Consider the following 72,089-nt stretch of genomic DNA (forward strand, 5'->3'; position numbering starts at 1 on the left):
AGATTTGCATCAGTGCAAATATGCTACTGATGCAGTTTCCATGGTTTTTATTGCTTTTAAGAAATTATGGTAGGCCTTCTGTTATGGATTGATTCAATCATTAAACATTTCTCATAAGTATGTTATTTAGGAAAATTAAAATTGCAAAAGAAAAATGTAATAATATACTTAATATACTCAAAAATATATTTTTTTCATCATCAAAGTAGTTTTGGTCTGCTCTTGTCAGCATCAGAGCTTGGAAAATTTATGACAAGGTCAAGTAGGTTTAATATAAGATACCATATAGAATTGATCATGTGAAAGACCTTGAATATGGATTACATTTTCTGTGGACTAGTCAACAAAAACATCTCCCTGGACACTTTATAATGCTGGAAGGGTACCCTCCCCATTCTTTTACAATATTGAACACAATAAGAAGAGGACTAAAAGCATTATTTTTCAATTTGATTGTTTACTTTATTTGAAAAAATATCATATTCATAAAGAAAACTGGTTAAATTCCAAGTCAAATTCAAACTCAATCAATGCTGTATAAAAAATTAAAGATTAAACCATAAATTAGACCTCCTAAATTTTAGTTGATAAGACCATTGTATTGTAAGGCTCCCCGCAATATAAATAGTTAATTAACAGAGAACATGGCAGCTGTCTTTATTTTTATCTTTAAATTTTATTCTTTTTTATGGCCTTGCCTATTGATGAGCTGATTCTTCCTTGATAGTACATACATGTGATTAAAAAAAAGATACATTGTGGAGACACAGAGAGACACAAGCCGTGTTGCGGACACACACACACACACTGTTTCCTTCACTTTGGTTTTTATCAGATACACATTTTTCTTAAGGGGCTAATGGGAAATTATTTTGCGTCAGATCTCTAATGCTTGTCAACATGAAAGATCTAAACAACATCATCTTGGACGCCTAAAGACAACTCTAAAGTCTGCTGGAAGAAAAAAAAAGAACGAGGGTTCAAAGCTCTAATCAGAGCAATAAAATTAATCTTGATGCTGCGAGGATTTTAATTAGATGGGAATTCCCGCTGCCCGTGATTACTGAGGCAATAGGGGACTTGATGTCTTTGAATCTGATCTGTTTATTCCCTGCGCAAACAAAGCCACGCTATAATAATTCTTTTTAAGAAGTTGAAGGTTTGTCAACAAATTCAGCCTGGAAAGTTCATATCAGCAAACACATGGTAACGCAAAACAACTCGCCAGATGCAGAGCTATCGCGAGAAAGAGAGCGAAAGCGCGAGAGAGAACGATGCCTTGGTTGCCATGGAAACGGTAGCTCAACACAAACGCTCGAAGCAGAGAAACTGGAGTGAAACCGTGAAGTAGATACAAAGCGTGAATTATTGGAATATTCGTTTTAACTAAACGTTTTAATAACAATAACGCATGCTTTAATTGAAGAGTGAATTCCATCCCGAGCTGGTAATCGAGTTAGAGTCAAGCAGGCCTCTGAGGTAAGTGAAGTATTCTCAGCAGTGTGTAACGCATAAAGTGCTGTAACGTTACGGTAAGTTACTTTACTATCTATTGGTTACATTCGTGTGTTTGTAATCTTTACGAGGTTATACAGTTGGCCTTTTAGATGAGTCACCAGTGGCCTACTCAACATTAAATTAGTGAAATACCTCTTTTAATAGCAATAACTCCTATCTGTAGCTGTGTAGAAAACCGACTGTTTGTATTAACGTTTAGTCTGCAGTCTGATCTATTTTTCATGGAAGCTATATTTTAAATTTAGCCAAACATATGTTTTCCTATTTGACACATAGTCATGGACAATTAAAAACATTAGCATAAGTTATAGCCTATCCCACTGGGCTAGACATGTAAAAAATGTATTGTTTCCTGCTTTAATCAACTGAGCGAACAGATGTGAACAAGCCCTTAGGCTCAGTGATTCTCAGCTATAAGCCTGCTAGTTGCCAACAACACTGTGGTTGCCAGATGAATCTAAGGGCTGGTGAGATGATTAATGGGAGAGGAAAGAAGAAAGAACAAAGTTTTGATACACAGATTTGTTTTCAGTTTTTGGACTATTTTCTTAAATCTTTGATTTTTGGTGAAATATTTGATCCTTTGAACATTTATTGAAATGAAACCATGGGAGAAGTTTAGAGGGAAAAATCACTATTTATTGGAGCTGTTAACAACTCATAGACATCTGAAATGTGAGCCTGACTACACACTGCTTTTTGTAAGACATCAAAAGCCAAAAAGGTTGGAAACCACCCTTTAATAATGTGTTGTATTTTAAAAGTTTGTTATATTATATTTTGTGAATTATATAATCTCCATCTGAAAAGTAACTAAGGCTGTCAAATAAATATAGTGGAGTAGAAAGTACAATATTTCCCTCTGAAATGTAGCGGAGTATAAAATAGCATCAAACGAAAATAGTCAAATAAAGTACAAGTACCTCAAAATTGTACTTAAGTGCAGTATACTTGAATAAATGTACTTAGTTACTTTCCACCACTGCTGGAATGTCTAGAATCAACATTTTTACACACAGCCAATGTGATGTTGTGGCAGGAAAAGCACAGGTGTGATTAATAATCAAAAAAGGCTGCATCCCATTTAGTTTTTCTCTGACATTGTGCATGATGGCTTACTGGTATGACTTACTGGGACACTTAAATGGAACTGAGCTATTGTTAATGTTATGAGTTCCACTTGTTTTTTCCTGCAGTGAGAAAGTCAAAACATCTGTCATGGACGGGGTCTATACTTTACATTAGGTATCATGCCAGCTGACTTTTCATAATGTTCTGAATTTAGTCAGCTATACTGTACTGTTCCACACCCTGAGGGACAAAAGGTTTCATATAAAATATTGGTTTATAATTGCATGTGAAATATCAGGGTTTTTGTTAAGAGGTTACTCATCTTGTAGAAAGGAGTAAGAAGTAATCTCCTCCAACTAAAGTCACTTTGCTATTAGCTGAGTTGCTAGCAGGTGTGGCTGCCTTGCTATATTAATATATTATATCTGCTTCATTTTGATAATTCCCTTAATAGGCTTTCACTGCCTAAAAGTTGCCAGCCATTTGTCAAGCATATACGTGAGTCTGCCAGATACAATTTAAACATTTATACATTTGAGAAAAACTGTCCCTGTTATTTTGCTCATTGTATTGCAGCAGCATTCATTTATGGCAGCGTGTGATTTAGCCTGAGCTCAGCGTTATAGCCAGTTTTATACCATTACTGTTGTTCTTTATTGCAGAGGAGACTCTTTGTAAAAAGCACAGTGAAAGGCGCGAGAGGAATACCTGAAGACGAGACATGAATTTAAACGACTTTGTGGTGCTTCCTAACAACAAGGCCAAATCCGTCAAGCTTAATGCCAGGTAAGTTGAGATAAGATCGATGATGTGATTTAAGGCATTTGGTAGGAGCTCATCAGGGTCATTTGGCTGCCATACTATTTCCATCAATTTCCATTCAAAATCTGTACAGATAAGGGGTATTTCACAAAATTGAGTTACCCATAAGATAAACTTTCTGACCTGGATTGTGACAGTTTTCAGTTCAGTGTTCAGTGTATTTGTTTTTTTCATAACACCCAATGCAAAATTTAGTACAATCCTCTACTGTAGTTTCTCATTTGCCAACAGGTAATTGACTGAATTGATGTCTGGCTTGGTGGTACCCTGATCCAGTGACTAATTGATTAAAGTATTGATCAGTCATGGCAACAGGGATCTGCTAGTGCAGCAGATGAATTGAACGTATTGACGAAAGCCTGGCTGTCCAATCTGACGGAGTAGGTCATTTGTATGATTGATTGTCGTTGATTGATTGCATAGATGTGAGTGTGCGTGCATGTTGCCATAGGAACCTGCAAGAACTGCAGATGAAGACGGTGACTCTGGCCCAGGAGAGCAAAGAGATGGAAGAGAAACTGCAACAGCTTAAAGAAAGCATGAGTAAAGAGAAGGAGGAGAGAGGGTGAGTATCAGTGTTACAGTCAGTGTGGTAGTGAAAGGGGAGAAAGGAGAGGGAGAGTTGGCGAGGAGGAGAGATGGGCAGACTGAAGGGGGGGAGGTGGAAGAAGAAGTAGATGATGTGAATGAAAGAGGTAGCGAGGGAGGAGAGAGAAAGAGAGGACAGGGAATAAATACGTTCATGATGGGCTGTAGCAGGTGTAAAAGAAAACTATAGAGAGAGGAGATTCATATTCCTGAATCACGTTTCAATTTACTGCACATATAATTTTACTGCTTCCTTTGTAGTCTGCACTTCATTGAATGAAAATTTTCTTTGTTATTACTTTGATGTGGTGTGAGCTTTTATGCTGAAAACCCTAATAGCTACAAGGCTCTGAGGATGGAGCTGTTCATCTGTTACTCTGTCTGACTGTCCAACATTTTGACCTCAACAACTCAGCAACTACATGCCTGATTGCCATTAAATTTAGTCCTGGAATATACAGTATTAGATTAGGCATGTGTAGATATTAAATTGTACCTGTATCTTGGCCACAGTAACTGCCAGTGCGATCTTAGATATTACTGAAATAAGATCAACATCCTTACATAAAATTAAAATGTCTTTTACTTCATTTAAAAAATCATTGCACAATTAATGACATTGATTGACAATGACAAAACAAAAAGCTGTGTTGTTAGCATTTCTGTATTTTCCATTGAAACATTGATTTCTCTGCTTTAAACCATAACAAAATAGATACTCAATAGGGCTTTTCACACTGCATATTCTTAGCCCAGGGCTTTCCTTAGCCTTGGGCTAAGAGTTGACCTTGGGATAACTTAGCCCCTTTTCACACACACACTTAATCCAGGGTTTGTCATAATTAAATGTGAATAATTCTGGACCCAAGAGCAGAGCTCAGACACAGAGGCGTTGTAAAAGTTCAAACAAAGGCAGTTTATTATAAAGTTGTAGATGCAGCTGATTCTGATCGGTGAAGCGGGGCAGGCAGTGGTAACAGTAGCTGAGCCAGGGCAGGTAGTGGAATACTGCAGGCTGTGAACAGAGTCCTCGGCAGACACAGGAGACAAGCGAGACACCGAGCTGAACAGGCAGACTGGAAGGGCTGGAGGCGATGAACCACGTAGTACAGAGAACAATCTGGCGAAGAGTGGAGTGCAGGACTCGGGGTTTAAATACTGCAGGCTTCTGATGAGTGGATGAGCGACTGGTTTAAGCTGGGAAACATGGCATGTGGGATGTATTCTCATGGTACTGGATAGTTTTAACTTAACTGCTAAGGGGCTCACAATGCTCTCCACAACAAACAGTCGAACAAAGCGAAGTGAGCGTTTCTTGGAAACTGTCTTAAGTGGGATGTTCTTAGAGGAAAGCCAAACTTTCTGACCTGGTTGATATGTTGGTGCAGGAGTCCGGTAACGGTCAGCAATATGCTTTTTTGTGTCAGCTGATGGGAGCAGCTGATCCAGAGCTTACCGCAATGGCGGAGGTGTGTCTGGAAAGAGGGGACTGCAGTCCCTCCTTCTTGGGAAGAAAACAGAGGAGGCAAATAACCCAGAGTGGACACAAAAGGAGAAAGACCTGTAGCTGCACTGGTGAGGGAAATTTGGGCATACTAGATCCAGGCTAAATGGGAACTCCAGGAGGTGGGGTTAGAGGCAGTGACACATTGTAGAGCGGCTTCCAGGTCCTGGTTTGCTCGCTCTGCTTGAACATTAGTCTGTGGATGAAAACCAGAGGATAAACTGACAAGAGGCCAAGAATTACAGCGGGTAAGGAGATGGACTATCAGTTAAACACACAGGGAACAGGGCAGGTGACTAATGGAGAGACACGAGTCAGTGAGAGAGGTAAAGAAGATAGGAAAAAGACTGCAACTGCTGTAAAAGAGCAAGCAACAAAGAAAGTAGAGGCACAGAATAACAGAGATAGATATAGGAAGAGACTAAACAAGAGAGAGGGGGGGTCAGTGACTTCTCTACCTATAAAGGTCAAGAAAAAGGTTGCTATGGAAGGAAAAAAGGAAAGCTCATGACCGTATGGCGAGCTATTCTAAAGGTCAGTGGAACCCTACATAAACTTGTACACAACTTTACTGGGAACTGTTGAAATTTACAGTAAAATAAAATGATATTATTAGGACATGACTTGTGTGTCTTTAGTTCTTTACTATTCCCAACCATAATCAAAACTGCAGGTCTTGATTGTAGCTGTCTGCAATGTATTCTGCTTGACATGCTTCTGGTTGGTTCCATAATTGCCGCTATATTTTCAGTAAGGCTTAAGTTTGTTTGCAACAGTGCCATATATAACTGTCACAACTCTTTAGAGTAATTGCAGGGAAATAACCAAGACTCACATATTTTCTGGTGCAACATGTGCAGTGTTGCCTAGCAAATGCTTGTATTTATTTCTTTAAATACTTCTCATATATTTATTTAACTTTGGGATGCTAAGTTATGACAAAGGTAGGAATTATACAAGCCAGTGGTAGAAGTAAGAAGTGTGCTGTTCCAGAGACTTGTAAAAATCACACTTCAAAACAGATGAACCATATGTTATTCCCATGATACAGTTCAGTGAGCATTCAGAACACAAGCAGCTGCCCTTCAGTTAGAAACTGGGTTGTTAGTCATCTAAAAAAAACAAAATAAACAAGAGCTACTCTTATGACAAAGAATGCAATGTTAATTTCATAGATTAGGATGTTTCTTTGAAGTTTTGCACCAATGTAGATAAACATTTCAAGCAAACCATAACTGATATTTTTTCCAAAATCCCAAGTTCATCTCTCATTTGACAAATTCTGAGATTTGTTTCCACATTTAACAGAGACCTTTTCATATTCACATAAGTGTAGACTGGACTGAGATCATACTGGAGCAAGGCTTACAGGTAATGAAACTGCCTGAGTCACTGTGCAACTTGATCATTAACAACTGAAACAAATGTTTCTGCTTGTCCTCAACATTTCATCCCAACATTTTTACATTTGACATTTTTAGTGATAAACTTTTCTGTAAAGTAGTTGCCGATATATGTTGGTGACATATCGGCTGCCATCTTGGGCCACATCTGGTGTAACTGATTCATTGGAAACAAGCATGGATGAATTATTTAGAAAAGCTATCAAACTAAAAGCTGGCGTCATCACACTCTGACATATACACACTCAGCAGTACATCTCTGATTCTGTCTAGTGCAATGCCTTTTCAAAACGTGCCTGTTCGGAACGGGCCTCCAGTATTGCTGCTTGCAGCTTTTTCAAGAACTACTCATTCAAACAACTTCACACTCAACACCGCGCTTCCTTGGGTCTCAGGAATACTCCCGCCAAGTGTGAAGTCGATCGGATGAATGGTTGTCAAGAAAATCGAAAGACAGACATACAGTATACAGACAGACAGAGACCACTTCCATTTTAGTTAGATGCTTGGTAATAAAAGAAAAATCAGTGGGTTTTAATTAGGATGGTTCACAGCATTTTCAAATATAATTGGACATCATGTGCATTGTTAACAGGCACATACACATAGAGACACATAAACGCAAGCTACCACAAAATGATATTGGTCCATTCCTATTTTGTGTGAGTGTCTGTGTGTATAAGTTGATTAAACATGTAAAATCCTTACGTGCACATCTTCATATTAATTTACAGTATTAATGTACTGGATAGCTCACACAAAATAGCATTTATTTCTCCTCACCATTTCATTATAGAGTATCTACCTGGCCCATTACTATGTCTATTATCCAACAAATCCAGATTGAGGGGCATTCTAGCCTGTGTGAGCAGGAAATTAATTTGCAGAATGAAAACAAACATGGGTTATTAATGTGATTGTTTTATTCCCCATTCCCAGTTCACCTCATTTCATCTCATTTCATTAATAACTCTGAAATGTGTTACCCAATGTGAAGTTATGGAGAACAGTGTAATAGGGATGTATATCACGATATATGAGCACATAACTCAGGGACAACTTTAGGGAGATGCAGAGTATGTATATTATACACAGACTCCTTTCCACAGATTGCTGGAGACTTATATTAACTCTTAACCATAACCACTATTTGCCTAACTCTAACCCTTACACAAACCTTAATATAACCCTAAACCTACCTCAACTTTAAACTAAGTCTTCACCCGTAAAGTTAATGATTTAAGTTAAAGGGACTTGCTTTTTGTCCCTATAAGGCACACACACACACACGCACACACACACACACACATTCACAGCCAAACAGCTAATAGCAATATCAGAGATTTAGAGCTGAGGTATGATGAGAGGTAGTCTTCCCACATGATGTATTCCTATTGGTTCAAATTCATATATCATCACAAACCAGGCAATGAATGCTTTAGATTGTGGGTTAATGTATTTATTGTTTTGGGGTGTGTGTTGTGTCTATGTATGTCATTATATGTGAGTACTACTTTGTTTCTCAGTGGAGGACCAGCCCTAATTAAGAAGCCATACATCAGTATGGGGAGAGGGCCATCTTGTCCAGGCTGCACGAATGATAAACACAGTGTTTCCTGTCTTACTGAAATACTGCAACATTTACCGCTTCACCAGCCCCAAGGTGTGTTTGCGGTTGCCAGTGTATGATTTTGATACTAGCCCTCCATAAATAATGACATTTATGTTTGTGTGTGTGTATGTGTGTTTTTTTTATGACTTTGCAGAGGTATTACACTTTTTTGGTTCTGTCTGTCTTGTTTTCTTTAATCAGTAAAGACACACTCAACTCTGCTACAGGACAGGAATCCAGCTTATGCCCTATTTCTTTGAGATATTACAGTATACTCCTTTACTATCTGGATAAATATTTTATATCTGTGTGTGAGCCAGCTTGAAAGAGGTGGAAAGATGTAGCGAGAGTTTGTGTATGTATGAGAAGGAGTTTGTGAAGGTAGGAAGAAGACTCATCTGACTCAACTATAGCGTGTGCTCTGAAAATAATGTGGCAGTGAGGTGACTGGTAACTGAAATTTTTTTTTTAGAATTATTATCTTTTCTAATTTTTAGAAAAGAAAGTTAGTCAACATTTTCCTTCATACAGGCCGTCGTTGATTTGTTTTCATGTGCAGTGGTGTCACTAATCAGTGTGGACTGTGCAGAACTGTTGTCAAGAAGAGCATTGGAGAACATTTTAACACCTTTTTCATTTTTAGTGCTACTTCTGGGCAGAGATGAAGAGGGGAAGCTGGGACCCTGTCACTAACAGCAAGTGTGTCACTTGGAATGGGTCAGCAGATTAGTTGTGCTACCTGGATATTTAACTACTGCTTTTTGAGTTCAACATACTCTCATACCATAAGCAGTTTTTCCAAACTCAGTCTGTGTTGTATATTTGCTGTCTTGCTGGTTGACATTCTTGCAAAGCGGTCGGCACACTGGGAAAAAAGAGGATACAGGGAGTTAGAACGATTTGTGTGAAATGTCATGTGAATCTTCACTAAGCTGTAAACACATGAACTCGGATTGAAGAGGAGCAGTCATGGAGTAAATTGGATTATTAGGTACCAAAATAAAACAGATGCGAATGTCCTGTCAGACTTTTACAATAGAACCCAACATTACTGTTGCTGCAATCCCTTCCTACCTTTTGTCTGAAAGCTGTGGGTAGCACAATAAATTGGTTCACTCCCAATTGAAAAAAGAGGAAGTAGTTTCTCCTCAGTTCGTCTCTGATTGATGTAGGATATAAGGATGGTTGGAGAGCTGTTAATCAGGTGTTCTGGTGTATGATGTGCTAGTTACCTGGATTTTCTCTAAGCTTCTTCCCTTACATGTCTAGTCCTCTCAGAACATGCAAATGTATCTTTGACAAGTCTTTATTGTAGATCCTCAAGCTGTGATTTATGCTCAAGCTGTGCAGTGTACTGTGTATCTGTGTTATGCACCACTCTGTTTTTCTCTCTCTGCTTGTCTCTCAGATCGTATAGCTCCCGGAGTAGATGAATTGTTCATCTTTGTCTTAGAGTCGGGCTTCACACACAAACACTCTCACGTACCAAAGAATAGGCGGACAAATTCAGTTTGCTGAGAGGAGGTGTTGTATAATCACTTTGTGAAGACTACACAGGCGATAATAAAGCCAGGCCGGCGGCTTGGGGCAAACGCAGTACATCATTCTCTGTTTTGGCCTGCCCAAGTCGCAGATTTAATGTAGCTTTGTCTTTAGGCCTACAAGGCTTACAGACACTAGCACTCGCCTTATCTAAAAGTACAGTTGAGGTTCCCTTTTTTCTTGCTTCCTTTGCTGTGCTTCTTCTGTCTATTGGCTTTTTTTCCTCCCTTTCTTCCTCCCTTTTCCAGCCTTCCTTTTTTCTTTTTGAGTAGTTCTTTGTGCCTGTTTCATTCTGCACTTGCATACATGTGTGTTGACCCTGTGACCTGACACTGCTCATTCTGGACTAAAATGTGTCGACCTTTGTGTCTATTGGAATGAATTTTTCTTGCCTTTGGTAAGTTTCTCTCATGTCTCAACTCTTTCTGTTTTTGCCCTCACCGCTCATCTCACACTGGGAGGGAGGGAATTGAGAGATGACACAGTTCCTTTGGCATTAGACTTCAAAGTGTGTGCGCATTTGCATGTGTGTGTGTGGTAGGGGGACGCAGATGTTGTCAGTTCTCCCTTTGGGCGAGATAGGCCAGTTAAGGTTGATATAGCCATGTGTCTGTTTGTGTGTATGTCCTTGTGTAAGTCAGGCTCGAGTGTGTCCAGGTACAACAGGTGGTGTTCGCCTCGGGTAACATTGAATCATTTGGCATTTTTCCTCCTCCCATTGCAATATATCTGTATATCGTTTGGAAATATGAGCTTGATCTAAGCCAAAGTGAAACTGCACTCCTCGCTGTGTTTCTTCCACTTTGACTTTGCTAAGAAAATGTTTTTTGACTAGGTGGTATTTGGTGTCGCATTTGATGTTTGTTTCCAATATGAAAGCTGTGAGTCAGAGGTTGTCATCTGCTATCCGTTCACTGGGCAGCGAAAGGTGCACAGCGACATGTGATAGTAGTGTGTGAATGTGTGTAAGTGTGGTCAGGCCACTGAATGTCACTCTCACTGTGTTGCTGGCTTTGCAGACTGAAGTCAACAAAATCACTTTTTATCTCTGTCTCTCCTTTACACACACACACACACACACACACACACACACACACACACACACACGCACACACGCACGCACGCACACACGCCCGCACACACACATGCACATACACACAGACACACGCAAATATAGAAACACACACAAATGCTGTTATTGTTAGTTTAAAGTTTTGGAAAAGAACTTTGGTTGTTCTGATTAAACTTTGCAGTTTGGAGCGGTCTAGAAATGTGTGTGCGCATATTTGTGTGTTCATAAGACAGATAAACATTGACTGTATGAATGTGTCTGTATCTGTATGTCTCTAAAAACAACTTAATTATTATTTTGAAGTGTTTGTACTGTATACTCAAGTACGTATGTGTGTGTGAATGTAACTAAGTGTGTCTCTGTGTGGATAAGATAATGAGATCTTTGTTACGTAATGCCAAGTCCACAGAGATACACAAACAAACACACACACTTTATCTCTCCAGGTCGCATGTCCTGAAGGGACACCCTGTCATCCTACACCGACAGGGGCGTGCTTCAGCTGTCTCCCTTAGCGACAGTCCAGTTGCCAAGGTGATGTCGCCAGGGTGATTACCTGACGCCCACCCTCAGTGTCAGCACAGCACAGCAATGGTGTCAGGGGTGTTGGCAACTCTTGCCATCACATTTACACACACACACACACACACACACACACACAGACACAGAGAGACACTCTCTCACACACACACACACAAATAGAATCTGACTTCTCGTGCCTTGACTGGCTGCCAGCTCAATCCAAAATAAACTTCTTTCAAAGACAGCCAGACATCACAATAGCACAAATAGCATAAATAATTCAACAACATGGGCATGAATAACTCACGTCTAAATGAGTATCCATCCATTTCTTCACTTATTATCATATTTGTCGTATCTGTCTTATTCTATTTTAGCTTATTTTCTATTGTCTTTACTCTTTAATAACTATTTTAATTGAATTTAAATGTCCTTTCATAATGTGTTACTTCTGCACTTTGTCTTGATGCTTTTGTTTTCGTAAAAGCACTTTGAATTGCCTTGTTGTTGAAATGTGCTATACAAATGGACTTGCCTTGCCTTCACTTTCTGCAACTGACAGGAGTCAGTGTGTGCATATATGTGCGTGCATGTGCACCTGCATTCATGTTCATGTATTTGCGTCTGCATCTATCTGTGTGTGTTTATGTTTGGATAGGTATAATTCCTGTAACTTGTAGTGTTCTGTTTTTACGTGTGAGATTCAGTTTACCTCCACTCGGACGAGATGGGAAAACGTGAAATTTTATGCTCATATGACACTGTATATGTGCATAATTTATAATGGCAAATCCAAATTCTCCTCTGTATGTAAGGGCGTGTGGCAAAGTGCTTTCCCTTGTTCCAAGTCCTCTTAACAACACAAGGGCCATGTTGTGATAAATTAAACACTCTTTTCTGTTAATGGAACAAAGTGATTTTCTAAATTTCTTTTGTATTTTTTTTTTTTTGTACAGATTTAGCCTTAGGGACTTAGGATTTAGTTACATGGTGCTGCTACACTTTTTCATGCTAATATTATTATCTTTTTTCTTGACATTAGTTCCTTCTCCTCCACTTAAAGCCTGGCACTGTTATTAAAAAGCTTCAGTCTCTTTGGGTACTTCAGTGGATTAAAATGCATTAATTCTGAGTTTTGTTACATGTATCCTGACTTCACTTTCACCCCAATGGAAATACAGGAATAGGAAGGTGTTTGCACTGCAGTTTTTGTTAAGTCTAATACCGTTTGAAAAATCATTTTGTTCTGGTTTGTGCAGTTAATGTGGAGCTCTACTCCACACTCACTATGCTTTATTGGTATATACTGTATGCTACCAAAGCCCTAAAGTATAATATGAATTTATCTGAGAAAATTGGGAAAAAAAGTCTTCTTTTGATTCTTTTGATCTTTTGATGTGTGTGTCTGTGCTGGTGTTGCATTTTATGGTTAATGAAAGATTTTGACTACTATTTTTACAGCTCCCATACCCAAATATTCTAATGTAGATCAAATATAAGAATGTCTTTAACATTTTGAGGATATGGAAAATATATCTTCATGAAAAAAGAAGCATAAACAAATAAAATCAAGAACTGAAACAGATATAATCACTGTCCCTCTTCTCATTTTGTAGAAATGGCGTAGTTATGATAGATGATCTTTGCCTATCAAATTCAAATGGAATGTATTTCATGATTGTTGATTTACAATTTCCAAAAAAATAGTCTGTCCTCGTCTCTCTGTCTATGTAGACATTCAGGAGGATTTAGATGGAAGTCTGGACAATGTGGTTCCTTAAACAGCAGTTCTCTGACAAATAGCACCAAGAAGAACAAGGAGAACACACTTCAAAAGGTAAGAGAAATCTATCTATCTATATGTGTGGTTATTATTTTTATGGTAAATGGACTGCATTTATAGAGCACTTTTCTAGTCTACCAACCAATCAAAGTGCTTTACAACACATATCAACATTCACCGATTCATACACATAAATTGTGGATGGCCCAGCCCCTGTTGTTAATTGTCCCGGTGTAAAAGGTGGTGGTAGAATAGTTGTCAAAAAAGACTGATTCCATATCGATAGGCAATAACAACAGTGTAGACTGTTATAATTTGATACAAAATCTAAATACAAACATGAAAACATCTAATTTCTATATTCTAAATTTAATGGGACACATTCAAAGAGATGTCGAGTTGATGATTTGGTCAACGTACTAAAGAGCAATCAAGAATAAATTAACTAATTTCATAACACTGACACAGAAAGTATATTAAAGAACATCATGTATAGGAGATTTTTAATTCTTCATGTTCTTGTTTGCTTATAAAAAATGCTGTGATGTAAAAGATATAAAATAAAATATACACAAAGATGTTTACATACATATATCCAATCATAAAAAAGCCTGTGCAGGAGAGTGAGGAAGCTGAGAGCCTAAACAAGACAAAACACTGTCGCCACTGATTTGTGTCTTCCTGTCTTCTGAACAGCTGTCAGCAGGCAAGGTGAAGATCCGACTGTTGAAGGATGAACCACTGACAGGTGAGTACCGGGGCTTCAGCTGTGCATTACCTGCACCAGGTAGACTTGACATGGATGTGCACTCAAAAATATTTGGTCCATTGATACACTACCCTGTAGTAAAATTCTTTCTGCTCTCCACATGGAGGTTAGCATTCAATATTAGCTACAGAGCTGCACCCTGGGAACTGGTTTAAAGTTGTGTGGACAGGGGCCTGACTGTGGAGTTATCTTGTTAAAGATGGATCTTTCTAACCAGCCAATCTTGGCAGAATTATTAATGTTTTGATCATGCCTGAGGCAGAAATTTTGCGATATATACTGCACTGTATTTTTGATGGTGCCTCTCTTTCTGTCTCTTCTTTATTGTTGGACTTGCAGGTAGTTACATAAATATCATTTAAATGTCAATAATGTTAAATGAAATCCCCTTGCTAAGTTTTAACGACAATGTACTCGCTCTTTTTAGTCCCACCTCAGCCGCCGCCTCTGCCCCCTACCAACGGTCATCGGACAACAAGAAAGAACAGGCTGAAGGGAACAATATGTGGACAGTGTGAAGTCAGGAGTGCCGGACTAGTATGCACACAAATAAACACACACAGACACAAAGAAAAGACATTGTAGGACTAAAAATCTTCTAACTCCAATGTTGGAGAATTTAAGAATTTCCTGATAACTTAGTAACACTCATCAAACTGATACACATACACACACACACAGACAAGTGGTTAAAAACACCAGGAGTCAAATAACCTTACTTATTCTCATAGCTAAAATGCTGAATTTCTCACTTTCTGTCTTTCTTTCCCTTTCTCCCTTTTTTCTGTGTTCGTCAATCTCAGTCTGTCTGTTCATTTCTTTCTTCTGCTATACTGTCACCTCTTCTGCCCTCTGTCTCTTTCGATATTTCTGTTCTTTCTCTACCTCCTGCATCAGCCGTTATCTCCCTCTGTCATCCAGATGCCCGCTATCTCCCACCCTGCTTTTACTTTTTTCTCCTTGCTTTATGTGTTTACTCGCCTTTCTGTCTCACACATTAACACCTTTTCTCCTCTTTCCCCCTCCCCCCTTTTCCTCTCTGCCATATCCTTGCCTGTGTGTCTCTTTCTTTCTCCGCTCCCTCCATCATGTTTATCTCTCTTTTTCTCTCCTCTCTTTGCCTCTCTCTTGCTGTGCCTCCACTGTCCTATCTGCTGGTCTATCTGTGTGCTTGTGTTTGCACTGATAACAGTTTAGCTGGATCCATTTATCGATACTTGAGACCTCTGAGGGCACCATTGTTTATTCTTTCTCATTCTTCAGCCGCTACTGCTCAGGTACTGCCATACTGTGTGTGTGTGTGTATATGTGTATAATGGACTGTGGCAAACTAAGCTGAGTAATACATTCTTGATGACCAGTTGCTCCCACATCCCCGCCCTCTAGATCCTCAGCTACTCATGTAATTCCTATCCTACTGTATGTCTGACCATGACGCTGAGGAGTTAAGCATTGAATAACTGATGCTTCAGACAGACAGTGAGAGAGAGAATGAGAGCAATCGGGGCGAGAAAGAGATTGATAGAGGGAATGAATGAGAGGGAGGGGTTAAACTGATTGAGCTGACAGCCGCCGTTTTCTGCCCCTTCTGTCATGGAAGTTATTTTAAGTGCAGCACACACATTACGTTAAAATATAATGCGGTAATTTGCTTGATTGTGCATTTGATGATGATGGAACTGAATTGTCCAATGAAGGGCTTGATGCCCCCAGTGCCCCATAGTGATGGGCTTAATGGCAATGCTCATAGTAGTCTGGGTAAGCATATAGGCTAAAGGCACACACAAATACACACAATACACACATGCACACACACACACACACACACACACACACACACGTTTTCAATAGCCCTTATGCCCTATAATGATGGCAATAATGGCAAGCGTTATGACTGTCTCTGCCATTCTGTCTGGAACTGCACTTAAGTGCACAAGTGCACACACGTGCATAGATACGAGCACATAGTCACATACACATCTGGGCTTGTTTTAAACTATGACTCACACATAATGACACAGGGTTTACCAAAATCAGATGTGCACACACGCACACACTCCATGTCTAGCCCTGTGCTGTATTTCAGAGTCATCCAGGGTAAAAAAAAAAAAAAAAGGAACTCATTTCCTTCAGCAGAGCACAGGAGAGCGCAGTGATATGCCGCTCGCAGCCTGATAGGGATGCCTAGTCCCTCGGGAGTGGCTGTAATTTGTCCTTAGGCCTGAGAGGGGAAATGAGGCCTTGCTTTATGGGACCATTAAAGGGCAATGTCACAGCTGTAAGCTTGCATGTATACACACACACACACACATACACACAGATATGGCTAAGAAAGGAAGTATTGGTGATGGTTAAGAAAGTATGGCTGGGAAAGGAAATATAGGGCGAAGAAGAAGGAAAGATAAATAAATAAACATAAATAAATGTATACATGCATTAATGAATACATAATAAAGAACTAAAAGGGGGAGAAGAAGGGATAAAAAAGTAAAAAGAAAGGAGCGGGATTAATTGGTGAATCTTCTGGTATAAATTTGCACTGTACTGTATGACCTTTGTTGATCCATAATGAATTTGTATGGAATAGTGAGTTTTTTTGTTTGCCTTGTTTTGCTTGGTTATCAGTTACAATAAGCAATGAATAAACTGGTGACAAAGTAGCAGTTATGCTGGTGAGCGAGACAGGGGCTATGAGGGAAGATCCCCAAATATGTCACACTGTTACAAAAGAACATTCAAATTCCCACTATGGAAAAGTAGAGTTTGTGCTGCTTCTACAGAAAGGACACAAAACTGTACTACATGAATTTGACATGTGCGCCCCTCCCCTTTCCCTCCCCTGTATCTTCCCCTCTCATTCGGTATCTTCTCTCCTCCTGGACTCGCCTGTATGCTCCGTCCACCCGGTCTTGGCCTATCTCTCCAACCTGCTGATGCAAGGACTTTTCCCCACTAATAAGAACAGATTCTCACAGATAGAAATAATAATGACCTCCCTTAAGATGCATTCACTCACACAGTCTCACACACACAATGCACATGCACATGCACACACATGCACACACACACACACACACACACACACACACACACACACACACACACACACACACACACACACACACAGCATCCTGCCAGAGAGTCCATTTCAATATTCATCCCTGCTGTCAAAGTTTGTTTGGCAAGATTGAGGTTAGAGGAAAGGAAAAGATATCTGGCTTTAGGTTTAAATCTTTAAGAAATATTACTATTACTTGCTTACTTACCAGTTTCACACATGCTCATAATGTAAATACATATACATAACCACTCCTTTTATGATCTGCTTAACCTCTTAAGACACATAAACTCATAAACATAAACACACAGATCTTCACTCTTTCAGATATTCACACACACACGCATGCGCGCACGCACTAAAAGCACTGTGTGTCTCTGTATTGTAGATGTGTGCCGAATGCACAGAGTCCTACTGCGTTGGCTGCTTTGCCAAATTTCACCAGAAGGGGGCACTGAAGCTCCACAGAATGATCCCCATTCAGGTGAGCTTGGTCTTACTTCCATCAAGTCTATCTCCTCTTCTGTCTGTATCTGTGTCTCTCTATTTCTCTCTGTCTCTCTTTCACAGATATTTTCAATAATATCTCTTCTGATCCCATTCTCCTTCTGCTTCACTCACTGTTTCTCTTGCATTTCTTGCATTCCTAAGTCTACTTATCTCATCCTCTCATCTTTTCCCTCTTTCGCTGCTTCTGCACCCCATCTCACTTTCACACACACACACAACCACACACACACACACACGATTAAGTGGAAGAAAAAAGGCTGCACTATCTATGTATGTATGTGTCAGTGTGTATGTTGTGCTGTTGCAGTTTTATTATGTTTGGGAACCCGATAACAAAATGGATGTCCCTCATTAGTAAAGGCCTTGACCACAAGAGCTCAGTCTGGTCACTGGCATGCACACATTCACACACACACACACTCACACTGAGACAGAGAACAAGCCTTAGGCAGCAGCCAACCAAAGACCAGGAACAGCAGTCTTCAGTCAAAGAAAAGACAGAGAGACAAGACAGCAGGTCAGTTCTCAGAGAGTTTGATTACGCCCACACACTTGTGTTTTTATCAAGTAATTGAACGTATCCGAGTGATTTCTGTGTATATTGCCATAGAAAACATGTCTGAATATTGTGACAGATCTATAGACGCAAATCCATACAAAAGCTACATTTCTCAAAGCTCTACAGTATGTATGTATGTATGGATATAGCGAACACGTGTACATGAACAATGTGCTACTACCAGAATTCAGGACACAAACAAGTGGTACTACACCAGCAAACACACTCACACACACATGCTTAAACAATGGACTGAATTTATAAAGCAATGGCCTATAAAAAAATTGTATGGAAAGCATTTTTAGGGAACCTCATTTATTCATAGCTTTACCAAGTGAGGTAGAACATGCTGCGTTGTCAAAACACCTATTAATTATATGGATTTTTAAGATTTCCCTTGTTGATAAATTAAAATCATGTCAGATTCAAATGAGACAGTATGGGTTGTTCAGCACATATTACTCATGTTGTATTATTGTTCAGGTTTCTAGAGATGGGAATATATAACCAACTAGTAAATATTTATGTTGTCTAGCTGACATCAAAAGCACTAAATTGTCACCTTTGGTAGGTTTTGCTCAAAACAACTTCTCAAATAAACTCTCTTCAAATTGTCAATGATGTTTTTGTGGGGTTGAAGAAGCGAGTCCACTAATGTCCTTTTTTTTTGGTGAAATATTTTATGTTGCATGCGGACCTGTTATCTGGTTCACCGCGGCCCCACAACAGCAGATAACTGCGCTGGCCCATGATATTATGGTCCTATTTCATGGCAAGACCTAGCCGTTATGTTCGCTTCACATTCAACTGAGCTAAATTGACTGGCTGTGTTCATGCAGGTGACTAGAGAGAATGTGCTTTGCCATATTCAGCTCTGGTGCTTTAGTAGCTGGATAGATGTCTTTGTGGTATGGAGGTTTGTTCCGCTTCAATGTTTCTATTCTTACTGGGTTCATATTATGTTTGGAATGAATGTTTTCATCATGGCCACTGACTTGTGTGTGTGTTTGTGTGCTTGTATCTATGTTTTATGCAATTATGTACTCTTGGCTTATATGCGTCTTCTGTTTTCTGCTATGTGTACTGTTTTTCCCTCCCAGGATGTGTTTGATTTTGCCAACTTCCTATGTTATTGTTTTCTTGGGTGCTATTATTTTCATATAGAAGTACTCACAAAGAGATGGACTATGCTATGATGTGCACTTTGTTTGTGAGTGCATGGAAATGGCTTTGTGAATATACATCCTGTGGTTTATCTTTCGAAATTGGTTTCTTTATGTGTACCCCTGTGTGCATTCTGTGTGCATGTCTGTATGACTGTGTATGTGCCTGTAAATGTATTTGTCTCCCTACAGAAGCTTTTTAGTGTGTTTATGTATAGAGCAGCACACTATTAACTAGTGCTTGTGCAGTATAGCTCATCTCTTGTAGATAGCTCTCAGTTCATGTGCTACCTAACTGCGGGGTGGGTCAACACACTGTAGTTACTGGGTAGCCACCATGTTGGAATAAAGTCATACACACTTTACACACACAGAGACACACACACACACACACATATATATATATATATATATATATATATATATATATATATATATATATATGTCTTTGCAGTGTCCATCTCTGTTTCTCTCCTCTCTTTACTCACTAGGTGATGCATGAGTGGAAGCTCACTCACAGTTTCAAACACATACACATGCATAGTCTTATTCAATCACAAACGCAAAACTGTGTATTTTGGCAGGACATAAAGACCGGGGATTATACACATGCAGCTGACGCAGGCATCTCTCTCCTCTGCTAATCCTGTTTCATTTGCGTTGGAAAGAATGACAGAGGGAGAGACACAGAATGAGAGACAGAAAGACAAAAACAATATTAATTTCATCAGTATGCTGTGTTGGGGCTTTCATCAGTGCCTCATCAGCTTGTGTTCTCAGGCTCACGCTTACACAGACCTGGTTCAGTTAATGTTTGCAAAGCATTCTTAGTATTTGATTTAGCCTAACCTGTGGAGTAACGGATGGATGTGGTACGCTGTATCAAAGCAATTTTTAATAATGCCAGTAATTTTTTAATCATACAGCAATATTTAAAATTTCTATTAGCAGTCTTAATTGAGCAAAATTATTTTAATGCATTGTCTCTTGTTGTTAACCCCACCCATCTCTCTCTATCAATTCAATTCAATGATATATATGTATATATATATATATATATATATATATAAATATGTATGCGTGTGCGTGTGTGTGTGTGTGTGTGTGTGTGAAACTCCAACAGCAGAATTAACCTCTTTTCTTTATGAGGAAACTAAGGTGGTTTTTTTTCTTTTATACATGAACAAACAATAGCAACAAAAATCAATCTCTCTCTCTTGCTTACTTGTGTACCCATCTCATTTTAAATACCTGAAACCACACGAGCTCCAGCATGGTTAAATAATAGACACAGATTTGTGGCTGCAAGCATTTACTTTGTACTGCTGTACATGGGAGACACAAAGCCTGATCACATGAAAATCACAAAGCCTGCCCTGCATCACTTGCATGCTGTGGCCCCTTAAAGGGAAATTTTAGTTTCCTTGCCCACTAAAAAGGAAGTCAAATGTGATTCAACTGCAGAAAAGTAACTATACCATACCATGTAAGCACTGGTAGTGGTAGCTCCACTTAGATGTTGGGGAAATGTTGCGATGTGGAACCCTTGATTCTCTGACTGACAGACTAACTTTCTGTGCACAATTCAAAGTTGATATAAATGTGGGCAGTGGGGATTTCTTTATCCACTAGCATGATTAGGGTAACCTCGGATGTGTGATGTTGTCCAGTATGTCGAGTCTGAGGTCTATATCATAGATAATTTATTCAAATTAAATTAATTTAAACATTCAGATGGCTTTGTGTCCACAACATCTGATAAAATAATGTTTGCCTGTATATATACCTATTATTAACTTAATAATAACCCATTTGCCTTTTGTTAAATTTGTCTGGTTGACAATCACCCCCAGTCAAAAACAGATTAAGCCAAACCAAACTCAATTTAGTAAAAGCTACAGAGCAAACAGCACTTCAGTCAGTGTTCTTACAGTATGTTGCTTGAAGAAACTGTACTGTAGGCCTACCAAATAATATTTCTAACACTCCCCTGCTGCTGTTACCAATGGACATGAGTTAGTGGTCAAATCTGTTGGTCATGGTAGGTTGAACAGATTCTTCACTTATCTCTAGCTCGAAAAAAGGATAAACTCAATAACTGCATCCAGCACTGCTTTACACAGACAGATTAAGATTGTGAATGGCACATTTTTCAGAGCTTTAAAACATGTTATTTATGCTGCTTTATTGTCAGAAGCAAGCTAATAACTTTGTCCAAAATGAATGACAAATGGACAAATCTTGAGAGGTTTGTAACTCTGTGAAAAAACTGTCTGTGACAAGTGCATTGTCAACAAATTCTTGACTATGCATAATGAATCAGACAAATAGGGATAATGACACAAACTTTCTGACAGTGTCACCGCAAAGGCATTCATCTTGTTGAACTTGTTCATACACAGGAAACGTGACAAAAGTCTTCTTAATAATGACAAATAGAGCTTGAGAGAGAAGTTCAAAGCTATGCCTACTTAAACGATCTGACAAGCTCTTAGTTTTAAGCATACAGACGCCTCGTGTCCATTGATGTGCACCTGTAAGCACAGTTAGCTGGTGACCAGAAAGAGAAACAGAGCAAGAAGAATGGCTTCAACAGTTGTATTGTTTAATACTTCTGGTGACGCAAAGATTTGCCATCACAGGGTGTGAAGATGAGGAAAGTAATGTCCCCAGGCTTGTAGGATTATTTGTAAAGATTTGATTCTTAAAGACTTCATGGCCATGGGCAAGTTCCCTCTTTCAAGATGCTGAATGAACCAATTCAGTAGAGTCACCTCAAAGAGCGCTCTCTGCTTTCATATTTCAGACCAAGAACATGTCTATTTGCCAGATTGGATGAATACATATATATCCATCTATAATCACAATATTACCTTGTGCAACTGTTCAAGACCAGATGCAGAACCCATCACAGGCATAGTTTAGTGTATTAAATTTATTTATATCAGGGACCATGTACAAAATACATTAATCTCAAACAAAGAGAAAATATGCTTTGTACCAAATTTAGCTACCAGCTAATTTCCATCTGTAGTCCCTGGGCAGGTAAACAGAAACAATAAAACACAGAGCAAAACCTATCATCTCCACTACAAATGGACAAACAACCTATTGACATCCATGCAGGCACACACACACACACACACACACACACACACACACACACACACACACACACACACACACACACACACACATCATAGCTACAAAGCAGAAAACACAACAAGCTCCTGGCCAGGAGATGTCAAATGCATGATGGTGTTTCTATCCTGCAGGGGAAAATGTCTGGTGTTGCCAAAAGTAGTGATCTTATGCCGCAAGAGGCCTCCTTTAAATGTGACACAATGAATGCATATTTGTTTGACAAGTATTGAGCTCACTTATTTATTCAATTTCAAGGGCAAACGGAGAAATCATTATAACCCATATATACTTACCATTACAACACAGAGTTAATCCAGGCCCCACGCTGTAAAAGATGATTCCATGCTGCCTAGATGACAGTCAAGCTCCACACAAATGGGAAAATCATCTCATCATCTCATGGATGCAGATTTATCAGGTGGTTGATCATATCACAGGCCAGCTAAGCTGCTGGTTTGAACAGCCAACTATGAACCTTTAAAGTGTACTGCTTAATGCCCTCAATGATCCATCAAATCCTTCCACCATCATCAGCATGGATACAATGAAAATGTGGACATGGGATCATTGTCAACCCAGCTCTATGATGCCAGGGGTTCTGTCAAAGCACAGCTGTGCACATACTTGCATCACATAAGTGGCAAAATTTCCACATTCATGTAGAAGTGTTGTCAGAAAATGCAAAAGCTTGCTTCTTGATCAATATGGTAGCCCCAACATCAAATGATTTAAGATAAGATACAGAAAATACAGGATCAAAAATAACATAGCCTACAGATATGTTGTCTATCATATGGTCTGACATATTGTTTTGTGTCTGGATCTAATAGTCACTATGTCACATCCCAGCAGAGTAAAACATGAAAACATGGTGGGTTTTTGAATTTTACTTTAGTATTGAGAGACGAAAACAGTACTCAAGAAAAGTAAGCCTTTTATTTTTCCCATTGACACAGCTTTTGTTGGTGCGTAAATGGCATAAACCAGTTTCCACTTGTTACTCACGTTGTTCACTGACAAAGATGCTGATAGGCTTTGTTTGCCAAGGGCTTTACATATCTTCAGCTGCCCACCACCTTTTCTGCATGGCAACATGTCAATATGAAGCAAAACCACAACTCAGTCTCCCCATGAATTATATATAATGACCACGGTTGTCATCTGTGGTTAGATGTCAGTGAAATAAATTGGTGGCTAAAAAAATGACAACAGCGCAAGTGAGAGAGATAAAAAGTCAGAAGGAATAAAACAGAAAACACAAGAGAAACAATCTTTCTTATTGAACTTCTGCAAAAGCTCTATTATAGTGACAGTAATTGTCAGTGACCTGCAGCAAAGGTGACAAGAATTGAGAAAAAGGCAATAAAATGTACTGTATTATAAAATGACCAAAATGATGCTTCCTTGCTGAGCCTAAACTCTGTGTAATTGTTTTCAAGCTTTCTGTGTATGTTCCCCCTTGTTTCCATGAATCCACATTTGTTTGTGTGGTTCTGTTGGACACTTTCAAGGGCAGGATAACAGTCTACAGACCGGTTAACTTCAGCAGCCCTACTGGTCATTGGTGATTAATGGAAAAGAATAATGAATTCACCCTGTGGTATAGAGAAAATCAATCTGCACTCTTGCAGTGTGCTTCCCATTTTCTCTTGTCCATAAGGATGGAGATATCTGAGCAGACTATATGTAAATGAAAAAGGAGGACTGGTGCATGTGTGATGCATGATTGGGCAGAGTTTGTCAATAGATCTGTATTGCTTTGTGTATAAAATAGGGTGGATGTAATGTAAAGGCAATAGACATAAAGTGTGATGCCAGCTTGGTCATGTGATCTGAGCATTGAGCACAGTGTCTCTCTGAACCATCTCAGTGTGGTTTCATTTACATAAAATAAAGGTGCATACATTAACTCTATAAAGTGGAATTCATCATTATGACTTTCAAGGTTAAGCTAGATAGAAGTATAAGCACTTAAAATGATTAGGTTGTAACCTCTGGGGTTCATGGCAGCTGTCTACAGTGACCTCATCTTATCATCTTCATGTTGTTAGTGAGCATGAAGTAGAACTTGCTTGGTAAGATATTTTTTATCTTAATCTGTGAAAATTCTGTGACAGATTTAACACTTCTACAGTTTGACAAGTCAGATGCTTTGTTGTTGTTGTTGTTGATCACAGTTGTGGGCAGTGGTGACAAGAGCAGCACTGCTGATGAAACATCTACCTATTCACTCTTGTTTCTTCTCTTTCTCTAACAGGTATCAGAGAGTATCAGATTGGACAGAATCGGTTCATTTGTGTGTGTGTGTGTTGTGTGTGTGTTTGTGTGTTTGTGTGTGTGTAAACATATGACAGGGGACTGAGCATTCCTGTAAGGGCCTAATGTATGTTATGAAAAAATATAACATTTGTGGTTTGATTGAATCCCTTCAGTCTTTCAAAACCTAAAACACATTTTTATAACCTTGCATTGTGCTGCACTTTCTAGTCTTTGCAGTTAGTTTGCTTTTTATGCAATGTATTATTTTTCTTTTTCTCATTTACTCCTGATTCCTTAAATTTCCCTGCTATTTTATTTTGTGTATTTTACATAAAATGTATCACGTCTGTCACAAAGTGCAAGGTACAGCCATTTTGTTCAGTAACAACAAGGTTGATCTAATTTCATGTACTATGGCTTTCTTTTACAGACAGACATACAGACTCATGTGAGCACGCGGGATGTTGTCAGCTGCTTCCAGAAACAGATGAACCCTAGTTCCTATCCCAGTACCTTTACAATTCAAAAACCCAGTCCCAATTCTGAACCCAATCACAATCATCCCTTTTTGTGTAATACCACCACAAGACAAGGAGATCAAAAACCAGAAACTGGAACAGAGGCTATAGCAAAACATACACAATTGCACTCTGATCCCAGCCAGGTAGGTGGCAACATCCACTGTTACTGTCACACACATACTTGCACTTAATCTAGCACATGCAGCAGTCATACACACATTTCATCGCAAACATTAAACCACATTTAACATTCATGCACTCCTAACATACCACATTACACAACACTGTAGGACCCACTTTGGTGTCCTGTGAACAGATTTTTGCTCTCCTGCCACTTGACAAAAAAAGGCACATTGTATTGAGTTTGTGGGGAAACAAAAGAGGAAAATGCCTCTTAGAAAATGTTGAAATAACAGTTAAATATTAATAAGATGAGCTATGACTTTATTAATTCCATCTTGGTATGTGGCTTTTCTTCTGCCTCCTCATGTTGTTAGCTTTTTACAACTCAAGGGATATTTGTCTAAGTGTTAAATCTGGACAAGAAGCTTTGAATGCAAAATGTTACAAGTCAACACATCACAAGACAATAATATATTTATGCATTTTAGTCTTTTTTTTTCTTTACAACGTCAGGTTCTTTACACCAGAACTTGTATCTTCCAAATCTGCTATTTGGGCTTCAGTCAAATTCAAATGCTTGTTCATCTTTTATTAGGTAACTATAGAATCTTTGAGCACAAATGTTACTGTATAGCAACATTATGCAATATATAGTTTGATAGTTTGCATCCACATTTTCTTTTTACAATTTTCACAACTTTGAGAAATGAAAATTGTGCTTTGTTTATACCAACAATACTTTTTTTTACAAATAGGTATAATTTTCATCTCTATTTATAGTTCACTTGCTGTGACAACACAGCAGAAACATGTCAAACAAACCTCTGCACTGTGTGAGTTTTACCTCTGCACCCTGTGAGTCAATTGAAAAGACTTCAAACAAACCCTAATTGACGCTATATCCACAGGCTGTATCTACAGGCAGGCTTGTGAACTGCATGTACCTTTGGACTAAAAAATCCCCCCCAACAGTCTAGGTCTGGCAAAAACAGTTAGATTGACATTTCAGACTCTTTACACCACAGAGCTCAGTTGACCTTATTCACACAGCAGTCATTTCAAACAGTTAGGGTCAGACGGTACTGAGAAGATAGGTGTACATATATCAACGTAATATGTTCAGTCCTCAAATAGAGCTAAGGCCTATCAAATAACCTAGCAACCTGAGGACCAACAACTACAACAACTGCTTGACTTAACAGTGACATGAATGCGCTGTAAATCCTTGTAACTAGCAATAATAGACTGAATATGTTAACATATGAACCCGCTGTACACAGCTGCATATTCTTGAGACTCATTTTTTAAAAATAAATAGGTGTAATCCATTTTCAGAAATTGCAGTATTTTAATGGTGTGTAGAATGAGTAGACTGGTAGCATAGATCCCCTAATTTTAGTATTTCATTTGAAGATCCAAGAACACATGTAATATATTATGAGGGTTCCTTTAAGGACAAATGTTACTGTAATGTATGTTGTGCTTCAAGCAGATTGTGTTTACTTACGACACTTGACACTTAGAGTACAGTATGTATGATAAATAAGGCCATTGAGCCATTTAACTCAGCATTGTTTTCTTGACAATGTGATTACGAACTACTGCAATGAGCACCTTTTGAATTGGAATTTTTGTCTACATTTACTCCCACAGAGCTACTATTTTGAAGTCTAATTTTATATAAATCACATTTTTCTTGTCCTTGTCTCCAGAATTGGCTGACAATTACGTGCATGTTGCCTTGAAAAATCTCATTAACTGTCTGTTCCATTATTTTGCACTTATTAATAAATTAATAGTGCAAAGGTAAAGTACACAGGCATACAGATTTAATTTTTGTGTTAGGCCAGTATTCGATTTATGTTAGTGCATTACATTAGCATAACAGAAGGGAAGCTTCTTAGCCTTACCTCACATTTTTCCATCCATTTCAGTAGATATTGTTTTTGTTACAGGTGTTGGTTGTGAATCATGGAGAAGAGAAAGAGGTGGAAATGACTAAAGACGGGCAGAAAAAGGAGGACGAGAAGGGTTTTTCCACTTCTCTACTTGGAGGAGAGTACGATGAGGAGGATTCTGCAAGATCTTTCCAGGAGGCTCTCAGACAGTGGAGAGGAGAGAGGAGCAATGGAGAAGGAGAACCCATGATACAGGAGGCAATGTGGAAACCTGTTCGACCAGGTGTAGTGTATGGTGCCTGCTACATCCTTCTCTTCTCTCTCTGCTCTTCTTCTCTCCCACACTCCTCCTTCTCCCCCATTTTCACCAACTCTTCAGCTTTCCTGCTCCCCCTCTCCCTGTCTGTGCTCTGATCTGTTAAGGCCTTATAGAAAGTGCTTACCAATGCAGTAGGAGGGTAATCCATGGCTGTTGCATATTGAGATAATTAGAGGAGTGTTAGGGGTGGCCCTACTCCACACCACAGCACTAATCGCCTCAGCTGTGTGTGTGTGCGTATTTGTACAAGCTCCACTGCATCAGGCCATTTCTATGCCTTTTCACACATGCTGTTTCTACATGTGCGCATGTGCAACAGTGTTTGTGTGTCTGGGTTTATGTGGGTGTGTATTATTAGTGCTATTATTCCAGGTTCTGTGTGTATGTGTCTAGGTGTTTGTGCTTTTCATTAGGCCTCCTATTTTCTCTGCTTTACTGCTTGGACAGACTCTGCTCCTCTCTCCCTTCGCTCTGCTCTGCAAATTGCTGCTAGCCCCTCCAGCCCTAATTATTTCTGTCAGGCCAGTGGCACCCAGGCCCAATTTAAAGCTGCCACTGCGGACTGCCAAAGTGTCTGGAGTACAATCATAACATTTCTCTTTCTTACCTCTATCTTTCTATTCCTCTCATATGCTTGCTGTGTTCCTTTTGTATTGTGTACGTCTTTTTCTTATTCCCATTGGGCTCTCTCCTGTTTGTTTATGTTCTGGCACTCTTGGTGTGGTGACAAGGTGTTTTCTCACTTCTTGAGGGGAGGTGTTTTGAGGAAGGTGTTGAGAAGCTGGCGAATGATGTTTCCTTTTCTACCTTTGTCTGACTTTTTCTTTACTTTCGGCTATGTTTTCCTCCTCTTCTCTCGTTTACCTTAACTTTATTTTTTGTATATTTCTCCAGTATCGGTGTCAGCTATGGCGACCCAAGCTGACCTCTCTCCAGACAGAGGACCTGAAGGACAAGAAAGAGTAGGTGGAGAAGGGAGGGTACCTGTCAGGGTGGAGTTCATGGAAAACAGCCTTACCTACATGGACAGATTGCTTCTCAAGAAGCACCGCAGGTACACAGAAAGACAATGCACATGCTAACTGATGATTCCAAGCTGATGCAACTGTTACTTCACAAAATGGGAAGGTTTTCAAGTATCATAGTATGTTCAGCTATTTCTTAGTGCGTGCTGAATAAACTTCATGCATCAGTCAAACAAAGTTGATGGGGAACTATAGAGAATGGTGAGTTAAGATTGCAATGTAGTGTTGAGTGGCACAATGGATATTGAAAAAGAAGTCTATATGACTGGATTTTTTTCAATATAAATTCAAGCAACTTAATTTAGGTGACAATAGAAAGGATATGTACATGTTGTGCCCATTTCAGCTAGAAGCCAGAGTTTTGAATGGACTCAGTAAATTCAATCATTTCTTGCAAGAAAAGGTGTCCCCAAACAAGATACAAACTGTATGTTGCCTTGAAACTTTGAGTGTCTACACAATACGGACTTGGTCATGCCATTCATTGATTGATGTGTTCAATGTGTTTAGTGTAGTAATGTAAGGCTTCTAATGTTCACACTATCCTACCCTCTTAACTTTTTTTAGAGAAAACAGATGAAACTATGGTGATTTAATTTGAACTGTTCTGTCAATTTTTCTAATTCTAAGGATGCAGCAGTACTAGAGTTCACACATTTTTTATCTTACTTTTTTTATTTTTTATCTTTTTCTTCTTCATTTTTTAGATGTTACAATGCATATTATTTTCACTTTTATTGAATCATGCCTACATGTCAACATCAGACAATTGTAGTGTGTATGCCAACATTTTAATAGACACAAAGAGACAACTTATTTACTCTATTACTATATACCACATACACACAGGCATGCACACAGACTTGCACACACACACACACACACACACACACACATCACCTTCTTTTGCCACTGCACATGCCTGTCCTGCCTCTCTGTAGTCAGTTTACATAAGCCACCAGTGTACAAAGCAGTTTCTCAGCACTTATTGCGCAGTAGACTGCCTGAGGGCTTGGCTTCAGCAGGTCCCATTATTATAGCCCTTTATTTAAGCGGTTCCTTTTGGGCAGAGTAGCCCACTGGAGAGCAGGCCGGAGGAGAGGAGAGCAGAGTGCAGTTTAAGGCTTGCTGACTGCCTGAGCTTGGAATGCTGTAAGTCCCCAGCTGTAGCAGCCTTTAACTGTGGGATAGACTAGAGAGCCAATCTAGAGTGCAATAAGCCTGCAGCGGTGATGGTGGCAGAGCTTAATGGAGAGACAGAGAGACTGGCTGACTGGAAAAGAAAAAAGAGTGAGAGGTTGAATTTTAACAAGCTTCTATAATAGTGGGAAGGAGAGTGAAGGAAGGAGGGAATGTTGAGTGTTTTAAAGAATTTGCTAAAAGTGGCGAGCTTTATTAGAGTCGTAAACTCCACCACCTCGTTAGATTCATGGTGGACCTGCAGGTTACAGAATGCAAGCTGGTGAATAAAGGGAGCATCAGTCTGATTTTCTGAGCTTGCTTGGCAGTCTGGGTGGGGTAAGTGAATGCTCGCCCTTCCATCAACTGCCAGAGTCAAAGTATCTGTGATCAAGGCACTGAACCCTGAAATAAAAGTCTGCACAGGAATGGAACTGAGATTCAGAACTGACCCCTACCTGCGTCTGTACGACTTGACCTAACTGTGCTCGACTTATACTGCCAAATTTAAAACTATTTTAGTTATTTCTTATCCAGAGAAAAAGATATTTGGTTAATTAATTTAAATACTTTCTCTCCTAGTGTAGCACAGGTAATCTATAAGGCCTTTATGCTTACTTTAGATACATAAATCTTTCTCAAAATTAAAAAAATAACTATCTCTGAGTCATCATATTAGGCCTGTACACAATAAGGAACAGTCGCCTACTTACACAAAACACAAGTAGCTTATTATGACCACAGAGCCATCCTTGGCCTGTCTCCAATGGGGTGATAATGTTGCTCCAAGTTTGTATGAGAAAATAATAAGAAGTTAGTTTGAAAAAGATAAAAACTCAAAATATTCAGAGGAAATGTTATGCCTAAGGATACACACAGTAGATTCTAGCAGGGATTTAAACAACTCTATCTACAAAAAATGTTAAGTCCATGGATTGTTTCCTTCTTGTGTCAGCCATCCCCTGTATTTTTACATCATTTCTCTAGCGAACCTCACATTTCTTTGTGAGCTGTTTATTTTTTCTGACTTCCAGCTGTCAGTTGTATTCTGAGTACGGTGTGACTAGTCTGAAGCAGTTAGTTTGACCTGTACCATGACAAGTTACTTTGAGCCAAAGTTTTAGCTTTGAGTACAGAAATCAAAGCTTGAATAGTTTGATCCATGGTGGAAAAATATCACCTCTGATAGATGAAGTGACTTCCTTAAAGCACTTCTGGCACAAATGTCTGATTTGATTGAGCTAACCTCTGTCCACAGGGAAAATATAGCAGCAATAATGGTCCTATTGGAGAACTCATCTCTGTCAGATCCCGCTCGCTTTTTTTGCTTTATAGCAGAGGGCATCAAACATGGGTATTTCCATTAGTCTAAGGCGTGTTTAAAAAAAATGCTTAAACCTAAATTAAGTCTTGTTTTTGTATCATAAATACGAGCTGACAAAGCGTATCGAGTTGACAAAGCATGTCTTATAGATCACTTAACAGTGCATCACCTATTCATTCATTACTGCAGTTCCATAATTTGTCTCCAAATAGCATCTACTGTAGGTATAGTCATATTATCTCACTTTATCCCTTTAGAGATACTTGGAAATAATTGAATTGAATTGAAATTTTACACTGTATTGATTACTGTAAGTCTTTTCAGGCTCTTCCTTACAGGGCAAAAGGTATTTTGTTAAGGATTCAAAATCCTTCCTCAAGGACATTTCTCCAGGGGTCCTATCAGTTGAAGGTCTCTTGATCCACTTGCTCCATCGTGTGCCTTTTTCCAAAATCATTCAATATTATATATAACATGGAATCTCTATCAGAATGGTTTCAAGCATGTCTCCAAAAGAAGGTAAAAATGCAAGACATGCTTCTTTTCCCTGCTCTCTAGCAAAACCTTAAATGCAAACCGCCTGAAGCTAGTGAGGCTACTGCATGTAAAGTATTGTATATATGGAGAAAAAGAGAGGGATGGAGCAAAGGGATAACAAAAGAAATATGAGGGACAGGATTAAATATAACCCTCTGAGTACATTAAATAGGGGGGAAAAAGATAAATATTGCCAGGATTGAGTATGAGGACTGAGCAAGAGGAAAGGATGTAAAGTGCAAGTAACTTCCCCAGTCACCCCTTATGGGCAGCTTGAGGGCTTGAAGGTGCTCATAAAGGCCCTCTCACTGGTCTTGCACTTTGGCCAGATTAGACTGAAAAGAAGTAAAAAGGGGTAACAGGGGAAATAAAGAGGAATAGTGTGAAGGACACTGGTCTGTGTTGTTTAGAGGGGCAGATCTGAAAAGAAAACTATACCTGAACGCATGAATGTATGCATGCATGTTTTCATCAATCCACCCATCCAGGCTCCAGGGTAAGGGAGTGACTGACTGAAAAGAGGAAAATAATTTGTTATTCAATCCATATTATCTTTTTGTCTGTGGTCCCCAGGTTTACAGGTTTTGTTTTTTTAATTTACTTATTTTGTATTTATTGTATTTATCAATTAATTTTGCTTCCAGAACACCAATCGAAATTGATCATCCATCCTTGGTCTTTGGTAGAGATTTAAAATCACTGTCGTCTAACACAAACACTGAGGAGGAGACTGCAAGTAGCTTAACAGGTAATACACACACACACACACACACACACACACACACACACACACACACACGTCTGTTTAAGTACCCTTTGACACAAAAATGGGATGTTGACATACAGCTTTGACAGTCGTGTGTTTTTGGTATACGGACCCCGTTTCTGATACACATACCCAAACAGTCTCTCAAACCAAACAAAGAAACGGTTAAGGACAGAATGGTTTGACAGATGACCTGCAAATGCACACACACACACACACACACACACACACACACATATATATACAAGCACATGGTAGCAAAAGTAAAAAACCTCTCCCTCTCAGCGGGTCAGACGTATCAGTGCCTGCCCATCCATCCATGGCGGTGTGACGGGTAATCACTGGCTGTGATTGTGTGGGCAGAGGGCCGTTAGAGGCGGCTCATGCCTGACAGGTTGCACTCTGCCTGGGTAAGGAATGGGGCAGGGAGAGGGGGGTGGGGGTCGGCCTGCAGTCTGAAGCTCATGGCCTGGAGCTCATCAGTCAGGGGAGTGTCCTGGCTGTCTGGCCCCCAGCCGAGGCTGTCAGGAGACGGGTAGACCAGGGTTATCTCTTCCCTTCCAAACCTCTGGACCCTGGGGCTGTCAACTGCCTCTCATCACATCAATCGAGATTCACTCCAATCCTGGCCTCGTTAGGATCTGCAAGTCCTTGTCTGCTCCCTTCCCCATCGCTGTCTATCTCAAATAGTTGTTTATTTCAAAATCTTCAAGGCCATAATAGTTCCCTGTGCTCCCCAAAAATAATATTTAATATGTGGCAAGGCAACTGGACAAATTTGATACGGTAAATTAGAATTATGACTAACATTTCTAAGTAACTAGAGTGTCCTCTAGTTACTATGTTATAAATTAACATTATCTCTTGGAGTTCTCCACAGTGTCAACAAAGCAGAGATGCCTTAACAACAGTCCAAAAAGTAACACTACACTTGAAATAGCTCTTGTCTCCTAAGTATTGCAACTTTCATACGCAGATAGGCAGCTTTAAACTTTTCTTACTTCTTGCTCTGCCTGCCCCAGTATCTTTAATAATGCCTGTCATTCAACCATGAGTTGCACTTTTATAAATCCAATTCCAAACATAGAAATCACTCTCTCTCGTCCTGCACTCTGGTTGATTTATCTACTAAAGGAAGGAATCTCTGTCTGTATGTCTGTGTGTCTGTATGTCCTTCATGAATCTCTTGAACTGTTCACCTGATCAACTCCACACTTGGTGGATGTATGGCTGGGGAACAAAGGGAGTGCCATGTCGAATTTGGTGCAATTTGGACTCTGCAGCAGCAGGGTGGGGCTTCTGGGCTCTGCTACTGCATCTCATGATCTTAGCTGTGCAACCCTGCCATGAGAGAGAGGAGGGGACGACATCTCTCTTTGTATGATAACATTAAAAACTAGGCATTGTTGTTGGTTTCCTGACTCATTTTAAAAAACTGAGCACATGAGTGAGTGACAGAGAGACAGCACTGGAAAGTTTTCTCTGAGAGAGAGAAAGCCCATGAATGAGAGAAATACCACGTTATTTTCTGATTGTTTCATAGTGGTTACATTCTAAAGCACAAAAAACCAACCATCAAACACTTATCAGGTGATTTACTGAGGAGACAGACACTCTTTTGTGCAATGGTGCAATTTGGACATGTGACACATTTAATATGAATAAACTTTGAATAAACAAGTGAACAGCGAGCTGCTCAGCTCCGTGTCTGATTGCAGCGGGGACTGTTTGATATACATTACACATTACAGCAGGCCAGGGCTTCTGGGCTCTGACTCGACTCCACACTTGGCGGGTGTACTGCTGAGGACCTAAGGAAGTACAGTGTCGAGTTTGGACACACAACACATTTAATAAACTTTGAAAAAACAAGTGAACAGCGAGCTGCTCAGCTCCGTGTCTGATTGCAGTGGGGGCTGTTTGATATAAACACCATAAAATCACAGCGGGGTGGGGATTCTGAGCTCTGACTTGCTGAGTGCGACAAAGGCACGCCTCCCAGCACAGTTAAACTGCTTGAGAGAGAAGAACGTGCACACACGAAAAAATAGAAGAAAAAAATAGAGATGAAGGCAGTAAAACTAGCTAATAGGAGCACAGACACATTTGATTGGCAGCAGAATCAACCAATGGAAAGCCATAAACTGCTTCTACGGTTCAACCTCTGTTTAGTCTCACTGGTGAACTTCTGTCTGGATTAAAACTATTTAATTTATTAAATCTTTATTGTTCTAACTGATACGTTCATCAATTGATACGTACATATGTGGTTCTCTGCAAATAATAACCACTTGGCCCGTTCTGAACAGGCATGGTTTGAACAGGCACTGCGCTAGTTCTTCAAACAAGCTTTTTGCTCCCAGTGTGGCCTAGAACAAGATTTCTTTTGGAAAAAGACCTGATAACACAACAGTAATCCCTGGGAGGATTCCTTGTTTACTGCTGGGCACACAAAAACACAAACATGAAATTCAAGGAATAACCTCTAGATACATTATAATGGTGAGGGCACCAGACTGTTTGGGTCAGATGGTCTTTAAGCGTCTGAAATTTGAGTCAGTCATTTACTTTAATTAATTACACTACTTGTTGCAAGTGGTTACACAGTTATATTTAGTGGAAAATGCTCTGGTGAGGGAGCTCCTCAAGGCAGGATTTCTCAGGCTTGTCTGGCCCATGACCCAGTTTTTGGTTCCAAAATTCTCATTAACCCAAGAATTAGAAAATTGTGTGTTATGAGAGTCTGAGTATGGCACACTTTTGTATTTATAACATTTTCTATTAAAAATGTATCAGAAATATTGCCCTAAGGCATGTGAAGATTTCTGCTTAGAGCATTAAATTAAAGAAATATATTTTATTTGACATGTAAAGATCTATGGCATAAAAGATTCAGATGACTGCATGAAGTAGTAGTATAAACAATGCAATTTCAAATTGAAGGCAAGTTAAAAAGTTACACAGGTCCCTGACATCTCAAACCATTCATGAGATGGTTATTTGACTCTTAAGAAAGCTCTTAAATATACCCTTCAATGGGCCTCATGCAAGAACCACTTGTACAAGCAGATTCATTCTTAAGATGCACTTACAAGTGAATTAAAAGAACATTTGTAGCATTCATCATTTTTCTTGTACATAATATTTTCTCGTAGGTGTGAACGAGTGGTCCAGACCTGTCGTACGTGTTATGAATAGATCATCTCTGCCTTTCTTCACACGGGAGAAACACTTACAATTATAATGCCATAATCTGAATTAATTGGCACAGCAACTTCTGCATTTCAGTGGTTGCTGGGAAACTTCTCTCACTCCGACAGCTGCCTCTGTGTCTCTCTGCAGGTCTCTGTCCAGTATCATCTTCTGTTGCAGCTGACAGTGTAACATCGCCTGTAGACAATATTATTCTCTCATCTGATATTTCTGTGACTCTCACATATTTTGACTGCCTCCCATCATGGACCACTTTGCTTTAGAAATACATTTTTTAGCATCTAACTTCATATCAAAGTATTCCCTCTTTATTTCTGTCACAGTTCTTTTTTCTGCACTATTGTTTTTGATGACATGTCAGCTGGATTCATATTTTCTAATTGTTTTCGATCTCCTACTACTAACAATCCTAATTTTGTTATGTTTTTGTCTACTGATTTCTGAAAGCACAACTTGAAGCTGCATAGTGTTTTTACTCTTTGGGAACATTTTTGTAAATGACACTCGCCTACAAATAGAGCAGAACATGGAGCCTTAAATGGCAATTTTAGGGCTGTGGATTATGCAAATGATCACATCTCACAAACGTTTACCCTCTCATGAACAGGTGACATTTATCAGGCTGAAACGAAGGACAAGTTCGGGCAGTTGAATCCGACATGGAACACTCATACGAGCAAACCTCAAAGAAAAAAGTAGGAGTTTCAGGATAAAAATACAAAAATATTCTTGCATAAGGCCCATTGTCTACTAAAAACAGTTATTCAAATCATGAATTTCATGAATCTCTCTGCTCGCAATTTAATAATAGATATTCCATTGTTTCAGTGATATGCAGATGCGAGGAAGACAGAAGTGTCTTTGGGAAATGTGGAGCTGTTCAGCAGCTGATAAACTATTCCTTCCACCTGCTTCAAACTTTTCTAATGCATGCCAATTACAACAGGTTGCAGAGTTTCTCCTCCTCTCCTCTCTTTGATTATGAAAGGGTGGGTTATGCGTGTGTCCATGAATAATAAAAGCTGTTTTCTCGCATCATGTGGGGAGCACTCCCTTGTTTTTAATTCTCATTTTCCTGAGCTGTCAGACCCATGTGGTGATGTGACAGAAGGATTGTTAGTATGAAAGACAATAGGGGGGTGGCACAGATAGGTAACCTGCAGTGGTAGAACAACGATAGAAAGTCATGTGCTGAAAAAATTACAAATCCAGCAAAAGAAAAGGAAATTTCAACATACAGTGTGTGATGAACTGTAAATTATTGTAAATAATATTTTGAATATGTGTTCATGAGCAATGACTTATTTGGTGGTACCTTTTATTCACAGATGTATTGCTGCGTAAATAACCATATGAATAGAAACAACGTGTCAATGTTTGCTCAATATAAACACATATTCACAGGTAATCGCATGAACATACAGGTGTCTGTTTTCCTTTAAGCAGCAGGATGGTGTGATCAGAGGGGACCGCTGTTCAGCCCCTGCGCTGACAGCAACATCTTTCAACTGAAACATGATAATAAATTAATACCACCCAAGTGTGCTGCTCTGTATGACCCTGACCTCTGATCCCTGGTGGAATAGGGTGTAAGAACAGAACATTTCCCTGTTGGTATCATGTATCCATGTCCACTTGGGATCTTTAACAGGCAGAAAAATGATGAGAGATACTGGTAACAAGTACCTGGAAAAAAAGCAGAACACGCATCACTCATGAAATGCCTTTTTTTCTTTTTTTCTACTATGCTAGCTTTGGGATTATATCAATATAAATCCATACTGAAAGAGAATATGAAGATTCTGTGTCCACTTTACTGTATGTGGTGCCATAAAACAGTATCTTATATTATGTTGTGATACTTTCTTATGTTCAAATGAAGTGATTTTATCCTTTCACAAAATCTGTTTCAGCATTTATATTTTGTGGATTAAAAAATAAGTGCTAAAACAGATTTGATGAAAGGATAATTGACCTGATACATTTTCTCATAAATGATTTGCTTCATTTAATAAAAAAAACAAAAAACAAGTTTGATTTGCTTCCCATTTATCTTCCATCACAGCAGTGTCCATCACTTGTCATTCAAGTTTGCACTTGGTCACCCTCAGTGCTGCCAAAGCATAGCAAAAATTCAATAGACAAAGCTGGCTAGAGGCCAGAAGTTGAGAGTTGAAATGAGAGTTGAGCAGAACACTTAGGGGTCTTGGGATTGGCCTGTGATTGATACATCGGCCAGTATACATATTTAATAATAAATGGTTCTGTCAATACGAATGTTGAATGATAAATGCCTGATGAATTGGGAGTTCTTGCATCAACTACAATTTCATCATCAAAGAGCAAATTCATGTATTTAACTGTAGACTGCTTTATTTATGAAATAATTTAATTTCTGTGACTCTATGTCCATCTGACAGTATCTTAACAAATAATAAAAATTTAATTCTGGAAAAAAATGGCAGCAACCACAAAAACAAAATAAAATAACAAATGCCCTCAGACCCTCGCATTGCAACATATTACATGTCTCTGTTTCCCTCTCACCCTGTCTTGATTTTTTTGTGCGTGTGCGTTTATAGCCCAGGAGGAAGATTTTCATCGCTACTGTGCATCATTGTTTGCTGTCCCTGTCAGCAGCAGCAGGACTGAGCCTCAGATTACTACAACTGAATCGTGCCTCATCATAGAAGTCCTGGATGAGGTAAGAAGGACAAATGCATTGTATTTTAACAAAAATCTTTTATCTACGTGAACACACAGTGAATCTAGACAGGGCACATGGGTGAGTAGACACACGAAGATTTATACCTGCACACAAGGCTTCACAGACTCTCTCTCTCTCTCTCTCTCTCATTCACATGTGAACACACTGTTTTCTTTTGTTTTCTACAGACAGACAGAGACACAAATGGAGTCTTTGTTGCTGAACAGAGGACAGACAACAACATAAAGTAAGCCTCAATCTAAATAAAAAGTTTCAGTTGTGCCCTTGCAGATGCCTACAATACCACATTCACACTGGCCTATGTGAAAAAGCACAAGTTCAACTGGATACGTCTGTCTTCTATGCAGACTGTACAAGTGAACAAGGTCTTTATAGACGAAAGAATTCATCAAATTCATCAAATGTTGAAATTTTATTATTATCGATTAATAAATCTCTCAGCATGTAGTCAACAGCAATAACCTATGCTTCTCAGAAATAGGTGTGTTTCAACAGTATATCAGTGGTGCGAGTTTAAGGTCTTGCTTATTCATTACCAATATAATAATATAATATAAGATCATTGAGGAGGCTTTTCAGTGCAGTACATGTGGTGCAACAATAAGTCTTATAGACTATGTACAGTATGTCTTATAGAAACATACAAAAACTAACTTTCTTGGTTTTTTGGTGTCTAAAAAGATGGAACACTGATATTTTTCAAGTTCAAACATGCTGATTCAATTGTGGATGTCTATTGGGCAAGTAATTTGTCAGTGCAATCATGTTATCCATTTAATTGTACAAGAGCCTATGTAGAAATTTAGTAAAAGATGAGACTCATAAGGTGACAAACACATTTTTGAGAGTCACAAGAATAATTTTTATACAATTTCAATCAGATAAATGTGTTTTGTTCTTTTTTGACAACAAAGACGGCAATTATTTTCACATTCAGTCATCTTACGTGATGCATTTTTGACAATCTTGACTAAATAGTGTTGGGACGGGCAGTAGTGTGTTTAGTTATTAGCAATAATTCATAATTATCATAGATAATTATGAATTATGAAATCAAGATATTGTTAACATTAATCAATAATTCTGGCACCAACTGATGGATCTGTGGAGTGCACGGTTGGTTATTAACAATAATTAACAATTATCAGTGATAATTAATTATAAAATTAATAAAATTATTAATATGTATTGGCAATACCCGGAAACCGGGACCAATAACCAAACAAGGTAGTCTCATAAATGGGAGTTCACCTAGAATGTTAATATCTGAGAGATATCAACATTCAAGGGTGAACAAAGAAGGGGTGAATTTGAGCTCTGACTCCTTCAATCAGCCACTTTTCACAATATGTTACACACAATAATGACAAAAGAACTTCTCTTTAAAGATATAACAGTGTTTATTAAACTTAGCAAAATTAACAAAGTTAACAAATGCTTCATTCAATAAACAACTATTCTAAAATCTAATTCTACCAAACAAAACACAAACAGCTATGTACAGGGTTGGACACATGCAGGGGAATGCACCAAGATGGCGACTTGGCCTGACGTGATGATGTCCTCGGTCCTGCGACACGGACGTGACTATGGGAGGAAGTCACGTCACGCGAGACCCGATGGTGGAAGTATGGCGGACAAAAGCAAGATGGCGCTGCCTGGTGGTCGGCGTCTTGCACTCACCCAATTCCGTGAAAAACACACATGTCTGATGGCGGATAAGGAAAGAGAAAGCAAAGCTTTGTCCGACATTATCTGACCATCAGATGTGCAAAAAGATGTTGGTGCGTGTATCTGTGTGCGCGCGCGCATGTGTGTGTGCGTTAGTCGCAAGAGAGGGAGAAGGAGAGAAAGCGATCGTGAGAGGGAGAAGCGGTTCCTTTGTCCACAGAGAGTGCACGTACGGATGGCAGTCTGTAATGCACATTGTCTGGTTTCTGATCGACAAAGCAACTTACTTTCTCACTCATGATGGCACAAACACAGCAATAGTCCCGAGCGGGACAAACACAAAATAGTCTAGCGTGGTGAACACAACTAAACAGGCAGCAAACTTAAAATACTCCTCAGAGTAAAGCAGAGAAAATGGACTCGGCGGTCCGTCAACTCACACAACAAAACAATAGCAATAAAGCTAAAAAGCTAAATGCTAAACAACAGCACTGATGCTGAAAAGAACACACAACTAACACTGCCTCTGCCCAGACTTATGCCTCTTACTTGGTCACTTCAGAAAGCGAGCAGGGTGTGTGAGTAGTCCGCCTTTTCTGTCTGGCTTTGTCCTTGGCTCGGATGCAGACGGTGACCGTTCTCACACGGTCGGCGAAAAGCACGGCAGCTGGCTCTCAGCGGCATGGCGGAGTCGACTCAGTGAGGAAGAGTGGGGCAGAGAAGTTCCACATCTTCCTGAAGAAACTTTGTTTCTTCCTTCTCGAGGGAATTTGAGGACGCTGGTTGCAACAGCGGTCTCTCTTGGATCCAGGAATGTGTTTGGGTGAACAAGGGCGAAGTCTCGTCTCGTCCGGCGAGGGGAGTCTTCGATGAGGGGAAGACACATGCGTGGGGTACCGCCTTTAGTCAGGCTGACTTACAGAGGAACAGAAGTTACCCCTAGCTCAGCGACATGGGAAAGGCGTGTGTTTCAGGGTGAGCTCAGTTTTTAAAGGGGCAGTGATGTCATGGCTGCGTCATCAGGACGCTCCGCCGTGCAGGAGCGTCTCCGCCAATCAGAGACTGTATGTTGACTGTTCCCTGCTGAGGTGTGAAAATTGCAAAGCATCCTTGGAAATGGAGTTTGCAATGGACTTCCATTGTCTGTAAAGAGCATTTTGGCGATATTCCTTTGTCTCGGGGGAAACAAAGGAAAAAGCACCTCGTGGTCAGGCCTCACAGGTTACATGTAGGCCTTCCCTGTGTGACCTCGTGGTTTGAGGCCCAACAATAGAAAGAACATTGTTGTGCAGGTTGGTGTCAATGCGTTGGTGGATAAACATTACACCATTACTAGCATGTGTTAACATCCTGTCTGTACTTATTAAATTGTTATTTCCTGCACAGGGTCCCCTCTGTTCAGCAGGTCTCCAGCAAAGGAAGAGAGCTAGTGCCCCAAACACTCTTAACCGGTGGTGGGTTCTCAAGAGTCAGCCTCTCTCCTCCCAGTCGAACACAACCATCCAGGCAGTCTAGAGCATCAACACAAAGCAAAGCACCTCAGAAGCTTCATCCATCAAAGCCTCAGGCTTCACCAGCAGAACACTCAATGAAATGTAAGCTGTGAAAGAAATACATTCTCTATAGTTTTCTGTAGAAATGGTGAACAGATGCATTGTTGGTTTGAATGGAGCCTGTTTGAAGATCAGTTTTAAGGGCACTGCACCAAAACATAAAGTTGATTTGTTATATGCCTAAATTAACCCTATTTCTTGCACAAACACGTGTGTGAGACTTACTCAGTTAATTGATGATTTTAAGTCACTGGGTTTGAATACATCTCCCAGGTGATCTGGAGAGAAATTGTTTCATTTAGTGTGAAGTGCTTATGAAATTATGGAAATGGTGGAATAACAAAAGTGGGAAACATTTTCTTACTTTGAGAATGCACACAGAGTGAGGTGCAGACCAGTTCAAGCTTCAATGCAAGTCCATCAAAATAAAAACACATTGCACAACTCTTTTCCAGTGTGCCATGCTTTATTCAGCAAACATTTTCTGCTATGTTGCCTTCATCAGGCATCACAGTCACTTAAAGCTTGACAGAGGTATTTTGGGGGATATTGAACTAATGTGAGCAGGTATTTTGTTTTTTGGGGTCTTTGGAGTTCAGATCTAAATAAAGAATTTTAGTCACTATCTAATCAACCAAGATAACCTTTTCCTCCACAGACAGTCAGTTACACTAATAAATGGGGTAAAATGGAGGTCAGTTATTATTGGAGAAATACTCCTTCAATTATGATTCTAGAGTGAAAAGAACTCATTCCTCTCAGTTAAAGTCTGAGAAAATACTTTTATTCAAAAGACAATATGCAATATTAATGCATCATAAATAATATCAAATTACACTAAAACTGACCTTTCATTTTTATTTATAATCTTGTATTAGTTTTCATAATTTTCCCAAGCCTGATTTGTGGCAATGTCAGTCATCACATATTTTTTTGTAATGTCACTTCAGTGTAAGCAAAATTCAAAATAATGTAACTGCTGCTGCTGTTTAAAAACATGAAAAATGGCTGAAAGGGGCCACAGGAGAATGTAGCTGTAAATTCTACCTTTAAAGAAGCTGAAGACTCAGATAAAAGAAGTGGCTGTGACTGTAGTGCCCGTCCATTTTACAATAGGCTAGATTGCATTTTATGCAATAAGCACACAATGACTTTTCATGAGCATCACAGATATTGAATATTGGCCACTCTAAAAATATAATGAAAAATGTCTAGTAAATCAGTATTGAGCAGTAAATGGTTGTAGTGCAGCCTTTGTTAAGGACAAACCTCATAATCCCTATATATGAAAAACATTTCAGCTGTTCTTATGAAGCATTGTGACTGTACGCCCACAAAAGCAACTAATGTTGTTATTATTTGTATTCTCTTTTGCACAGTACCGTCCTCTAAAAGTAAACCATCAGCATACCCAACTGCTGGGACTCCAAGGATTTCAAAGACATCAATCAAGACATCAACAAAGTCACAAAATCCCAGTTGCTCTCCCACAGTCTACAAATCAAAACCTGACCATGGATCACCACAAATTTTGTCCTCTCCCTCATCACTACATTCCCAAACTGAGATCCTTAAATCCTCCTACTCCTCTCTCTCATTTCCTCCTGATGTTTCTCCTTTGGCTAGTGCCATATCACCAACCCCAGAAGAGCATCTCCGCCCCTCTCCATTTACATCCCTCTCTCTTAGGTCTACTTTCACAGTCTCACCATCAAGTTCTACAGAGTTAATCTTATTGCCCAAAGTTTACAAATCAACCCCATTACAAAAAGGCTCACCCTCACCTCTGCTACCAGAACAGTCGCAATCATCCCAGTTATTCTCAGAAACAATCTCATCACTGAAGCTTTCCCAATCACCACCAAGCAATCTGAAGTCCCCAAAGCAATCCCAACATTCCTTGTGTGACCCAGAGTCTCTTCTATCAGATAATCAACTCCAGTCACCTCTGTCAGCTGTGTCTTCCACTCCACACCCACCACCAAAATTGCTGGAACCAAGTCTACCACAAACAAACCCTGTGCCATACAGAGCACCTGAAAAAACCCCATCCACCTTATCTCCACTTAAGCAGTCCCCTCTGGATGTATATTCTAGCTATAGGTCAATCCCAACGTATAAGGAAGCACCATCTTTTATGTCCCCTACTCCTCTGACTTGTGACCATGAATCATCTCCGTCCTGTCAGTATACACAGTGTCCATCACATCTATTAAATGCCATCCACAGTCCTTCAGCTGACAAGATGAAGGAGGAAGAGGAGCTATCAATAGGTATGTGAACTGTTTACGTGAGAGCATGTTTATGCAATGCATGTGTCTGCATGCAAATCTGAATGACCTCTCTTTGTCTTTGTGTGTATGTGTGTGTGAACATGTATGACTGTATTTGATTTCCTGATGGAGAATCGGTGACAATAATTAGATTTCTTTAAAAAAAAATGCTTGTCAGTAGTTCACTGTTTACGGGAGATGAGCCTGATTTGAACTATACATATTAAAAATTGGTAGTAACCAATATTTTTCATGATAACAATGTATCAAATGACAATGTATAACATCAAAGGCGTTCTTTGTAGTGATGAACCTACAGCAAATTATGACCCGACCCTCCGGCTAGCAAGTTTCAGTTCATTGTTTAACTGTCCGCTCCACAACTTTACTGTTTTGGTTCATTCTCACTGCTTTCATAGCATCATTTTTGGCTACAGCAGGCAGCTTATTTCAGAGTAAAAGCTTTTAGTATGTGTACATACAGTATGCCTCCGTTGTACAGATGTTACCACTAATAGTATCTCATACATTTTTTTGATAATTTTTGCATTTCAATATTATTTGGTGAGATTTCCAGACACCAAACAATAATTTCTGGGGACCAAAATTTGGCTTACAAAAAAAAAAGAAAGAGAAGGAAAAGAAATATAATCGTGTTTATAGATGTGGAAGCATGGGTCTTTTCAGTAAAGCGACTCCTGATAGAACACTTTGTCATGCTACATTTTGCCTGAACACAATTCTCAATGGCCAGGCAGTTTATATGAATAAAACGCTGCTTGTGGATCTCAGCAGTAATGGCTTCCTTTTATTCCACTGGGCTGTCAAAGCCAATTTAGATTCAACAATAAAAAGTGTTCTTTATTTTTTTTAATATCGATTAGGGTTTTAAGTAAATACCTGACAAAACGCTACAACACGCAGGAAGGTAATTACACCATAAAGAATGTCCCTGAAGTAGTATACAACACACACACACACACACACACACACACATACTTCTTCTGGGATTCACTGTTGCAAATACACACATTGTTCTTATATATGCAGGTGTGCACACACACATTAATACAGGCAAGCATGTAGTCACACAAGAATACATTAGAAACACACGTAAAGTGTTTTTGCTGACTCTCATGTGTGCGTACACATTCAGGAGTTTTGTGTATATGGTTATGGTGTGCTGAGGGCAATTTTTTTTTCAAAAAAACATCTGGGAATGTATTCATGAATTAAAAATGAAGTTAAAATCTGTGTGAAAACATGACTTTAAATAGAGGACCTTGTTTCCTATAAACTGTGATGACAAACAGGCCCATCACTTCCACACTTTTCCTCCTCTTGCTTTTACTTCTCTCAGTCCCACTTCTTGACATTACCCTTAATTTTCTTCCTCTATTCATCCATCATCGCTGTGCCGTCCTTCTCATCCTCCATTTCCTACAGCTCTTTGGCCGGTCTTACACCATATGCCCGCTTTGCCAGCTTATTAGAGCTTGATGTGTGTATGGCAGTGTCAAGGACACTTACATCACATTTTAGATTTTCCTTGGATGTTAGAGATGAAAATGTTGCGTCAGTGGTTCAAAGCTTGATATATCAAGGACAGTCAGTGTGTTCTAACCACTCACCTTGAAAGTCCAGAATTGTCTTAGCCATATTAATATAATGGATTTTTGGCTAATACCTGTATGCTTAATGACATGTTTGTACATCTTAATTCATAATTCAAAGAAAAACTGTCTGTATTTTTCATGATGAAGACAGTGGAGATGAACTGTCCAGTGATAGCCTGGGTCTGGCTCCACATGAGGAAGACTCTTCAGATGACGAACCAAAGATGCATGGATGTTTGGCAAGAGGGAGCTCCAGACAAGAAGACCAAGGGAATTCTGCCATATCTCATCTAGAAGATCCCTTTGTTCCTGCAGATGCAGAAAGAGAAAATGAACTGCAGACTGATGAACCAGAACAGCTGTCAGAACCATCCATGGTAACATGTTTCCATATTCCCACATCCTTTTCACTTTCTAGAGGGGGAACGTTAGGCTGGAAATCTGTAATGGCACTACTTTCTGGGGAGCCTATCCCTTGTTAGATCAGTCATATTAAGCATTCACAGGGCGCAACAGTAAGTGGTTTTATGAGTGGTTGCCAAAGTGACAATCAGGCATCAATATGAAATAGATTTCACTGCAAACTAGTGTAATTACCATTAGCCTACTAAATTCAATCCATAATTTTGTCCGTTTGCAGGGTAATTTAGGGCACATTTACAGTTACGGTGCGAGTGTAGCTGTCTGTCCCACAACACGACCACAGGTAACCATTGGCAACCATTTTCAAAATCAAATGTCCACAGAAAATGTTACACAGATAAAATATTAGAAAATATTAGCATGAAATCATTGTTCCAGTGTTACATGTTCAAAGTAATTTGGCATGAAATTATTATTCTATATATTTATTAGACGTTTTTCACCTGATGGAAGCCAGTGCAGCCCTTGTTTTTACATTGCTAATACAACAAACTGGTTAGCCACATACATTATTAATTGCACAGGCTGCAGCAAGCTCATTGACTTGATAAAACTGATATTTTTAAAATGCTGAAAAATAGTTCATTGTTATCAACTGAATGAATAGTCTATATCAGTTTTTCACTAAAGTTTGTCTTTGAACTATCACAAAGCTGGGCCATAAAGGGAATAAATGGGCAAGTTTTAAGAAGTTATAAAGAACCGCATAATTACACTGGACACAATCACTCCATAGAATGAGAAGACTTCAGCGACATACAGTTAGAGATTTTTATTGTAGTTGACTTGATCTATTAGATTACATTTGTATCGTACTAATTACTTTACATTATACATCTATAGCTCAAAGACACCTAAAGCAGTGGTGTTAAAGGTGCACACCATTGAGAGAATAAAAGAGAAACAGAGTGGATTAAAAAGACACCGCTTGAATGGTCCCAAATGACCTATCAGCCATTTAATGGTATGAATCCTTTATACTATGATAGAGGAATGAAAAAAAATAAGAGGGGCTAGTGCTTTATTAAAAAGCTGGAGCGAAATGAGGTCTATGATTGTGATGATGGTGGTTATCTGTGGCCTCTGGATCTGAATCAGACTGCTCCTAAAATTGGATAGTAATTTTTTTTTTCCAGCTCGCTTTCTCTTTGGACTCTTTTCCTGTCTTGTCCCTCTCCATATATTTCTTATATTGTCTCTCTTTCTTCCTCTCTTTCCTTTGGTCCATTTTTGGTCTCTCTTTTGCACTTTCTCTGTCTTTTTTATGCTTCCCTTCCCTCTGCCCTTGTTCCTTTTTGTTTTACTTTGACCTTATAGTTCACACAACTAGTCAACTGCTGCATCGTTTTTACTGTGAAGAAACATTGGTCCGTACAAAGACAACTCCAATTTTTCCTGCTACACAGTATCATTGTGTTTGGTCTCTTGCCATTTCAATGTTATGCGTCTCTCCTTTCTTTCACCCTGCCTTCCTTTTGTCATTTTCCTTGCTCCTTCCTCGCTCTAAGGCAACACTATTTCTACATGCCTTCCTATTTTCTCCCAGCCCTTCTGCAGTGTCTTGCAATGCTACGGCTAGCATGCTAATGCACCAGATCTAATCTTAACTAAACAGAGCTTCCTCATTTTACCCCAGTCTCATAGGAGGACACTTGCTCGGGAAGAACAGCGAACCCACCACACCGTCGTGAGATGCTCTCACCAGCTCCAGGGGTTAATTAAAAATCAATTCATCAAGTGGAAACAAAGGAAACAGGGAGAAAGGGGAATAATCTCCAGTGAAATACACTAGCTTTTTAATATGCAGTCGAAAAATGGAAAAATACAAATTTTAACACACTTACCTGTCTTAATAAAAGTTAAATTGATATTGAATTTCAGTTTGTCCTTCGAACTGATTGGGTTAGAATAGAAAATGAAACTCAAGCCGTGAGACTAAACAATTAATTCCTTATTCCCCTGTACTCTCTTCCTCTCTATTTCCATGTCCCCCTCTTCACAACTCCACACTCCCTTTTTTCCTATACCCCCCACAACTCCCTCTACAATCTATTTCTTCCTTCCATCCCTGTGTCTCTTTCCATTGCCCCCAGGTGATGCACAGGCATAGAGCTAGGTCTGGATCAGAGCAGTCCTGTGATCTGGAGGAGTTTTCGCCTCTGGGTTTGGACATGAATTGTGGTCACTCAGACACACCAAAACACACACACTGTGGCCCACGCCAAGCTTCATCGCATGATGCAGACCAAACAGGTAGGTTAAAGAAGGGAAGTCTTTTTACGTGTAATTGTGTGTGCGACTGAATGTTATGCCTCTTATTTTATTGAGATTTTTTTCTTTTTTTAAACTGGCTCATGTTTTCTTATAAACTACATCAGAAAGTTGCTGTTTTTGTGCTTCACGAGATTAGATTGTGAAGATTACCTCTGTGTCCAACTTTTGCCTGGAGATTCTTTCCAATTTGCAAGCGTTATTCATATCACAAAGGCCTCATAATAGGATTTAGAACAAATATGTAAAAACGTAGAGCTTACAAGAGAGATGAAAATGAGTTTTAAACCCAAAGGAGTGCTGGCTGCTTGGTGGAAAACGAGAGACGGGGGACAACACCGATAATTTACTACTGGTGGGTCCAAGGAGAGCCTCCCTGACATGCCTTTTTTAAAATTTTGTGTGTGTGTGTGTGTGTGTGTGTGTGTGTATGTGTGCATCTTTGCCTGCACATACATCTAATCCTGTGTGCTTTTGTTAATAGATATTTGAACTTCCAGTATGATTCGTGTTTCCATTTTCTTAAACTTTAGGTGAACACACGCACACACAGACCCCCTAAAAACGTATTTCTTCACAAAGACACATACATACAGAAAAGCCTTTTCTTCTTCTTGTTCCTTCCTCAAATGAACAGCGGAGGTAATAGTGTCCTTCACATGGCACTCAAAGTTTACTTTGACTTTACCTTTGAGAGGAATGTGGAAAGGCATATATTGTCAGTGCAATGTAGGGCTGGCCGATATGGCAAGAGATATGATCACAATAATTTTTTCCACATTGCTCAATATCAATATTTGTCATGATATATAATTTGATAATGCTGCCAGTTTGAAGAGTATCCTGATAAGGACTAAATCCTGAAGAAACCAGAGGGTTCATTAGTTAAACTTTAGAATAGTTTAACATAAAAAATAGAATAACATAATGTAAACATTTAACTTTGCAAACATGCTTTATCTGCCTAACAAAATAATACGAGTTAGCTTGCCTTGTAACTTATTAAACTAATGTAAATAAAACTAAAAGCTGTGACCACTATCACATCAAATATCTTTGGCCATCTCTCAGTTTTAGAGGTAGAAATCTGAGTAAAAAGTGCAAAATTGTAAGCCAGCCATTATGCTACATCTTTATTCATATTTATACCATGGTCTGGGTGAATACTCTTTTCTGATTGGCCGGCAGGTGTGCGTTAAAACCGTTTATTGCATATGTAGTTTGGCTCAAGTTTAATCACTGTTCTAAATTCATGCTACCCAACTTGTAACCATAGCAACATTAAAGAGCACAGCTGTCAAAGCTTTCTCGTTATGAAGTTTTGAAGAATGGGACGCAGCAGAGGAAAAGAAATGAAGAAAAGAAAGAAACCAAGCAGAAAACCGCACAAGGAACTGACACCTGGAGAACTTAAAATGATAGAGGAAGAGAAGTATGAGATTAATACAAAAAAGCAACAAAATGGGCAGTTAATATACTGAGAGACTTTCTTTTGAAAGAACACTGATTTTCCCATTCAAGTGAATGGGAAAGTGGTCTCAGACTTTTGGACCCTACTGTATATATCTGCAAACCTCTTCATTTATCTTGACTGACTACATCATTTTCTGGGCTTAGTTCAGATATCACTAGATTTGCTAGTTATCTTTATCTCTCTCTTTATGAAACAACCCTACTGTTAGTGGGTAACTGGCCTTTCGTTGCTGCTCTGTTTACTTAGCTTTGAGGTTAGCCTCGCTTAGCAGTTAGCATTGTCACAAAGCTTTGTGACAAAGCTAACTGTCAAGTCAAAGCAGCCTCGTTAAAACAATGATGTGCGATGACTGTCCCGCAATTGCAGACAGAATGTCTCTATTAGAGAGAAGTGTCTGTGAGTTAGAGCGGCTTTTTTGGCTAGCGTTACTTTAGATGTGACAGTCGCTCCAGCTGTAGCTCTGCTAATGTTAGCACTAGCCTAGCCTTGTTGGCAGATGTGCTGGAGTTTGTCCCTCTTCACCAGCCTGGGTTCACTGTTTACCCGGGAACAGCTAGACTCTGACATAGAGGCTAATCTGAGGGTGCTGAAGTGATATATCGCTTTCGTGCCTCTTGGTTCCATTCATTTTTTTCCTCCTCTTTTCAGAGGACATCCACTTTCATCACCAGTAGCTCAAACAATGCTTTGTGGTAGGAAATGGGCATGTACTTTGATGTGCAAGTCAAAAACTGCAGATTGACTTGCTGTTGTTGGATTTATTTCTGCTGTGTGATAGGCTGTTAGATCTATCCATATCGAGTTAAAAATGTCCGAAGTTTATCATTGTAATCAACGTAACTTTTATTGCGATCCCATATTGAGATCGTTTTATCGCCCAGCCCTAAGACAACGCCATCTTTCTTTTACACCACCTCTGTAAACCATTTGTCTTATCAGCCATTACTGTCCTGAAAAGCCATACTTCACAATAAACACATAGCCTAGTGCAGCACAAAGCTGTGAGGTTTAATTTCAAACTACACCAAACAAACAAGATGGTTTTAAAATGTCTGACATTCCCCTGTGTCTGCTAGAGCATGCTGTAGCCTTTGAGGAAAGTGTCCCTAAGTTTTATGATAAATTTTATATTTGTGACCAAAGTGAGGGCACAAAATTGTTCAAAATTACTTTTCAACACTAATGATGTATAAACTCACCATGTCTGTGAGGTGCTCAGACTGTCCAATAAGGCTGGTGAAAGTCTAGCCTGCATCTCCAAATTGCATCACAGTTAAAGTAATAATATTGGGATCGAATCAGACACTATAATTTATTGAGCCACATGGTGCTTATTACATCTTGTACTCTTGTCCCAGGCTGTTGAATAACATGCATTTCAAACAGCAGTTACTGTTTTGATTCAGCAACGATTTCTAATTCATACTTTGTTTGCTTAAGTAAATTGCTTTGGCCCAAAATGATCCCATCAACCTTTTCCTTCATCAACTCTTAAAACCCAGCTTTTCAATGTTTCATTGTCATGCCTGCGTTAAACGAATGAGGTTGACAGTGAGAGACTCCCACAAGGGCACCCTCCTTGCACCATGCAGTCAGCCGCTCGTCAAACCCTGCACTGTCTCTGCCACCATCGTTAAAGCTCCAAAGTTAATGAGAGAGAAAGGTTAGAGAGGAGGAATATCACCTTGACAACATTCTGCAGCCATTTATGTCCCTCTATCCCTCCATCTGTCTCTATTTTTCTCTTTTTTTCCAGGCAGGGCTGAGATCCAACAGGTTTTATATGTCTCCTGCTCTACCTTTCCACCTCTCTCTCCTTGCTCTTACTCCCTGTCACCCGGTCAGTCAGAAAATGAGGTTGTTAGTGTGCAGTTTCTGTCAGGTGTGCATCCAGTTAAACAGAGAGAGAAACAGACAGACAAACCTGTATAAAGAGAGAGAGAGAAGATACAGGCAGCTGTATGAAGTCACCGCAGTAAGATGTGCAGAAAGACAGGTAGATGGATAGACAGTCACCCATGAACAAAGACAGACAGACCAACAGACTGACAGAATTTTAGTAGTATTTTTATGTGCATTTTGCAAATCTTTTTCTTTTTTCCCAACGCTGTCCACTTCTCAGTGTGAATTATTTTCTTCTCAGTGAGTTTAAAAGCTGACTGGTTGAATCCTCACCTCCTTTCCGCTTTTCATTTGCAGCTGATTTAGACTAGTTGGTAGATTCTCCATCCAGTCAATAGTATAATTGAATGAGTAACCACTGGAGAGAAAGAATAAAACTGCAGTAATTGTATTTCTGCAGTCAGGATTGAATAGGCAGGCTTGGTTTGGTCCAGATGCTGCTGCTGGATGGACAAATGGAATATTCCATCAAATTTAACTTAATTGATTAAACTCACTTCTCATTTATATATTTATAGGCATTAATGGGTCGATAATTTATATGTAAGCCAGTTTTTTACTCATTGCTCCTATATTAGTAGTAAGTAAACTTTATTTATAAAGTGCCTTTCAAAACCAGAGTTACAATGTGCTGTACGATGCAAACAATTGAGAGAAAAATAAAATAGAATAAAATAAAATAAAAGGTTTAAAAACACGAAATATCAAAAAAAACAAATCAATAAAACCATAAAACTACACAGAGGGGAGACACAGAAGTCAGATACAACAATAAAAACTGAAAACAACACAGAGAGCAATCACACATTACTATTATTAAAGGATAGGTTGTGATTCCCTAAAAGCCTCTATATATAGGATTTGCAAATGTTTGACTCCAACACTGACAGTGTTGAAAAAAGACTCTGGTAGCAGTGCACATCACTTACCCCTTAAAGTCATTCCATGCGTTGGATCTATACAAAATCCCACTCTGTTAGAGTTAGATAGCATAGCAAATGCATTGCTGCTTCCATTTGCTAGCTATAAGTCCAACTGATAGCAGCGTGACATTATATGATCTGTGATTTTGGATTTCATTTATCTTGTATCCCCATATTCTAAATGTTTTTCAGAGCATGTAAAAGGCAATAATAGGGTGATGGGTTGCTTTAAAATCAGGGGACACAATGAACACAGGCCTTTATGGGATATAAAACTGCTGTATGTTTGTTTTTTTTATCTTTTTTTTTTGTTTCTTTGGTATTTTTATCAATGGCTATTAATTGTGAAGGTTTTTCAACTCTTCCTTTTTCTATTTTTTCTCTCTCACTGTTTTAGGGTCATTGGGTTACAGGCCGAGCAGCAGCCTCAGTACCAACATGGAAGAACACCTGCTTTTCAGAATGATGAAGGACAACCACACGCAGCAAACTGGATTCCAGATTCACTCAACCACACCCTCTGGGAGAGGAAAATTTACAGCAAATGAACTAGGAACATCTGGTAAGTGTATGCGTCTGTGCATGTGTGCTCACTGGCACGCTTGTGTGTATTTTGTCCGTGTGAATACTATCAAGCACGCAGAGCTTTGCCTCTTATTTATTTACTCTCATACACACAGAACTCCATTTCATAAACAATACACTTCATATAGCCACACTTTCTTGGCACTGAGTATGCAGGTTTCTTAAAGAGATTATACCATATCACTCTCAAACACATCCCTGCACATACTGTACAGTCGGTCCAGGAATGTGTCCTCTCATCACTTCCCTCGCTCAGATCCCAGAAACCTTGCGGTAATCTGTTTAGGCTGACACACACACTCATACACTTGTGTATATACGCACACACACACAAACCTGAGAAACAAGAAGATAATCTGTTTTACTCTGTGATATATCTAATACTGCTAATCAATTCACAGGATTCTCTTCTTCTCTCCTCCTCATTCATTACAACTTATCCCATTCCATCCCTTTCCACACTGTTAAGCCACTTAGCCCTACAGTTTGTTTTCTCCATTAATCTTGCCCATTCTTCCCTGCCACGCCCTCAAATATTTACCCATTCATGGTGTTTGATACCATTTTTATGTTGACTTAATTCCTACCGTTTTAGCTGCAAAGCAATCATTATCAGCACTAAGACCTACACTGTGCACACCTGACTTAAACTGTAGTTAAGTTTGATACTCTGAAAAGAAGTCCACACTCGAGGAGCTCAAAACCTTTAATAATAATAGCTAACTTGAGAACTCAACATTTTTAATATTTTTAATTCCTCCAGGGAGTGCAGACGTTTCGGCAAGTTGCCTTACTCAGTCTGCCTCAATGTGCCGTCTTGTCAGTGTGCCGCTCCAGTGTGCTGTCTGACAGCACACCGAAGAAGGCTCCTCACCGAAACATCTGTGCTTCGGATCCCTTGTGCCACTAATAAATGTGTTGAAATAGCTTTGTGCTCTTGAGCATCTTTGTGAGTGAGGGAACGGCTTTTCAAGCTCACAGCATTTGGTTTACCACTTTTTTTTTTCAGGCTTCATTTTAGTAATCAAGGCCCAAAGTGTTTGTTAGGTTCATTGACCTCAGTTATACCTGACATTATAATACATCACATTAAAAAGAATCATTAGTGATATGACTTTCAGCTATTTATTTACTGTATGCATATATATAGCTTCAAGTAATATTATGATATTGAAATCTGACCTTCGTAAGGACCTTTGATGGAGGCAATTTAGAAAGATCAAATTTTAATCTCCCTCTCATTTAACACTGAATACATTTTAAATCAGGCACACATATTTATCAGTAAACAACATCTACATCTACGCACTATCTGCTTGAAAAATGAAGTAAATTGAGTCTATATGTATATGTGAATGCACATGTGTTAGCAGCACTGTACTGCATACATCATTCCTCCCATGCTGCTTAGTTTGACAGCGCAGGTGGTTGTGAAGCACTAAGTGGAGGTTGTGTGCCAGTTGAAAGACAGAGCCAGCCACTGAGAGGGGGGTAGGTGGAGGTAAGGAGACAATGCAAGATTGAAAGAATGAAAGACTTAACACTGGAGCTGAAACTGGTAAGACAGCACGCAGCATGAGGAATCAGTGTGCCGCACAACATACCCACATACACACATACACGCTCACACCATCATAGCTTCTCAATGGGGGCCTCAATGTAATTTACAGTGAGCAGGTGGGGATGGATGTTCAATCTGATTCAATTTGATGTGGCTCGCAGTGGAGAGGGATGAGACACCACTCATTCCAGTGACTGTTGTGATCGTTTCTCTGTCTCTCACTCTCTTTCCCTGAATCCTGCGCTGCATAACCCCTCCCTCCTCCTCTCCCTCTTTCTTACACTCACACTTTCTGTAGCTGTTCTCATAAAATGCCCTTTACTGTATATTCTCATACCCATAGTTAAATCCATTTATCTATCCTTCCTTGCACTGATATATTTATCCCCCCATACCTTTCTATCTTTCTCTCTCTTATGCAGGGTCATGGTCCAACCTTTCTGGCAAGTCCACACCAACTCCAAACACTAGTCCTCTTCCTGCCTCTGTCCCACCCTCCCTCTCTCATTACTCCTCTCCTCCTTTCTCTGCCTGCCTGTCCCCTCCCAAGTTGGGCTCAGAGTTGGGTCCAGTGTTTCGTCCGTTGTCCCGGGCAGCTCAGGAGATTATGGAGATCTGTGATGTGGATCAGGCAGGCTGTGAGGACCCTGACCTGGACATTGAAACAACTGCACACACCCTCCATGATCTAGAACAGGAATTCAGACTCATGGCCAAAGGTACACACACACACACACACGATAAAGATGATAATGACTGATGCACTGATGTTAATCACAATGATATTTGATGATTTATTAGTTTTAATAGTGATAATGACAAAGTATGACATACAATAAGACCATGGATATTGTTTAAACCTTTTTTAATGTCTGCATCAGAAACAGGGGCACAGACCTTAGTAGTTGCTATGGGAAACGGAAGAAGTCAAGCTCAGCATGGGAATTGGCGTTCCACACGGTGGGTAATGCACACACAAACTAAACCCACTTCCAAATAATAACTGTGGTTGCTTCAAGCACACATACATGTACATGAACCCATCCTTAATGGTGCGGCTGGACACTATATTGAATTAATTCAGTTAATTAGAGTTTGCATGATGTATTATGACAATTTGCACAAACAAGTTATTTTTTGTCAGACATAGATGACAGCTGGCTATATTAGCTGCCTTGAGTGAGGACAGTCCCTTAAACTGCAACATGAATAGTTTCATGATATGCTCACCAACCACAGTTTATGGGACTGTTTTGACTCTGGAATAGATAAAGAGAGAGAAAAAAGACCATACTCTGGGTTTGTGTTTGGTGAGGTATCATCTCTGGTGAAGCTGCAGGTGTTGACTGAACAATGTGCAGATTCCACTTTGTTCAGTCTGTCCATGTAGGATGTCTGCACTCTGTGTAGTTGAAGCATCTGGTACAGATAGTCCATAGCGTGGGATAATCTGTATTATCAAATTGTTAACAGTAACACCTTGTAAATGGTGCAGCTTTTTATCATTATGCACAGGAAGACCTAAAAATGATGATAGTTCAATCATGATTAAATCCTCCTGCATTTTGCAGTAATAAAAAAGAAAAAGGTAAATTGTGCCCAAGGTTGAAAAACATCAAGATTTAGTTATTTGGCCATATTGCCCAGCCCTAATTAAGGGCCTAATTAAAACTCAAGTTAATATATCAAATTCCATCTATTCAGGACATTTCATGCCACCCAGAGTTGAGAAGTACTAGCTGCTGCTTTGTTGACCAAATTTTCATTTCAAATATGCTTTTTACTTGTGAGAATTTGAATGTATCCCTTTGACTTCCTGTTTTCAGACTTATCTGTGTCTTCTCACCATGATCGACATGTAATCCACTGCTTTCTCGCCCCCTACACTTCCCTACACTCTTCTGCCATTCCAATGGTCACGATGGGGGGTAATCCCTCTTTTTTTGTGCTCCGTCAATCCCTCTCTCTGTCGGATATACGGAGTGTGTGATGGATCGTTAGCCAGCAGAACGACTTTAGCTTTGACAGCATGTTGGGTATCGGGCTTTAATGTGCTGCTTAATGTGTGTATGCATGTGAGACAGAGAGGGAGCGTGTCAGTGTATTTTTCTTGTATATTTCAGAAACTGAGCATGTGGGTGTGTGTGTCTTTGTGTTATTGATGTTTTGTGTGTATGCGTGTAGCCGGCATAATCTGCGCTAGAGGCCTTGTGCTGAGCAGAGCACTGTGAATATCACATTGAGACGTGTAATAACCGGATTAACACATACTACACAGAGGGCTCCCAAAACAGCTCCTTACATCCTTCAAACACATACGCACACACACACACACACACACACACACACATACACATACACACACACACATATAATGACACTACTTTGACATAGCTGTACAGATCTCATCCTTTGTTTTTGAATAACCAATTCGAATTCTTCACCTTAATCATTATTTGTTAGGGTGACAATATTCAGTTCACAGAACGGTCAAAATATAGGATTCTAGGAACTTTCCATGCTTCACAGAGTTATCATGGTTTCACAAGACTCATTAAAACAGGGAAATATAACTCTATTTTTAAAAAGGATCTACTATTCTGTACCATAGATGAAATGTTTTAATATTCCAGATGAAGCCAAACACAGTAGTCTAACTTGTATGAACATGTAACAAAAGTTTCACTCAAACAGCTCCCTCTTTTTAACGTTGTCATAGGACACTTCAAATGAATCCTCTTGAATCCTCTTCTCAGCCACCAGGTCCTCACAGAAGCACAATTGTTATTTTACAAGATTGCTGTTCTTGTAGACTAAGTTTAGTGGAGGCCACACAGGGGCAGAGTAAATGCATGATAATGGGTTTCTAATGTACAGGGTCTCTGCTGCCCACCATCATTTAGAATAATAGTATAATCAGAAAAAAACAAAAAAACCAAACTTGAGTGAGTTATAATTCAGTCCTGTATAAAACCCATAAAATATACATTTATTTCAGTGAATATTTCAGTAATAGAACATGTACTCTCAAGAGTACACACATACAACACGCACAAGTGAACACAGTATATATAATATATAAGTGTAGTAACGTGTGTGTATGCACTGATGTGTGTTTCGTATGACCTGTTTACCTCATATTCAGACTACTGTTTGTCATTAAGCTTTGCACTGACTGAACTGCTTCCAGCTGCCAAGGCTGTGATACATGTGATGTTGCTTCAGTCTGTTGTCTGTCTTTCATCTCACCTTCAGTCGTACTTGCACATTAACCTTTGGTGAATGTTATGTATTCTGAATGTTTTCATGTACAGTTTATACACGGTAGTATTTACATAAATATTTTAATTGCTTATGAAGACATCTGAGATTAAACATTATTAGCTGAGACTGAGGCATATTTACACTTTAAATGCTTTTTAAAGGTGTTTATTGTTTGATATTGAAATATTCTGTTATCTAATAAATAATATGTTATCTAAATGCATGTGTGTATTAGCATTTGGTAATGGAATCAGACCTTGACTGGACTATAATTTTACTTTTGATACATTATAAAATATGAAAAACATGCACTGTAATTGGCCACTGAGGTGTATGACTCTTTACTTCATCCTGTAAAATCCAAATGTCAGCTTCCTCTTGTTTGTTGTTGGTTACAACCAGTCTGTGTGTGTTAGTGGGTACAAGTTTTGTATGAAGGTGACATCTTGTTTATAATGACTGTAGATTGTGACACAATCAGTAAGCAGGACTGATGGAGCCACCAACATGGACAGGAAAGAAATATGTAGTGATGCTAAAATCAAAATACCAAAACCAAAAAGATATGAAAACTTTTCACAAAGCAGCATTTTAAATCTAACTACTTGGACATCTAACTTAAATTAAATGATAAAATAGATGATATGCCAAAAAAAAATGGAAATAAAGAAAAGGTTACATGTAATACAACCCACACCACCATATCTGTTCAAGGATCACTGCAGTAGGAGGTTACACCGATAGAGCAACTCCTCCTCTGACACCAGTGTCATAGCAGGTGGGAGGTGTGGATGGCATTGACATGCTTACTGTCTTTATAGAGTCCCAAGTTAATTTGGCCTTGTCATTGTTAAATGCAAACTGGGAGAGGCTTCTCTTAAATGTCTCAATAAAAGTGCGCAGGCCCCATTGGTGCAGTTAATTGTACCTCATATACCACCTCTATGTGAGTGTTTTAAAACGGTCAGTGCCTATTTTCCTTTTCTTTTTGCAAGATTTTTCCTTTAGTCTTCCTCTTCTTCTTACTATCTCTAACATTACCACAACAGCCCTGTTTTACGGTAACAGGCCTCTATGATTTTACCCCAGTTCTTTAGGCACAGAGAAAATTCACACAAAAAATATGTAAACAATTATAAAAATCTGAAAGGATTTCAATTAAATAGGTAAATTTGATGATTGATTTAGATCAAATATTCTGGTGATGCAGATGGCACACAAACCGCACTCTCTGCCAGTGTATCCATGTGATGCATGTCACAAACGTTTCTGAAGCAGTATCTTGGATGTCTTCTGATCTTAGCCTTATGTGTATGTTGGCTGTTCTGGCTTTGATTCTTTGATTTGGTCTTTCAGGGGCAGAGTCAGCGAAGAACAAAAGGAAGAGGACGAAGCTGCACACAGCGACCGACAGAGCGTCCTCTTGCTACAATGAGACACGCACACGCACACACACTCACACTAATATTGCTGCTTGTTCACTAATATGCACACATATACACACAGATACATGTGTCAGATCGACTAAAGCAAGCAAACACACAGTCAGAAGTATGCATACAATGCAATTAAAATTGTGCTCATGTGGTGTGAAGGCTGGTGCAGATGAACTTTGATCCCTACAACTGAATCTGGGAGGGGGGCGGGGGACTCTTGTGTGCAAATATAAATATAATGCTGTGAAAAATATTGCCAGAAATTGAATAAATGCTTTTTTGATTGGAGTTATGATTTCTCTCTTGCACTTTTGTGTTCATGTTTTCTGTGTACTGTCCTTTTATGTTACTGTTACATACTGTATGAAAAGGATGTGAGATACATGCTTTCAGATGGATTAGCTGAAGATATAAAACAAATGATGAGACAGACAAAGGACAGAAGTGGGGATGACGGGAAGATAAATAGTGAGTTAGATTTAATTCTCAGCAGGAGCCTGCTTGGATCCCTTTGATTGTGTGCTTTTGAGTGTGTGTAGATGTGTGTGTGCATCTGGATGTGTACTGCATGGGATGTGCATTGAGAGACAGCTGACTGCGATGCCAGTGTTACCTACAGGGGTTGAACGCACAACACTTTTCTCTTTTGTCATCAGTTTGTTCTTTAATAAGGTCAGGGTGGCACTGGATCAGGTCAGACTGTCTACTCACGCACACACCCACACACACACCGAGGATGCTCCTGCAGGTGATAAATTATGTTTGTAAGGGAGGGAATAAGGAACCTGTGCCAATGGACACTGCTGCCATCACTGTGTGTATGCGTGCAGAAGTGAAGGAAGATAAAAACCAGGCACTGGAACTAGTTTGTCGTCTCTGTGGTGAATGTGCACATGTCCTACTGTGTGTGTGTGTGTGTGTGTGTGTGTGATTGTATGATTGTGTGTGTCTGTGTCTCTTCTCAGTTCTGCTGTTTTGCATTACTCCCCCAGCAGCCAGTCCTAATCTATCATAGCTGCCACTGTCCTCAGCTGAGTCCACAACCACCATCCACTTCTTCATCTCCTGCCGAGGCTCAAACAGGTAGACACACAGAAAAATCAAGTCTGTATGAAGACACACACACACACACACACACAGAGGCAGAGTGAATGTCAAAGATGCCAACTCTGCGATTGAATTTAAGATTAAGGCGAATCTGTGCACTGCATGTGATTGTGTGTGAGTACGAGCACAAGTGTATATGTGGCCCTGCTCTTTACTTCAGTCACTATGGAGGGATATAAGAGTATTTTATTTGTGCCGACGTTAATCGCTAGAAGCTGACAGCAAAAGCCCTGTAATCCAGCAGCAGTCACCACAAGACTGATTGATAGCACGGGGACAGAGAGAAAAAGGCCCGAGATACCAAGAGATAGGCAAAGAGAGAGAGAGGTGAAAAGGTAGATCTTTGTTATTGTGTCCTTCACTGAGTTTATCACTTACTGTTTAGGAGAGGAAAATAACAGAGACATAAATCTGATGGATATCGAACCACTAGACTGGGTTTAAACAACTCTGAGATCTGCGCAATCTCTCCCTCTCCCTTGTTCTTTCTTCCCCTCTCTCACATCCACACACACATGCATACAAACAGGGAGGGAGAATAGAAAAAAAAGAGAGAGCTGACCTTTGTTAGATTTGGAGTTGTCTGTGATGTTGTTGATGCTGTCAGAAAGACAGTGAAACTGGAGGAGTTGACATTTAACTCCACTATATTAACTGACCCTTCTCCAGAACTGAAGTTCAGGTTGGGTGTGTTGCAAAAAAAAGCACACAGACAAATATGTTGGGTTATGAAACTAACTACTTTGATTTTAGGGGACTTTCAGTTAACTTTTTTTTTTTAAACGTCACATCTTTCACTTGTAGCAAATCTTATAGAAGAAGGCGGCTCCTTTGTTGCTTCACTCTGTGTCATTTTTTAGTTATTTTAGTGTTTTTTTGGGAGGAGGTGGGGTTGGCATTTGATTCAACAGCAGGTTGCACAGTGGAAACATTTTGTTCTGCTTCTGGGTGCATGTTGTTTCTTGATGAGACTCATTCAATTTCTCTCACCCAGAATGCCCTGAAAGGACTCCCTTCCTTTCACAGAGTCTCACAAGTCACCTACAGTAAGCCACAAGGGACGGCAGCTGCATCCATGTGTGACAATTTGAGTCCAAAAATAAACTGTGAAATGTGTCAAACGGAAGAAAGGTTTGCCCACTTTTTCTTCACTTTTTATGAACTCTCTAGGGAATCCTCTGTTAATTTTTCATTGCGCACACTTCTGGCCTTTGTCTGTAGCAACGCTGTCTTCTAGAAACTGTGTTTATATAGCCTACAACTAATTGGCAACAGCAGATATGTTTAGGAGGAAATGAAAAGCTGGATAGATTATGTTTTCTAGTTACATAATGAGAAAATGTTGTTATTTAACATGTCTAGTAAGTCACAAAAATGTTTATACTGAATGAGTCAGTAAAATGTTCACTGACAATGTGGTGCATAAGGAGTTTGTAGTTTTATAACAATGTGAAGATTGAGTTAGAAAACACCGAAGGCCCCCTTCCAATTTCAAAACTGATAGATTATTTTGTGAGTTGACTGTATTAATTGTGGGTTTACTGTGTTATTCGTGTCAGTGACAGTACCAGAGACTGTTAGATGTGTGTCTGTGCTAGGATGGTAAAAGGTGCCAGCAGGGGGCACTCTGAGTTGAGCTGTGTCAGTGCGCATCGCTGTGGTGGGAATTACAGTTAGTTAAAGTTAAAGTTCAGTTAAGAGATAGTAGAGCTGATGCAAACTGAGCTAACCCCATGATGATATGAAAAGCATTGCTGACTACTGTCATAAATATGTTTTGCACAGGTAAGAAGACAATAATGGGACTGTTATGGTGACAAAATCTAGTAAACTCCTGTAAATAGCGTAGACATTGGTTTGAGGTTGCACATAATACTGTGAATATGTAAGGCTGGGATATGTGTATGCACTGGAAGCCTTGGCGTACTTCACAGGCTATTGTGCACTAACAGGTAACATTAACAGCCATTTCTAGTGAGGGAAGCCTGTGAAATGTCTAGTTTATGTACACCAACCCCGGTAGTTTGTTCAGTTTTGTTTAATAGCATTAATATGACATGTAGATAATGTTTTCTATGTTCAGAGTGTGCAAGAATATTGCTGGAATAGAGACAGTTGGCCAGCTAAGAAAACCTGTGAGCCTGGTAGACTGGAAAGCTGGATTTATTGTATTTACCATCCAGCAGATATAAGAGGTAACAGGGCTAGTTAGACTACTGTAGGTTTATCAGTAAATTTAGTTTAATGTGTAATGTGATGTTTCCAATTAGTTAAACTGGGTAAGAGATGTGTCTGGAACATAAGAGAGCTACTCATGCAGATGAGAAAATATGTTTATTGTTGCATCAATGTTGTTTCTGTATGATTAAGGTGTATCTTACATGCGTAAATGTTTCTAGCATTGTGTACTGAAGGTTTAAAGTAAGTAAAATCCACTGAGAAGTGTAAAGCAAGACTGTAAGCTAAACTTATTACAGTGAAGTTCACAGTTCAGAGATAGTACTGCTGATGCATGCTGAACTGAACAACACAATGATATGAAAAGTGTTGCTGACTACTGTCAGAAATGTGTTCTGCGAAGGTAACACCTGAAAATAAATCTGTTGCACCAGTTTGGACCCAGAGCTTCACTCTGAGCCTGTAACAACAAGGTATTTATTTCCATTCTTGCAGTATAATATCTGCTGTACTGGCAGCACTTGGTTAAGTTTAGGGAAAGATCATGGTCTTGGTTTAACACAGAAATTCTAGGAAATATCACAAGTAGATATTTTAGGGGGAAAAAAAACAATTAAATGCATTGACAGAGTGTTCTGCATATACGGTCAGTGTAAACGTTTTGCTATTTTATGGATACAATCAGTAAAAGTGTTTCCTCATCATGTTAACAAAAGACACAATTTGGGTGGTTTCTTTAAAAATGTATTAATGTAATAATGTAAATGCATTATTTTTAGGAAGCTGTTATATGTGGGTTGTCTTGGTTGATATTGACAAAATTGGAAACAGCTGATGCCAATCTGCCAATATGAGCGTGACTTCAGTTTCCTTTCTGAACTAACACTATGCTTCATAATACTCAAAATGGCACACAAGTCTCACACCAAAGTGTTATTGTATCCATGTAACTCCCAATTCTAGTACTCTATCTGTGTATATGTGATGGAAATGCACTCCTCAGCTTGGCACACTTGTCTCTGCTGCTCAACCACAACATGATTACCCTTGACCCCGAGAACACAGCAGGAGTGAAACATATACCATCAGTGTTTTTATATTTTACCTGCATGCCTCTTCTAGTACACTATCTACATCACTGCTGTGTGAATGACTGGCTTCTTTCCTTCGCTGGTTGTCAAGTTGGAGGCATATTTGCTATCTAATCATGTTCCATGTTGTCTATTGGAGCCCTCATTACAGGAGAAGGAGAATATGTGTTGTCTGTCATCTGTGAAACATAAAAGCCTCGTAGCTACTTAGTTTTTGTGGGCGGCTGTATGTGTCTACCCTATTATTCCCAGGCTCTGAATAGACATAGCGGTGAAGTGTAACACAGGTGTGGGATGACTTAGCTGGCAAATTGCGAAAAATAATAATGGAATATCTTGTTTGTGCACATATGAACACCACATATATGCTCATAAAAGTACAACCCTGCACCACTGAAAGCATCTTAGAGGATAGATAGATAGATAGATAGATAGATAGATAGATAGATAGATAGTGTTCTTACTATACCTGTTTTGTGGACTTATTATTATGTGTTCCTGACTATGTCACTGCGGTGTCCACGCATGTTGCAGCCTACCTAGTTTTAACTTAGCTGTGACTCACTATTACTTTCAAGGTTACAGCCCCGTCTACACTTAAATGACCCCATACACTGGGGATGGAAGTACAGAATGCCCAGGATGGAAAGTTCAAGCGGGGAAAGTTATAATGGAAGGGAGGAGAGAGGGAGATGAAGTGAGAAAATATGAAGAACAGAGAGGCTGAGGAGGTAGAGGATAGAAATTAAAGAAAGGTGAATAGAGGACATGAAAGAAATGGGGCGGCACTAGGAGTGAGAGGCTATCTAGTTTGATAAGGAAATGTATTTTCCTCTCTCTCTCTCCCTTTATGGACATTCCTCTTCCTCCATCTGTCTGTCAATTTTCTCCACCTTGCCCTCACTCATTTCTTCAACCCATACTTTCCTAACACCACCCCTTAAGTCCTCCCCTGATTTCCGTCTTCTTGTCTTCTTCTTCTCGCCAACACATCTTCCTCTATTGCTCTCTTTTTCTCTTCCCGCCTCTCCACTCCTTTCTCCTTTAATCCTTCCATTTGTCCCCTCTCCCTCCTGTTCGGCGGCAGGTCCCAATGCCCTGGCTGAGCGACTGGGACCCACTGACAAATCGATACATCACTATAATTGATTCTGTCGGGGTTCAAAGTGTTTAATGAGAGCCCCCCTCCCTCCCCCCTCCTCCTCCTCCTCTTTTTGCACGTGGGCTTTGGCGCAGTCCAGTTTAATGGTTAATGAAGCGAAGGCATTCATGTGCAGTGAAGTGGGTGAGGGAAGGGGGCTGCAGGGTGAGGTAGGTGAGGAAGGTGAGGGGGTGTGGGGAACGGTGGGGTCGGGGTGTTGAGGGTTAATAAGAGCAGCTCCCTAGGTGATGGACTGGTCTGGCTGGTTAATTAGAACAGGTAAAGGCTCGATGTAAAAATGTCTGGCTTTGGAAGAAAAGAACCATGTGCCAGGTAGAAAGTAAGTGTGTGTGTGTGTGTGTGTCTGTGTGTGTGTGTGTCTGTGTGTGTGTACACTCAGCTTTTAGTTGCTCACAGTTTCTCTTTGACAACATCATTCTTGTAATCTGTCGGTTGCAGTTTGATCAATTACAGTCCGTTCCATCTCTGACTCACTCCTTCAGTGGATAAGGCACACAAACTCACACACATACAGATGGCAAGGATAACATTAAGCAGAGTGAACCATAAAAGAAAGACGGCAGCAGAGTAATAATTAAAAAAAAAAGGAATATCAGGGAAAACAAAAAGCAGAAGCAGCCAAAGATTAAAAGATGCATTTGTTTTTCAGCTGAAAGAGTGCAAAGGGCCAAAGAGTGGAAAAGAAAAGAGGGAGAGACAGAGGTGATGTAGTGTGTTTGTGATCTTGTTTTTGTACTGAATGTGTGTGTGTGTGTGTGTGTATAGTGGGGATGGGGACTCTTATGGACAGTGAATCATTAATACCAGCAGCCTGTAAGACACTAATGAATAACATGGGAATATATCTGATCATCGTTTGCTTCTCTCCTCTCCCCTTAACTCTTCACACTCTGTTCTCTCCCTCTCTCCTTTCTCTGCACTAGATTCAGTTCTTCCGACTTTAATGAGAAACACCTGTTAGAGCTCCTCGTTAGGCATCCCTTCTTCAAGCCCCATTACACTTCTAGTTATGGGGCTTTTTTCCTATCTTTATTCAGGAGCGTGGTCTTTCAATTTGAGAGCATGATTTATTGATTTCACGTTCAGATTTTGTAATTCTTTCCCTCAAAACCCTGCCCTCGCACTCTATATAGCCCCTGCTTGCGTTTAGCTTTGCTCTGCTTCTGCTCAAACTGTATGCTTGCACTCAGATATAATGTTGCTTGAACAAATTTCCTGCTCCAGCTTCAGCCCTTCTTCTCGCACTCAGGCTGCTTCTGTGCGCTTGTGAAACATCTGCTCTCAGATTTCTGCTCTGCTCTCGGATTGTTTGTGCAACAACCTCAAAATCCCAAACCATTAGAAAGCCAGGTGATGTGTTGACCAATGAAATGATCCCTGCCCCCTTGTGGGCACATTTGCTTTACTTATACGAGTGTCCCATATGGGCAGTTACTCTTTAACCGGGTTCATCCACTCCCGCCCTCCAAGGCTTCATTAAATGTACTTTCCTTGCTTCTTCACAACTTTTGGAATAAAGGGACAGTTAATGAATAAACCAGCGCCCATACTTTTTGCTATACTATAATAGCTACATATAATAGTAGCCGTATAGCACACCGGCCTCCCGTCGGTGTGCTACAGGAGAAAATGACATCACCTTCACGACTCAGGAGCAGGAGCCTAGAGGATCGCCAAATCAAGGACCTTTTTTGTTTTAATGGTGCTATTACTTCCTTCAAAATGAATTGGTTAAGTCATATTTGCAGCACGACAATACATCCTTGATAATATGCTTGGCTTACATGAACACTGTTGCTAGGCAACAGACAACAAAATGGACGCAGCTGTAGGAGGACAACTGTTTGTTCAATTCTGTTAACTAATCTTTGATTCTTAAGGAAAATAAGAGACAGACTCCCTGGATTCCTAAGTTTGTAAGAGCAGACCCTTGGCCTGCAGAACTGACCTTTGTAACCCTCCAAGTGGGGATTTGATCAGTGATGCTCAATAGACTCAGAAAGACCTCCTAGAAACCATTTCGATAAGGTGAATTACGACACGAACTAAAAGCATGAAATGACCCTAAAGGCCACTTGGACCGGAGGAAAACAACTCCCACCTTATAGCTGGAAGATAGGCTCTTATCACCAAAGCCATAAACTAATCCACATTCCTGAGGACTTCGTGAAGCCCCTTTCAAATCTGAGACAAACCTGAAATTCATGTAAATTAAATGTCTAATCACCATGTAACTAATATCATGTTATTTGTCATGTAAATACAAGGAGAATGGTATAACTTTCATAGGTGTATGACTATCTACTAAAGAGATATAAGACTTAGATTGTATTATCCTTTTATACTAACAGGTAACGATACTGCTCCTCTATTGACAAGAGTTAAATTCCCTTATGTGAAGAGTTAATGAATGTTTAATAACCATGTATTTGTATTTTAAGTGTTTAACTTGTGATCTATTAACCTCATAAACAATCATATTTTAGTAGTTAAATTAGACAAGTAGTTTGGTTGAAAGAATGAAGTTTCTAAAATAATAGGAATGTAAAGATAATATTTCAAGGATTTGAGTTTAAAGTTTCTTTTATTGTTAAACAATAGTCACATTGAATGCTTTTATATTATGAAGTAAGTTATGTCAACTTATATATAATATGTTTCTGAAAGTAATCTAATCACATAAATGTTGCCTGACTTTATTTTCTTTCACTATAGTATTAAACTTTATTTCAGTAAATGGTTTTAGTTGTGTAAATAGTTTGAGAAGCTTGAATCAATGAAGGTTATATGCTTAGACATCATGAAGTGTTAATATGAAGGTTAATGTTTGTTATTAGAAGAACTGACTTATCATGAATCATGTGAATTTCTTAACTGTTTTTGAATGGTTTTACAAATATGATACAAGCTGAAAGGACCGTTATTAATCAGAAATATCATGAATGCTTGGACACTATGAAAAGAATGTGTTTACAGCTTTAATGTGAAATAATAGGCAACAGTGACTTGAAGGGTGAGTTTTTGCATGTAAAAATTCAGAACTAAATTTCACCAAATTCCTTTACTTCAGGAGACACAGGCTGCAAACCACAAGCCACACCTAAAGCTCCTAGAACAAAGAAAATGAATATTCATCAATAAGTTGGCGCGAAACCCTTTTGAACACACCCAAATTCCTCCTGTTTTATTCTAACTTATAAAAACAGCCTCAAAGAGATTCCTCTTTTGTATCCCAGCTAGCACTCACACTTTGGTTTCTTTTACATTTGTAGTTCATTTTTTCCTCAGTTAGCTATTTTTAATTACATTTCACATTACATACAAATAAATAACAACACTGGATTTTGTTTCATACATCATACTCATTTTATTTTACAGTTTGGCAGTCCATTAGTTTCTATTTGTAGCACGCACATTTGGTTAACTTTTGTACAGTCATTAGTTTAAGTTGTTCTAATTTTCATTTTTTGAGTTACTAGTGTTGGGGTGCTGCTCCTGGAGGACATCTGGCCAGGCCTGGGCAAAGGATGTGCACCAGGACATTACAAGGAAGTGGCCAATTGGGTCATACCAAGTCCTGCCACCTCATAGGGAGGAACTGTTTATTTCAAGTTTAGTCATATTGTTTGTTTCTCTATATTGAATGTTTAGTTGGGTATTTTTGGTTTAGTTGATTTAGTTGAGTTAACCTGTTTTGGGGGGGGGGGGGGGGGGGATTCTGTTGTTTATTGCTTAGTTGGTCGTGTTTGTCATTTGTCAGTTACCCCTCTTGTGTTATGGTCTGATCAACCAGTATATATGTTCCCCTTTGTGTTCATTTTGAAAGGTCTGTTAGTAGGGTTAAGTTCACTTTAGTTGAGTTCTGTTTATTTAACCTCTTTTATGGGCCCTGAACTTTATTTACATATTTTGTCATTTGTGCCTTTTTTTTTTGTTGCATTTTTTGGGTAAAATAAAACCCCCCTTTTTTGAAACCACCTGAGTCTCCTTTGTCTGCCAGCTCGGTCCTTTACAATCAGCAATGTATGTAAACTTGACAATGAAGGCACTCAGATGGATGCTGGGATTAAAACCGTTTAGTTATCATGTTTCTGCAGCTGTTACCGAGGTGCATTATGGGGAATTGGTGGTTTCCACCCTTGGACGTTCAGCTATCGTTGTTGACTCAACCCGTTTTCAAGGTGAGTAAAATTCATTATAAAATGAGTGCAGTTGCAAAGGTGTGAACACGTTTTTAATATTTAGACACAAGACTGTGTTCTTCCTGGACTGTAACGTTCACTAAAACAAACTTTTCGCTTTAGCTTAAGTAATGTTAGCCAGCAAGCTAAATTTACTGCTTTGTCATACCCAAATGTTAGCCAATGAGCTGATATATACCTCCATGCTAACTTTGTGGACTTCATGTCACACAGACCAGCAAAAAGTAGATTAAGAGTTGTAATATCCCGCTAGCATTAATCTAGGTGAGTTACACCTCTGACCTCGGTTGCTCAGTTGCTGTCAATCATACCTCTGTTACTCACAAGCTAACGTTAGCTAGCCCCCCCAACTCCTGCTCTTTCCTTCTCTCCTTATTTTTTGGTAGGCAAACAAGAAAACTTGTGCATGTGAAATGTGCTTGTAGAGTTTTTCTCACCTTTGTCTAATTAATACACTTAGCTTCTAATTTCTGTAGTTATGTGGGTGTAATTTCAGTTTGTGAGCTGGACACATACAGTTTATTCCAGCAAATTTGCTGGTATAGGAGCAATTTTATGGCATGTCTGCGGTGCTTGTTGACGGCTCTTTTTTCCTTCATCTGCCTGGGCAAATGCTTACTGCTGCTATCAGCTGTAGAGCTGGTGGACACAGTGAGTTGTGAGTGGGTGAGGAGGTTAGGTTAATGCATGGAGCGGTCAAGCGTCATCTTTACACAATGCGCACCAAGTTACAGCAGCACATGAAAAAAAAAATCCTCCAATGTCTGACTGTATAGTACTTTCTCACTGTAATAGTATCATGAAACATTTCTCCCAGAAAGATTTCCGAAATACTAGTTAAAAAAGACAGCTCCATTCTGACTGTGCAGTCAGTATGATGAACTTTTAACTAGATGTGAGGGTTTCCATTATTAAATCAACTGTTGTGAAAATGGAATTATGCTGTACAAATACTGATGCTGGCATGGCGATATTGCAGCAGCCCCCGGAGTATTCCCACTGATATGCTGCATAACTTGGCTAACTGCCCTTTGCTGTAATCAAAATAACATCTTGTTGGAAGTTGTTGTTACATGACTAATATTAAAGAGAGAAACTATGTGCAAAAATTACTGTATGGTGAAAACAATGTAATTATGACTCATATCTTCCTTCTTGTTTTAGGTCTGTGTAGCCAAATGAACTGGTAACTTTCTCACATTGTTAAATTTATCATTATTACAATTGTCCTGTAGACTAATCATATACAGACTGTTGTGTCAAGGTAAATCTTAAGTAATAATATAGAGATCTTGAGACTCACATGCAGGTGTTATCAATAAAAGTTCAGCTATACCACCAACAAGTCATATCAATGCATTATACCAGTGGTTCCCGACCTGGGGGTAGCACCCCCATGGGGTGTTACGAGGGGGTGTCAGCGGGTTGCGGGGAAGGTGCTAAAATAAATTAATATGATTTAAAAGAACACAATTTTTTAGGAAAGAACAAAGTTGGTGCAGAAATGTGGTTGTAATAGCATTCATAACTGAGTCTGTTTTTTTTTTCATTACATTTTTCCCCAGGTCTAAGTGATCACAACAGCAGCGTTCTTTTCTTTTTTGTTGTTGTTGAATGAGGTGGACTTTTAACTTTTTTCTGTGAAAATCGCAAGAGAATCATTGAACATTACAAAAGTAGCCACAGACATTACGGAACAAACTGTCCACTACCCTGCATATACACAGACTTTGCACGATATTTCACATCAAAAATATCCTTGCAGGTCCATCTGCAAGATCATGGGGTCATAGAAAGTGGATCTACTGGACTTGTTGGCTTCAAACTAAAATGCTCCCCATGTGACTTTAAAGAGGGAATGGCTTAAAGCAATATATTAGCCCTCCTGGTAAACATCTGAGGAATAGGGAAACTGTTACCTGTCCTTTAACCAGTGTCCTTTCAAATCAAACAAAGTCTCTAGTTTGCTGTTGTAACCCACATTCTACCTTAAAAGACTTTAAGACAGCTTATTGTACAAGAAAATGAAATTGACGACTTGACAGAATGTGAAATAGCTGTTGAATTGCAGTCAGATGTTACTGACAGTGATATTCTTGTACCATTTGAGGATAATTCTGATAATGGAACAGAGCACCATGATACTGCTGAAAAATTCAGGAAAGGCTTGCATCTTTACTTCTGCGACCGCAAGCTGTCTTTGCATGTTTCCAAATTAGCTACTCAGGAAATAGTCAGTGAATTGGTGTTTTGGTTGGTGACCTAAACACGTATACAGTTACAAATGTACTCAGAAAGCTCTGTTGTGACATTGATGAAAACTCAGTAGCTTTAACAGATGTCTTACAAAGCCTCAGTCCACTCAACTCCATTTCAGAAAGTGGGTGTCTGGGATCGGAACAAAAAATGTTATCCTATTTCAAAGTAAAATTGTGTCATACACTCAATTGAATATGTTTTAGATTTGCCATAAAAAAAACATTTCTTTATGTCCCAGTTCTAAAAACTCTGCAACTATTGTTAAATAAGGGTGATATGACTGACAAAGTTTTAGAAGCAAGTACAAAACAAGGCCATTACAAGACCTCGTTTGATGGATTATATTTCAAGGAGAATCCACTTCTGTCAGGGGAAGATCAATACATTACTTTAGCTCTCTATATTGATGATGTTGATGTCTGTAACCCTTTAGAAACCTCAAGAAAAAAACATAAACTGTGTGCAACATACTGGGTAATAGCAAATTTACCTGTTAAATACAGATCGTCATTGTCAGCATATGCTTTGATCTCTTATGCAGAGGTGTTGATGCTGAGACATTTGGATATGAGAAGATTGTAGAACCACTTATAAAAGATCTTCAAC

The 72,089-nt window shown here is 39.3% G+C and overlaps 1 protein-coding gene across 4 annotated transcripts; it reads left to right on the plus strand.

The window, feature by feature from the left end:
• The first annotated feature begins 1,066 nt into the window (after positions 1-1,066).
• zbbx (zinc finger, B-box domain containing) lies at positions 1,067-59,772 on the plus strand. 4 transcript variants are annotated; one of them, XM_042414451.1, is made up of 21 exons: positions 1,071-1,479; positions 3,252-3,375; positions 3,863-3,976; positions 13,389-13,491; positions 14,134-14,185; positions 14,634-14,743; positions 17,653-17,748; positions 25,330-25,563; positions 27,499-27,724; positions 28,655-28,814; positions 32,470-32,573; positions 38,387-38,508; positions 38,700-38,758; positions 41,590-41,798; positions 43,136-44,029; positions 45,793-46,022; positions 48,162-48,321; positions 53,036-53,200; positions 55,207-55,503; positions 55,666-55,744; positions 59,405-59,772. In XM_042414451.1, exons 2-21 carry the CDS (start codon positions 3,311-3,313, stop codon positions 59,481-59,483), a joined length of 3,558 nt encoding a protein of 1,185 aa, XP_042270385.1. In that variant the 5' UTR covers positions 1,071-1,479; positions 3,252-3,310; the 3' UTR covers positions 59,484-59,772. The 4 variants fall into 4 exon arrangements, with proteins under 4 accessions (XP_042270386.1, XP_042270387.1, XP_042270388.1 ...); XM_042414452.1 differs by lacking the exons at positions 55,666-55,744; positions 59,405-59,772 and having other exon boundaries at positions 1,067-1,479; positions 55,207-55,227; positions 55,335-55,488; XM_042414453.1 differs by lacking the exons at positions 55,207-55,503; positions 55,666-55,744; positions 59,405-59,772 and adding an exon at positions 53,987-54,191 and having other exon boundaries at positions 1,067-1,479.
• The last annotated feature ends 12,317 nt before the right edge of the window (positions 59,773-72,089 follow it).

Source organism: Thunnus maccoyii, chromosome 6 (assembly GCF_910596095.1).
Source record: "Thunnus maccoyii chromosome 6, fThuMac1.1, whole genome shotgun sequence".
Taxonomy (NCBI): Eukaryota; Metazoa; Chordata; class Actinopteri; order Scombriformes; family Scombridae; genus Thunnus; species Thunnus maccoyii.

What these genes read in the sequence shown, in the direction of transcription:
- zbbx (XM_042414451.1), top strand. Translation starts at nt 3,311, where the DNA reads ATGAATTTAAACGACTTTGTGGTGCTTCCTAACAACAAGGCCAAATCC. An exon ending in AAAGAGAAGGAGGAGAGAGG is followed by an intron (nt 3,977 to 13,388) that starts GTGAGTATCAGT and finishes CTGTCTATGTAG; the next exon opens with ACATTCAGGAGGATTTAGAT. An exon ending in GAAGGATGAACCACTGACAG is followed by an intron (nt 14,186 to 14,633) that starts GTGAGTACCGGG and finishes CGCTCTTTTTAG; the next exon opens with TCCCACCTCAGCCGCCGCCT.